We start from the raw sequence: 72,089 nt of genomic DNA, 5'->3' as shown, positions 1-72,089 counted from the left end.
ATTTGAAACATGTTACCCCACTGTTTAACACACCTTTACCCACGTTTTGAGCACCTACTGCTGGGTCAATGTGTCCTCCAACGCCCCCCCCCTGGGTGTGTGTGAGACAAGTGAAGTGAGTCAGCCTGCCAACAAGCAGCAGTGTGCTGTCATTTGAAACATGTTACCCCACTGTTTAACACACCTTTACCCACGTTTTGAGCACCTACTGCTGGGTCAATGTGTCCTCCAATGTGTCTTCTTTCTTCCCCCTGGGTGTGTGTGAGACAAGTGAAGTGAGTCAGCCTGCCAACAAGCAGCAGTGTGCTGTCATTTGAAACATGTTACCCCACTGTTTAACACACCTTTACCCACGTTTTGAGCACCTACTGCTGGGTCAATGTTTCCTCTTTTGCCCCCCTGGGTGTGTGTGAGACAAGTGAAGTGAGTCAGACTGCCAACAAGCAGCAGTGTGCTGTCATTTGAAACATGTTACCCCACTGTTTAACACACCTTTACCCACGTTTTGAGCACCTACTGCTGGGTCAATGTGTCCTCCAAGGCCCCCCCCTGGGTGTGTGTGAGACAAGTGAAGTGAGTCAGCCTGCCAACAAGCAGCAGTGTGCTGTCATTTGAAACATGTTACCCCACTGTTTAACACACCTTTACCGACGTTTTGAGCACCTACTGCTGGGTCAATGTGTCCTCTTTCTTCCCCCTGGGTGTGTGTGAGACAAGTGAAGTGAGTCAGCCTGCCAACAAGCAGCAGTGTGCTGTCATTTGAAACATGTTACCCCACTGTTTAACACACCTTTACCCACGTTTTGAGCACCTACTGCTGGGTCAATGTGTCCTCTTTCTTCCCCCTGGGTGTGTGTGAGACAAGTGAAGTGAGTCAGCCTGTCAACAAGCAGCAGTTTGCTGTCATTTGAAACATGTTACCCCACTGCACACCTTTACCCACGTTTTGAGCACTCTTTCCTGGGTTAAAAATACATGTGCTGTAGCCTGGTTCTCTCCCAGTACTGGGTACTAGTTAATGGCACTATCACCACCACATTTAAACCAGATGAACTGGTAGTTATCCGGGGTGCTGCAGAGTCATTTTCAGGCTCCTCTCCGCAATTGTCCCCCTAAAATGATTTTAAATCATTATTTTTGCATTTAAATGCATTTATTCTATCATTTATATGGTTCCCCAACACAATGCACATAGTCTGGAACTCACTGGGGTCCTGCATATAATTTAATCAGGCGTTTTAACACTTTTTCCCATGAAAATGATTTTTAATCACTATCACGGGGCTATGAAAATAAAATTCAGGGTAATGCAGAGCACAAGTGCACCTTTTACTATTTAAATGTATTTGTATTATATATATTTGGGCTAGAAAGGTGACCTCTCTGGGTGATTTAGTCAGTTTATGGAGCTTAGCCCACAAATCCTGGATGATCCAGGTCGAATTTGGGTTCTCATAGGCGGCCTGCCCGGCGCCCCCACCAGTGGAAAGCAAAGAAAAGTGAAGAAAACGGTTAATTATATCTTAAAATAATCAAAAATGAAGTTTTGAAAGATTCTCAAAAAATGACTAAGTGCTAACAGGAGAAGGGGCCAGGTGTTTGGCGCTTCGGGCCGATTTTTCCCCTTCTCCGATGGTTGGTTTTTGATTATTTTAAGATATAATTAACCGTTTTCTTCACTTTGTTTTGCTTTCCACGGGTGGGGGCGCCTGGCAGGCCGCCTATGAGCACCCAAATTTGGCCTGGATCATCCAGGATTTGTGGGCTAAGCTCTATAAACTGACAAAATCACCCAGAGAGGTCACCTTTCTAGCCCAAATATATATAATACAAATACATTTAAATAGTAAAAGGTGCACTTGTGCTTTGCATTACCCGGAATTTTATTTTGATAGCCCCATGATAGTGATTAAAAATCATTTTCATGGGAAAAAGTGTTAAAACGCCTGATTAAATTATATGCAGGACCCCAGTGAGCTCCAGACTATGTGCATTGTGTTGGGGAACCATATAAATGATAGAATAAATGCATTTAAATGCAAAAATAATGATTTAAAATCATTTTAGGGGGACAATTGTGGAGAGGAGCCTGAAAATGACTCTGCAGCACCCGGGATAACTACCAGTTCATCTGGTTTAAATGTGGTGTTGATAGTGGCATTAACTAGTACCCAGTACTGGGAGAGAACCAGGCTACAGCACATGTCTTTTCAACCCAGGAAAGAGTGCTCAAAACGTGGGTAAAGGTGTGTTAAACAGTGGGCTAACATGTTTCAAATGACAACACGGTGCTGCTTGTTGGCAGGCTGACTCAGGGGGGCGAAAGAGGACATATTGACCCAGCAGTAAGTGATCAAAATGTGGGTAAAGGTGTGTCAAAAAGTGGGTTAACATGTTTCAAATGACAGCACACTGCTGCTTGTTGGCAGGCTGACTCACTTCACTTGTCTCACACACACCCAGGGGGGGGCGAAAGAGGACACATTGACCCAGCAGTAGGTGCTCAAAACGTGGGTAAAGGTGTGTTAAACAGTGGGGTAACATGTTTCAAATGACAGCACACTGCTGCTTGTTGGCAGGCTGACTCAGGGGGCCGAAAGAGGACATATTGACCCAGCAGTAAGTGATCAAAACGTGGGTAAAGGTGTGTCAAAAAGTGGGGTAACATGTTTCAAATGACAGCACACTGCTGCTTGTTGGCAGGCTGACTCACTTCACTTGTCTCACACACACCCAGGGGGGGGGCGAAAGAGGACACATTGACCCAGCAGTAGGTGCTCAAAACGTGGGTAAAGGTGTGTTAAACAGTGGGGTAACATGTTTCAAATGACAGCATACTGCTGCTTGTTGGCAGGCTGACTCACTTCACTTGTCTCACACACACCCAGGGGGGGGGCGAAAGAGGACACATTGACCCAGCAGTAGGTGCTCAAAACGTGGGTAAAGGTGTGTTAAACAGTGGGCTAACATGTTTCAAATGACAACACGGTGCTGCTTGTTGGCAGGCTGACTCAGGGGGGCGAAAGAGGACATATTGACCCAGCAGTAAGTGATCAAAATGTGGGTAAAGGTGTGTCAAAAAGTGGGTTAACATGTTTCAAATGACAGCACACTGCTGCTTGTTGGCAGGCTGACTCACTTCACTTGTCTCACACACACCCAGGGGGGGGCGAAAGAGGACACATTGACCCAGCAGTAGGTGCTCAAAACGTGGGTAAAGGTGTGTTAAACAGTGGGGTAACATGTTTCAAATGACAGCACACTGCTGCTTGTTGGCAGGCTGACTCAGGGGGCCGAAAGAGGACATATTGACCCAGCAGTAAGTGATCAAAACGTGGGTAAAGGTGTGTCAAAAAGTGGGGTAACATGTTTCAAATGACAGCACACTGCTGCTTGTTGGCAGGCTGACTCACTTCACTTGTCTCACACACACCCAGGGGGGGGGCGAAAGAGGACACATTGACCCAGCAGTAGGTGCTCAAAACGTGGGTAAAGGTGTGTTAAACAGTGGGGTAACATGTTTCAAATGACAGCATACTGCTGCTTGTTGGCAGGCTGACTCACTTCACTTGTCTCACACACACCCAGGGGGGGGGCGAAAGAGGACACATTGACCCAGCAGTAGGTGCTCAAAACGTGGGTAAAGGTGTGTTAAACAGTGGGGTAACATGTTTCAAATGACAGCATACTGCTGCTTGTTGGCAGGCTGACTCACTTCACTTGTCTCACACACACCCAGGGGGGGGGGGGGGTGTTGGAGGACACATTGACCCAGCAGTAGGTGCTCAAAACGTGGGTAAAGGTGTGTTAAACAGTGGGGTAACATGTTTTAAATGACAGCACACTGCTGCTTGTTGGCAGGCTGACTCAGGCGGGCGAAACAGGACACATTGACCCAGCAGTAAGTGATCAAAACGTGGGTAAAGGTGTGTCAAAAAGTGGGGTAACATGTTTCAAATGACAGCACACTGCTGCTTGTTGGCAGGCTGACTCAGGGGGGCGAAAGAGGACATATTGACCCAGCAGTAAGTGATCAAAACGTGGGTAAAGGTGTGTCAAAAAGTGGGGTAACATGTTTCAAATGACAGCACACTGCTGCTTGTTGGCAGGCTGACTCACTTCACTTGTCTCACACACACCCAGGGGGGGGCGTTGGAGGACACATTGACCCAGCAGTAGGTGCTCAAAACGTGGGTAAAGGTGTGTTAAAAAGTGGGGTAACATGTTTCAAATGACAGCACACTGCTGCTTGTTGGCAGGCTGACTCAGGGGGGCGAAAGAGGACATATTGACCCAGCAGTAAGTGATCAAAACGTGGGTAAAGGTGTGTCAAAAAGTGGGGTAACATGTTTCAAATGACAGCACACTGCTGCTTGTTGGCAGGCTGACTCACTTCACTTGTCTCACACACACCCAGGGGGGGGGCGTTGGAGGACACATTGACCCAGCAGTAGGTGCTCAAAACGTGGGTAAAGGTGTGTTAAAAAGTGGGGTAACATGTTTCAAATGACAGCACACTGCTGCTTGTTGGCAGGCTGACTCAGGGGGGCGAAAGAGGACATATTGACCCAGCAGTAAGTGATCAAAACGTGGGTAAAGGTGTGTCAAAAAGTGGGGTAACATGTTTCAAATGACAGCACGGTGCTGCTTGTTGGCAGGCTGACTCAGTTCACTTGTCTCACACACACCCAGGGGGGGAAAGTTAACACTTGCACCAAGGAATAAGTGTTTGAAAGGCGGGGAAAAGTTGTTTGAAATAGTATAATACCTCCAGGGCGCATAACTGCACTTTACAAGCCAGAAATAATGTTTAAATGGTCGGGGAAAGTATTTTTAAATGTCTTGAGAGAGTTTTATCCAGTCATTTTGCAGGATATCATTTAACATTGACGCTCTCCTGAAAATGCACAGAATATGTGCATTTGCAGGAGAGCGTCAATGTTAAATGATATCCTGCAAAATGACTGACTAAAACCCCGGAATAAGTGTTTGAAAGGCGGGGAAAAGTTGTTTAAAATAGGCTGATACCTCCAGGGCACATCACCAAAAATGTACAAGCCAGGGAAGGTGCCTCAATCCCGGATACTTTAGGTCTGTCACTTAGGGTGACCGCACCACTCCGACGCTCCCGAGAGTGGACGTCCATTATTTGTAAGGCACCTAAGACAGAAGGGGCCAACTGTTTGGCGCTTTGGGCCGTTTTTTCCCCTTCTCCGATGGTTGGTGCAACGGAGAAGGGGAAAAGGTTCTGGGGCTTCATTTCCCCTTCCCTATGTTACAGCGGATGCCCACAGTAGTGCTCCACACTGGGATACAAAGTACCCTTGGATCGAGGACCCAATCTCTCAACAACAGGACTGCAGTGGAAGCAACTTTTCTGAGGACAGAAAAACAACTCAAGAGGGAGCCAGATTGGCAAGCTGCCTACAAGGCACAGGTACATGAAATGGTGGAAAGAGGAGCAGCAAAGAAACTCACTAAAGAGATAAAGGACAGCTGGACAGGACCAGTATGGTATGTGAGCAACTTGGTGGCACCAAATCCTCACTCTGTGACAACACCAGTACGCCTTGTGTGGAACAGCAGCCAAAAGTTCAAAGGGTTCAGTATGAACGATCTTCTACTGAAGGGGCCTGATGTATTGAATCCAATCCGAGGAGTTTTACTCCGATTCAGAAGAGGAGTGCATGCAGCTTTGGGAGACATCAGGAAGATGTATAATTCTGTGTGGCTGGAAGACCTGGAAATGCATCTTCACAGATTCTTATGGAGAGACACTCAGGACGAAGAAATAAGTGAATACGCAATAACAAGAGTCAACATTGGTGATCGACCTGCAGGATGCATAGCACAGCTGGCTATGCGAGAAACATCAAGGCTACCAATGTTTACACACCTCGAAGAGGAAAGAAGAGTCCTGGAGGAAGATTGCTACGTGGATGACATCCTGACATCCCACAATGACCAAAAAAGGTTAGAAGAGTGCACTAATGGGGTTGAGGAAATCCTGAAAGCTGGAGGATTCTTTCTTAAACCTTGGGTCCACTCAGGGCAAAGTGGGAGGCAGGTGCAGGAGAATCACAACCAAGTGACATCTGCAGGAGAAGACAGAGTATTGATACTTCCAAATCAAATGAAGGAAGAGGACAATAAGGCCCTGGGGGATGGCTACCTCGTGGAGGAGGACAAACTATATGTGCTTACCTCCATCAACTTCTCAAGGAAAAAGAGGAAAATGAGAGTAGGCCAAGACCTCCTTGAAGAAGAGGTAAGAGGAAAGACTCCTGACCCTTTAACCAGAAGAGAGCTATTAAGTCAAGTAGCAGGCCTCTATGATCCCATCTGTCTTGTCACACCATTGAAACAGAAGGGAGCCATACTCGTCAGAAAAGCATTCCAGGAGGCAGGAAGCGGAAAATCCACCCGGGAAACTTGGGATAATCCACTGTCAGCAGGCCTAAGGGAGGAAGCAATACAAGTATTTGAAGAGTATGTGCAACTGAGTCAAATCACCTTCGACAGAAGCTTGACGCCACCCAGCTGGATCGGTAAACCTTTGGGAGTAACATTCTCCGATGGAAGTGACAAAAGCTTTGGAGCTGTGGTGTACCTCAGGTGGGAGACGGAAGAAGGTATCCAAATCAGATTGGTTGAATCCAAGGCAAAACTCACACCACTGAACCAAAAAGGTGACCCTGTAAAGGCAGAGATCTGTGGTGCCGTTTTTGCAGCTCGTCTAAGAAGGCCTATTGAAAAGCACAGTCGAATGGAAATAGGACAATGGTTCCACCTCCTGGACAGTCAAACTGTGTTGGGAGCAATCCAGCGTGACAGTTATGGATATCAGACATTCTTTGCCAACAGAGTAGGTGAAATCCAAAAGTCTGGATCTGTTGAGGATTGGTGGTGGATTCCAGGTGACCTAAACATTTCTGACATCATAACAAGAGAAGCGACCCCTGCTGATCTCAAGGAAGAATCTGAGTGGCAGAAAGGACCTTCCTTTCTGAAAATGCCAGTGGAGGAGTGGCCAAAGAAGTCAGCCAAGGAGGTTGCGGCGAATGCAAAAGAGGGCATCAATAAAATCCAAAGGAAAACATTCACAGCAGCACTCACCAGAGCTCAGGCAAAGATGAAGCATCCTGATGGTAAAGAACCTGTAACCCTTATAAAACCCTGTGAGAGTGAGAAAGAGACTCGAACCCGAAGGATACCAGCTGGCTCAGTTATAGGGCAACTGATTGATGTGAGGAAATTCAGCAGCTTGGATAAACTGGTCCGAGTTGTTGCCTGGGTGCTGAGAGCTGCTAAGGAGTGGAAGAGGAGGATGATGAACCCAACTCCCCACAGGTCAAAGTGGGAGGTAATTCCTTCAAAAGAAGAGAGAGAGTTGAGAACTAAGAAAACTGTGCTCTCTGTTGGAGAATGTGAAGATGCACTCAGACATCTTTTCCTTTCAGCCCAGGAAGGAGTAACATTTAAAGACATTACTCTCAGCAGGTTGGTTGTGTATAAGGAGGAAGAGTCGGGACTCTTAGTATGTGGAGGAAGGATCCAATACTTCAATGAGGACAAAGTTGTAGTACCAATCCTACCTTATGAGGCATGGATATCCACACTTCTTGCTCAAATAGCCCACAGAGCAAACCACGAGGAAATAGCAGGAACACTCCTACAGATGAGAAAGAAAGCCTGGGTTGTCAAAGGCAGAAGATTGGCTAAAAAGGTGGTTGACAGCTGTGTGATATGCAGAAAGGCCAGAGGAAGGAAGTGCAAGCACATCATGAGTGACCTGCCATCAGAGCGGACAAATCCAGCAAGACCTTTTGAATACAAAACTGTGGACCTGTTTGGACCATATGAGGTGAAGGACCAAGTGAGGAAAAAAGTAAGGCTGAAAGTATGGGGCATTGTCTTCTGCTGTATGGCATCCAGAGCAATACATGTAGATGTTGTTGGAGGCCAGTCAGCTGAAGGCTTCCTACTGGCCTAAAAAAGATTCACTGCATTGAGGGGACATCCGAAGAAAATGTGGTCAGATCCCGGAAGCAACTTTGTAGGAGCCAGACCTGCCCTGAAGGAGCTCGACATGTTTCTGGACTGCTTAGAAAAATCTGAGCTGGAGGATGAAGCTACCAAACATGGAACAGAGTGGAGCTGGAAAATTCATCCTGCAGACTCACCTCACAGGAATGGAGCTGCTGAAGCAGCTGTTTGTGTCGTGAAAAGGGCCCTCAACAACCTTGGAGGAGATGGAACCTTCACATGGGGAGAATTTCAAACATTCCTATACATGGCAGCTAACTTGGCTAACGAGAGACCGATCGATGCCAGGATTCAAAGCAGGGAGGACTGCATAGGGTACATCTGCCCAAACTTACTTTTGCTTGGAAGGTCTGGACCAAAAGGAGACCCTGGGAGCTTTACATTTGAAAGCTATCCCTACAAAAGATTAAGGGAAATCCAAGCCGAAGTAGACAAATTCTGGAGGAAGTGGAGTCAGTTGGCAGGGCCCAATCTGTTTGTAAGAAATAAGTGGCACACAAGGGAGCGGAATGTGGCTGTAGGAGATGTTGTTTGTGTGGCAGACCAGAAAGCCTTAAGAGGTCAATATAGACTTGCCAGGGTGGTTGGTGTTAACACCGATGAAAAGGGCATTGTGAGAGATGTAAATGTCCGCACCTTTCCAAACTACCCAGTCCCATCGGAAAAGGTTATTGAACAACCCGCCAGGAGAAAAGTTGTGGGGACGAACAAAAAACTCTCAACTAAAATCCCTGCCACAGTACTTCACAGAGACGTCCGGCGCATAGTGGTTCTGCTTCCCATTGAAGAGAGAAATGCTGGAAGCAAGAACAACAAATATGATGATCAGACTGGAAAATAGTGCAATACAACAAACTCATCAGCAGTGAATAATTTTCTGTAACTTCAATAGAGAAAGTGTTGTAACCTCCTTGGGTTCAGGAACCAGGAGCTCAAGTGGGAGGTGTTTTGTCAGAACCAGAGAAGGGTAATTCAAAATCTGGCTCCAGTCCAGCAGGTGGTGACAGGGAGCCTAACATCTGTGGTTCCACTGGAGATGTGGCTCAAAGAAGATTGTGAGTCTCCTATTTAATGAGCTTGATGCAGCGCACCTGGGAATGCACACTCTCGGCAGAGGACAAACAATTCACTGTGAGAGAGGAGAGGAGACTCAAAGATTCGACCAAAGACGCTGCTGGTGATATATTTGTAAATGTATTTATCTGTTTGAAGACATGTTTGATTAGATGAATTATTATTTCTAGTCTTATGAAGTATTAAGCTAAAATATAAGATGCTGGAATATAATTTACTTTGTTGAGATGCATTTACTTTTGATTAAATGTTAAGTTTAATTGTAACTTGTTTATATTTAAAACCATGGAGCAGAAATGAAAGTGCTTGTTTAAAGTGGACCTATCATGCTATATTTAAAAAATATATTGTAGGGCCATACCTATATAAGGTATATTTATACGTGTCTTTTTTTAAAATACCAAACAGATCATGCATTTTAGCCATGCCTCATTTCGCTCTATTTGCTGTTCTCCAGGCCTGTTTTTGCAAGGGCTGATTCTGTGACTTAGCTTGAGCTGCAGCTGACCACGCGTGGGGCGTGACACGGCCCCGGCACGAGCGTCATGTTACCATGCTTGTTTTGAAAACTAGACGAGAAGAAACATGTCCTCCCAGAGAAATGCATGCGTTCAAGCGTATTTTCATGAGTATGATCCAGAATCGGACACTGAAGGAGACAAGGTTTCGGTGGAAGTGCAAATATCGCGGTTGCAGCAGGACCTTTCTGAATGGTTAGTTGACACACTTTTTTCCCTATTTATTTTACGTAAACTCGGTTTGTTGTTACGATGCTTGCTACTTATTCCGTTCATATTTTGGCTAATTAGCAAGAATGAAATGTGTAGTTTGTAACGTAGAGTTTGTAACGCAAAAACAGCGGAAGGCTACATATATCATACAATAAACATTTCTTAATTTATTGACTTCTTTATACAGGTGTTCATGTGGAAATTGCGCCACAATGCCTTCGGAAGCTGAGAATGTGTGCTGCATTGAGATACCACAGGTAACATTTTTGATAGCTTCACTAAGTTCTCTGTTTAGAGAATACATTTTTCACATGTCATTCAATATATGTTTATCTCACTAGGTGTCAAGACGGATGCAGGAATGGTGCGTTGTATGGTGGACCATCCTTGGTTTGGAATGCATTGAATATATATACAGAGCTGAATATGGGAGACTACAGATGAGGCAAATACAGCAGTGAGTGGTTTGTTTCTTTTGACTGAATTTGTAAAACGTATGCTAATATTGTTCATGAAAATAAATACTGGTGTATATGGTTTTATGCAATCTTTCATTTCATTCTGTCATTGTACATGGCGTTACTATTATATTACATATACTACACAGCAATGGCATAACACACCCATTTGTTGATGGCAAAAAAAGTCCACACACAACCTTATGCTTTTGAAATCAGCATATACTTTACCCATCCAACATGAATAATCATGACACATTTGATATAAACTGTCGGAACTTTATTGTTAAAAGCAGAGGTTCTTTGAACCCATAAAAATAAAGTAAATGTACTTGTATTTTACATAAATGACATGGGCTTTTCACTAAATATTTTTTGAAATTATTTCAGGCGTCACAGGTATCTAGCCTACAGAACTTTTGTGAGCTGGTGTTGGGGCTTCCTTGGACGCAGGATCAGAGTGGTGATTCCGGCCTGCGTTTTCCTCAGGATTCGCAGGGAGTTTCCTGATCCGCAAAATGTCTATGTTGGGTTCAGACAGCAGCCAAATTGAACCGTGTAGCATAACCTGCGATGACCTCCTCCCTATCAGGTCGCTCATATTGGGAACACAGGTCCTCTGGGATGGGTATCTTCAAAAGCTCCTGTGTGAATGGTGCAGGGTCCACAAAGACTTGGTCGAAGATGAGTTGCAACGTAGCCTGTGCAATATTAAAAAAAGCAAAACAAATATTTGGTTTAGATTTGTGTATGCATGTGAAAAAACTGAGTGTACTCTTTTACTTCTGCCATTGTTGTTGTAACGCTGCAGTTTCTTTTGAAAGAGATTTTAAATTTTAAATATCCAATGTAAGGTGTACATTTTGTTGTGTAAATAGTTGTATAATAAATATTTTAAACACTTACGGAATGTGGGGTCAGTCTTTATGGGTTTTGCTCTGCATTCTCCCTTCCTGGCCTTTGGGAACTGCAGTTTATACAGAGGGTCTCCACTGGATGTAGTGGCTTGTGCACAATCAGCGTTTTCATTGTAGTGCAGGACTGCCAGATACAGTCTTTAATTTCCGTAATGAGAAAAAAAAATGTAAATAATAGCAAAGGATATACAAATTGTCACTAATTATAAGTAACTATGGTTTATTTTACCTGCACAACATTCCAAGAAATGGAAACACAACATTCTTTGGAGCAAAGCGCAGGATGACGCCGTGGAATGCCTCCAAAGATGAAGTCTGGTGGTGGGGGCTGAGTTTGGCCACAGCTTTCAAAATCCTCTTTGAGAGAATTTTCTCCAGCTTGCAAAAGGCTGGCGTTCCTAAGACTTTGAAAATCAAAGTCATATTTGATATTATATATATTTGAATTGTCATGCTTTATAGATTGTGTCTGACAACATCCTGTATTCAATAGTTGTCCCTTACAAATATTTATAGAGGAGTAATGTAATATGGTTTATGAACAACATACCTGTTGCCATCCATTTCCTTTTATCGGTGTGTACGAACAGTACGGTGCTTCGGTGGGTCAGTCTGACATGCAGAATCTATCATCACAGGTAATCTGCTGGTAGCATGTGAGGGGCTGGCCTGTAAAGAAGAAAACAGTTAGAACAAAATCATCTCAACTTAGTATTCAGGATGAGAAAATACCATTTGGATAATTATAGTCTGAAATCCCAAAAGATGGGGGCTAAAACTGTATATTTAGCAAAGCTCTTTGCTTAGCCTTTTCCAATCTGAGTTAGTTTGGAACCGTAATGTGCATGCTGTGTTTCTGACAGGATACAGATGATGTGTTGGAGAGGGGCTGAGCTCAGTAGTGTTAGAAATTAAAATCAATGTTTTATGGCATAATTTAGTTTAAACATACCATCAGATTTAAAGCTCAACCACAAGCTTTTATTCTGAAAATACTTAATCTCCGGTTAGTATTTAGCATGTGGCTAATATTACGTTTTGTGAATGTGAAGTAAAAATGACACGGAGTGTTGCACACCAAAACCCACTGACTTTAAAAGCAGCTCGCAGGGGACATCACGACTCTCTTTCCTTCGCTGCAGCCACCCGAGAGACAACACCGGCTTTTGTCTCTTCCTTACCTTATGCTTGTTCTATAACGACGTTACTCAATTAAAGTATCCATTTAAACCTTTCCAGAGACTCCATTAGTCTCATTATTTTAAGTTTCTTTCCTGGGAGCGAGAAGATCACAGTTCATCAATAGTAGACTGACTGTAATGAGTGCTAGCCACTAATTAGCCCGTTGCTGGAGGTAAGGCCCCGTCAGCACAACACAGTCTCACGGCATTTCGTGTTATAGTCACGAAATTAATCTATTGATTCGTGTTCACCAACACGATTTTGCCATTTTTTTCGTGTCACACAGAACGATTTTAAAAGCAATGTAAATAATAACAAATTAGAAGGAAAATAAGATTTAAAAAAATACAGATTTCAGTTTTCTGACACAGAACGATTTTAGAAGCAATGTATTTATATTGGTAGTATGTTTCGTGCCTGCACCAAATAATAACAAATTAGAAGGAAAAAAAGATGACATAAAATACAGATGTCAGTATTCTGAGGTTCTGAGACATTTCTTTTCCTCACTGACGGCAAAAAAACTCCGACATTATACAATTTAAAATAAAAGGGATAGGGTTAGGCTTAGGGTAAGATATTGAGTAAGAACATGTTTTTATGAACCACACAGCTTCTGGTCTTCCAAGACCCGACCGGACAAAAAGACGTGTTGCAGGCACGAAACATACTACCAATAGAAATACATTGCTTTTCAAATCGTTCTGTGTGACACGAAAAAAAGGGGGAAATCGTGTTGGTGAACACGAATCAATAGATTAAATTAATTTCGTGACTATTACACGAAATGTCGTGAGACTGGGTTGGTCAGCAACAACAACAACAAACCAACGGTGCTTTAGCTCGGTTTTACTAGTGGTGTGTCTAACCCCTCCCCCATAGATCCTAACAGTTGTGCACACACACACCCATTTAAATTCATGTGCGCTAACAAGTAAACACATAAAAGCTTTTACATATAACGTTGCAAAAAAACGGCGTGTCTCATTAGCGTAGCGTAGCTTACAGATCGATGATATCTGATCATTCTTACAGACTACAATCACAAAAGCTTGTACATATAACGCTGCCAAAAACGGCAATTAGCTACAGAAGATTACGTTTGTTATTATAACTTACTTTATATGATTTTAGAGGATACAAAATACTAATAAATACGAGAATAAATACTTCTGTTATCTGCTATGGCGTGGCTTTACAGCCTTCACACAGATCGCCATTGCGGCAGTATGTCTGAGCATGTTATCAAATGCCTGATAATTTAAATAAAAGCAAAGACAGCGGAGCGTACAAAATAAAATAAAATGCTACAAAAACATATAAACACCTAACCGATTACTGTTTGGGTTTAAGGCGACATTGATACGGCGCAGCTACATGCTACATGGTACATGCTACATGCTACAAGCTAGAATAGCTTTATCAGGAAAAACCCCGCTAAATATAAACTTACAGCTTCCAAATTGGATGTGGCCTCACTGGCCTGGTCCCGGATGGTGGGTATTGATCCCGGTTTTAGCCTTAGTTTGGAGGCAAATCCTTCTTTGACTTGAGTGAAGTTCATAAACATGTCCGGGAAAAATGTTCTGAACACACAAGCAGAAATCTGCTGCAGTCTTCTGGCACATATTCCCTGGAAAATAAACTCTAGCCACAGATTCCTGTCTTCTTCCAGAGATGGCAGTGCATGCAGTACCTTGCCCTTGTCCAGATTATTGCAGCCAACAACAGCACAACGTTTAACTCCCTTGGACGACATCGTTGTTAGAGTACGCAAAAACATAGATGTGACTGGGGGAGCTTTAGCCTGCCGACAGCCTATATGCGAATGAGAGAGTTGGCCCAATAGCCGTAGCGCCACCGTCCTGACGTCAGGACAGTGTTCAAATCTGGATCAGTTTTTATCAGATCCATTGCAGCCCCTTTTTTAGAGATTTGGGTATGGAGGAAAATAGAGAGGGTTGTGTTTTCTGACACTTGGTGAGTTCCCTGGAACACCGGGGACACATATTCATGTATAAAAGAGGGTACAAAAGCGCATTTTGCATGATAGGTCCCCTTTAAGTATGGCATGTTTTTCATTGAAATGTTTATTTGCCTAAAGTGAATGAAAGTATGTTTTGTGTTGAAGGTTTTCAACCTAAATGATGCGACAGGAAGCTGAATGAAGGCTGAATGAAGCAAAAATAAATCTACAATAACTCAAATAAAGAGGAAGGATTCAAATTTGAGTTGTCCCGTGTGTCCTTTTGGAGTGAATCAAGCCATTTTCAAGTTTAGGCAGGAGTCAATCTAGCAAACCAAATCATAACTTGACAGTGTGTGTATATACTGTTATTTCACACACGCTAAATGGAGGAATTATTTCTGATTTGAGTTACATTTTTGAAAGAATAAGCCAGTGAAGTAATCGATTTGTTTTTTCCACATTTGTTTTCACAGTGATGAAGACGAGTATCAAATGGCTTCTGGATCACAGCCATCAACATCTGCCTCATCCGAGCTACGACATGCATCAGCTCAGCATACAGTTGCCCCAGAGCCATCAACATCCAAGCTACGCCACCGGACGTCTGCACCAGTACTAACTCAGCCTCCCTCTGCATCTTCTGATTCTGAACCATGGTCCCTCAATGTTACATTACAGTGGTGAACAGCTTCCTTCTCCACAAGGAGCTGCACAAGATGAGGGGTGACCCCGGCAGGACGAAGCCACACACCCAGAAGTCCTTCAGGGAGCAGCTTGCTGCAGACATGAGGGGTGAAGTCCCTGCAGCACCACCACCACTCCTCCCATCATCACTCGTATGCATTCCCAAGTATTATGGGGAAGATGCCACGGCGCTCAGGAGGTACTGCAGGAGGTGCTCTGATGCTGGCAACAAAACGGTGAAGACACCTATCTACTGCACTAAGTGCCTGGTCCCTCATTAAGAACTGTTTCGAGGCGTGGCACACGTCTGACTAAACCATCACACTCTCACTCCATAAACGTACAGGAGCGACGCTTGGTCAGGGTCCCGAGGCATGCAGTTGGGACGCTCCTAGGCTCCTTCAGCTTCATAAAGGGACGCAAATTGTGAGGATTTGCAGTATCTCCCTCCTTCTTCTCCTCTTTGTTTTGTGTTTGTTATGTTCTGTCTGTCTGTCTGTGTGTCTGTCTCCCTGGCTGGGTGTGGCTGACCCACTTCTGATTCCCGCCAACTCACCTCCTCAGCTGCTGCTCATCATCCTGATTACAACTACTCACCTTCACCTGCTTATATACCCGGTTCCTTCATCCAGTATTCACCAGTTCGTCGTTTCACCACGTAGAATCCATCTGCCTACTCCTCTGCCTGCCACATCCAGCCACGTTCCTCTCGTCTGTGTACCTCCATGCTTCCACGCACACCAGCTCCAACCTGTCAACTCTCGCCAGCTCTAGATCCCCGGCTCACCTCGCCAGTGTTCCTCCGTGCATCTCCGCACCTCCTCAGTTGACAAACCCTGGCCTTGGGTTAATAGGATATTAAATCCCTCGTTTGACTCAATTATAGGTTTTTGGTTAATAAACCTTTTTTACCTCGAAAGCTCTGTTTCCTCGTCCTGTGTTCAGCATTGTGAGTTCACTCCTGTAGCTCCCGGAGAGCGTAACAGTACGAACTGGTCACTATGAGCTCCGCTGACACTGGATCGGATCCCGCCGCAGTCCAGCACGCCATTTCTCATCAGGGAAATCTTCTGGGCCATCATGAGCAGATGATACGAGCCTTAGTTGAAAGCAATCAGTCCATGGCTCTACACATCTCAAACCTTGCTGCTCAGGTCTCAACTCTGACGTCTTCTGCTGCATTTCCTGCCTCCTCCAATCCACCTGTGGATTCCACTCCATGCCGGGACTTCCCCATTGCCGACCCTGAGCCTTTCCATGGAGAGGTGGAGAAATGCAGAGGATTTCTTTTTCAATGCAATAAGGTATTTCGCCAGCGCCCCGTGTCTTTTTCCTCTGAGGGGACTAAGATTAACTATATGTTGAGTTTGCTTCGTGGAAGAGCTTTAACCTGGGCCGAAGCATTGAGTTCTTCTGTGGATTACGACACACTTTCCTTTGGAGTTTTTTCGGATCATTTTTCCTCTGTTTTTGATCATCCTGAACACTCTGGCTCAGCTGATAGTCGTCTGCTTAATCTGCAACAAGGGACTCGAACAGTTGCAGATTATTCTATCGAGTTTCGCACACTGGTGGCAGAAGCCCGATGGGACGAGGCGGCTTTAAGGGCTGTGTTTGTTAGGGGATTGAAGGATCAACTGAAGGATGAGCTGGCTGCAAGAGAGGAGCCTGCTGACCTCCAATCCTTAATCTCCTGGGTGTCTCGTCTCGACAGCCGGCTGCGGGAGCGCCGTGCGGAGCGTGCGCAGCGTTCTCCTTTTGCTTTGCCTTATAAGCCAAACAGCTCACCCAGGTTTGCTCCCTCTGTGTCCGGACCATCTGGATTCACCTTATCTACTCGCGTGCCCACCTCTGCTATGGTGGAACCAATGCAGTTGGGACGCACTGGATTATCCCCTGAGGAGCGCCTTCGATGTATGAGGTCTGGAGAATGCCTGTACTGTGGGAAGGGTGGGCATATTCTTTCTGGCTGACCTGTCCGCCCAAACGCAGGGGCTCGTCAGTGAAGTTGGGGGTCCTGACGAGTTTGCAACCTACACCTATTGTAGCCCCAACTTTGAGCCGTTTTTTGATTCCTGCTAGACTTTGTTTCAACGCTCAGACCTTGCCCCTTTCTGCCCTCGTTGACTCTGGTGCTGAGGATAGCTTTGTGGACTGTGAACTAGCCAAGCAGCTGGGTCTACATTTGGAAACTCTAATGGAACCTTTGACAGCTTATGCTTTAAATGGTAAAAGCATTTCTCAAGTTACACAGCAGACACAACCCTTAACCCTGTTAATTTCTGGTAATCACAGAGAAGAAATTCAACTGAAGGTTATTTCCACCCCAGCAACCCCTTTGGTTCTTGGTTACCCATGGCTTCGCACCCACAATCCGCATATTGATTGGGCCGGAGGAAGAATCATGGAATGGAGTCAGTCGTGCCACCTTCACTGTTTACAGTCTGCTGTGCCTCCCGTCCCTGTAGAACCTAAGTCTGCTCCTTGTGTCTCTGCTGAAATAGACTTGTCTGGTGTTCCTGAAGTTTACCACAACCTGTGTGGGGCCTTCAACAAGGAGAAGGCTCTCTCTCTCCCTCCTCATCGTCCCTATGATTGTCCCATCAATCTGCTGCCTGGAGCTCCTTTACCCACCAGCAGGCTTTATAATCTGTCTCGGCCTGAGAGAGAGTCCATGGAAAAATACATCGGTGACTCCCTTGCTTCAGGAATAATTCGTCCTTCTTCCTCTCCTCTGGGTGCTGGGTTTTTCTTCGTGGACAAAAAGGATAAATCTCTCCGACCCTGTATTGACTTTCGTGGGCTAAATAACATTACAGTTAAAAACAAGTACCCACTTCCTCTGATAAACTCAGCCTTTGAACCTCTCCAAGGTGCCACCATCTTCTCCAAACTCGACCTCAGGAATGCCTGCCACCTTGTTCGAATTCGCCAAGGAGATGAGTGGAAGACAGCTTTCAACACCCCCCTTGGTCACTTTGAATATCTTGTCATGCCCTTTGGACTCTCTAATGCCCCCGCTGTTTTCCAGGCCCTGGTTAATGATGTCCTACGAGACTTCCTTAACCGATTCGTTTTTGTCTACATTGACGACATCTTGATTTTTTCCACGAGTCTGGAGGAACATCAGGACCACGTCAGTCAGGTGCTACAAAGGCTGCTTGAGAACAAGCTGTTCGTCAAGGCTGAGAAGTGCGAGTTTCACCAGGAGCGGGTCAGCTTCCTGGGATATATCATCAGGCAAGGCAAGTTGGAGGCTGATCCAGGAAAGATCCTAGCTGTCTCCGAGTGGCCAGTCCCCACTACTCGGAAAGAGCTGCAGAGGTTCCTGGGTTTTGCTAACTTCTATCGCCGGTTCATCAGGAACTATAGCAAGGAAGCAGCTCCACTCTCCAGTCTCACTTCTGTCAAAATTAAGTTTTCCTGGACTACAGATTCTAACAATGCATTTCTTCTTCTCAAATCCCTGTTCACTTCTGCCCCCATACTCATCCAGCCGGACTCAAGCAAGCAGTTTGTTGTGGAGGTAGATGCATCTGACATCGGGGTTGGCGCTGTTCTGTCTCAGACTGCAGGGCCAGACAATAAGCTTCACCCATGTGCTTTCTTCTCTCGCCGTCTTTCCCCAGCTGAGAGAAATTATGATGTGGGCAACAGAGAGCTGCTGGCGGTGAATATGGCGTTGGAGGAGTGGCGACACTGGCTCGAGGGCAGCGAGCAGCCATTCCTTGTTTGGACTGACCACAAAAACCTGGAGTACATTCAGTCTGCTAAACAGCTAAACTCCCGACAGGCCAGGTGGGCCCTCTTCTTTGGTCGTTTCAACTTCTCTCTTACTTATCGCCCTGGTTCCAAGAATACAAAGCCCGACGCCCTGTCCAGGTCGTTTTCGTCTGAGGGACCAGTCACCTCTTTTGCTCCAGCCCCTTCCTATCCCAAGTCGACCTTGGTCTCATATTGCACTGGATTTTGTCACCGGCCTACCTCCCTCAAAAGGAAACACAACTATTCTAACAGTTGTAGACCGTTTCTCCAAATGTGCCCATTTTGTAGCTCTGCCCAAGCTCCCCTCAGCCCTGGAGACCTCTCAACTTCTCACCCAGCATGTTTTCCGCCTGCATGGAATCCTCGTCTCCGACCGTGGACCTCAGTTCATCTCTCTGGTTTGGAAGAATTTCTGTCATTCACTTGGTGCATCTGTCAGTCTAACTTCTGGTTATCATCCCCAGTCAAACGGTCAAACTGAAAGGGCCAATCAAGACCTGGAATCTACTCTCCGCTGTGTTGCCAATCACAATCAATCTACCTGGAGCTCCCTTCTACCCTGGGTGGAGTATTCCTTTAATTCACTCATGTCATCTGCAACTGCTCTCTATCCTTTTGAAGCCTCCTTAGGGTACCAACCGCCCCTGTTTCCTGAGGAGGAGAGTGAGTTGGCAGTTCCTTCTGTCCAGCATCACATTCCACGGTGCCGTAAGATTTGGAGGGACACTCGCTCAGAACTCCTCCGGACTTCTACCAGGAATCAACGGTCAGCTAACCGTCACAGACATGCCGCTCCCCCTTACACCCCTGGACAATCAGTTTGGTTGTCTTCCAAAAATATCTCACTCCTCACCGAGTCAAAAAAACTGTCCCCTCGGTTCCTTGGGCCTTTCCTCATTGAGCGCATTATTAACCCCTCTGCTGTCCGCTTGAGACTCCCCAGATCCATGAAGGTTCTTCCAACCTTTCATGTTTCCCAGATCAAGCCAGTCCACACCAGTGACCTGTGCCCTCCAACCATTCCCCCTCCTCCCCCCTGAGTCATCGATGATCATCCTGCCTACACCGTGCGTCGGCTTATGGATGTCAGACGCCGGGGCAGGGGCTTTCAGTACCTGGTTGATTGGGAGGGTTACAACCTGGAGGAACGTTGCTGGGTGCCTCGGTCACGCATCATGGACCCTGTCATGGTGAGGGAGTTCCACAGGCCACAAGCCTGGTGGTCGCCAGGAGGCTCCCGTTGAGGGGGGGGGGGGGGGGGTATTGTGAGGATTTGCAGTATCTCCCTCCTTCTTCTCCTCTTTGTTTTGTGTTTGTTATGTTCTGTCTGTCTGTCTGTGTGTCTGTCTCCCTGGCTGGGTGTGGCTGACCCACTTCTGATTCCCGCCAACTCACCTCCTCAGCTGCTGCTCATCATCCTGATTACAACTACTCACCTTCACCTGCTTATATACCCGGTTCCTTCATCCAGTATTCACCAGTTCGTCGTTTCACCACGTAGAATCCATCTGCCTACTCCTCTGCCTGCCACATCCAGCCACGTTCCTCTCGTCTGTGTACCTCCATGCTTCCACGCACACCAGCTCCAACCTGTCAACTCTCGCCAGCTCTGGATCCCCGGCTCACCTCGCCAGTGTACCTCCGTGCTTCCACGCATACCAGCTCCAACCGGTCAACTCTCGCCAGCTCTTGTTCCTCGGTTCACCTCGCCAGTGTTCCTCCGTGCATCTCCGCACCTCCTCAGTTGACAAACCCTGGCCTTGGGTTAATAGGATATTAAATCCCTCGTTTGACTCAATTATAGGTTTTGGGTTAATAAATTAATTAATTTTTTACCTCGAAAGCTCTGTTTCCTCGTCCTGTGTTCAGCATTGTGAGTTCACTCCTGTAGCTCCCGGAGAGCGTAACACAAATAGCTTTCAACTGATTGGAATGTATTCCCATCTGCGGCGGGATTTGACGCTCATGGAAGCACGGCATTCGTTTGTGTCGGCTGCCCCTAAAGGCAATGTGAGCGTCCATTCCCATTGGATAATGGAGAATTGTACACCCGGAAGTAAGTATTCCCCTTACTGTCGATTGATTTGACAGTGATATCTGCACTACTCATCAACTAAAAAACACCAGATTATCCTTGTTAATTACACAACATTGATTGGTTTAAATTGTGTGCAATGCTTTTGTATTTTTCCCCTTCGATTCGGAGAAACAAATATTTTTTCAGAGTTTAGGATGGCAGAAGACACTACACTACCCAGAATCCCCAGCTATCGTTTAGGAATACACCATGTGCTCTGTTTGACAAACCCCGTGATTAGTTCTCAAGCTCTGTGATTGGTTGACCTCCAACTGCATTCCATATGAAAAAAAAACGTTTCGTAAAAGATAAAATCATACTTTATTCAGCAGTGCTTACTTTACTCTTTGAAAGTCATCACATGAATGCATTGTAATAAATGGTTCGGCTGCATTAAATATTACACAGCTGTCGTAGTTCTTTATTTATCTACACAGATCGGGCTCAGAATAGACCGGAAACTATTCTTTTACCATTCTGTTTTAATTTCACAATAAAGTTAGTAGTAATAATTTGTTTTGATATTATTGTTTTTTATTAACTACTAGACCGCTGGGTCATGTTAACACCATCTTTTCTGTGTTGCTGTGGGTTTTTTACATCGCTTTTGTGTTACAAATATCAAAACAATAACAGAATATATCCGTCGTAAACTAAACCAGAAACAGCAGTATATTTTATTTTGTTAACACTGTAAACTTGACAGCTTTTTAACCCGCACCTCCTACTGGTTAAAGCACGTTAGTACACGTTTAGAGTAATTGCAATGCAGGTAGATTGTGTTGCTTTTTAATGACTGTTTAAAATGCCTTTTTCTTAATGTCTTTCATTTTTGTAAAGCACTTTTGAATGTCTTATATTTTATGAAAACATTTAAATATTAAGAGTATATACAAAATAGGAGGAAAGTAGAAGGTCAATGATAGAAATATAGAATAGAAAATATCAAGAAGATACTGTAAATGGTATCTAGAATAAAACAGTTTAGTGCCGGATGTACAAAGATATTAATAGGAGGATGTGCAAAACAGACAAACTAAGCTTTAACTAGGCTTTATTTAAACATTAAATAATACTTTAGGTTAAGGTCTTCTTTTAAATACATGTAAGAAAAAAGCTTTGGGGGGTATCTATATTAAGCCTGACAAAGTACTTAACGTTTAATATATTGCATGGTTTGTTTTGGGACTTGACAATCAACTTTCTTGCAAAGTTAACTATGTTGAAGCACTTATTTTAACTGATATTATACATATTTATTATACTCTTATAAGATGTATGTAGATAGAATAAGAAATGTGCAGAATATGACAGTTTAATGGTGGAGGTACACACATATTGATATAGATGTCTTGTTGAGGAACCTATAACCCAAGTTTGGCATCATTGCATAACTACACCGTAGTTGTGTATATGCTATTTCAATAAACCTTTGAAAATCTTGAAATCTTGAAAGGGAAGTGCAAAATAGCCATTATATACAGTTTTTGATGAACAATTAGAGAATAACGAGTAATGAATATACTTTATAGGGATCTGCAGATACATTTTTTGTCTTCTCAAGCACCAACTATCAAGGACACGTTCGAGACTTGATTTGGATAGTGTGCCATCGATGGGTTTCATTCCATTTCAAAGTGCTGTTTGACGCGTGTAAACCTGAGCGTCAAATCCTGCCGCAGATGGGAATACATTGCAATCAGTTGAAAGCTATTAAGTTATAGTCATTTGTTTTGGGCATTTTCGAGCCTGAAACCTGAAAAACAGGCTCAGGGCTTAACAGGTTAAAGATATACTGTATTGTTTTAAATATTGATTTTTATGATTAATTCAATAATAATAATTCTTAAAGTACCAAAAACACAATTAAATTATACTTGATATGAATAAAAATGAATCTTTAATAATTAACAATAGATTTTTACAAATAAATGACCACATATTAATATTAACAACAATAACCATAATAATAATAATAATAATAATAATAATAATATAATTAATTTGTATAGCGCAAAGATGCTTTACATAAAACCAAACACATAAACAGTAGTCCTAATCCAAGTGGGATCAGAGAGTTGTTGATCAGAGTTTGAAAGCTAGAGTGAATAAGTGAGTTTTGAGAGATTTTTTGAACGATTTGTTGGCCTTTAGGATGTGACTGGGAAGGGAGGTCCAGAGAGAGGGGGGAGGTCCAGAGGGAGGGGAGGGGGGTCCAGGGGGGAGATCCAGAGGGAGGGGGGTGCAGCGAAGGCCCTGTCACTCCCCAGGTCCAGAGCTTCGTCCTGATTGGCTGCAGCAGGTTAGCTTCAGCAGACCTGAGGCGACGGTTTAGTCTAGTTTCAGAAAGTTGTTTTGCCTCCATGTGTTGATGTCAGTGAGGCAGTTGGTGAGCTGGGAGTGGGTGGTTGCAGAAATAGTTTTTGTAGAGAGGTAGAGTTGGTTGTCCTCGGTGTAACAGTGGAATCGGAGTTGGTGTACATTATATTATATAATATTAAAGACAGTTTAATATTACATATAATTTCTTTAAAGGTCTCCTATCATGCAGAATGCACTTTCTGATGTCTTCTCTACATCACCATGTGTCCCCGGTGTGTCCCCGGTGTGTCCCCGGTGTGTCCGGAGACTCTCAAAGTGTCAGGAAATAAACCCCTCTCTCTTTTCCTCCGTACCCACATCTCTAAAAACGGGGGAACAACGGAGCTTATCCAGATTTGCTGCGTCATGACGACGTTACTAAAATGTGGGCGGGCTTTACACCCACGGGCCAATCAGAAACGTTGCTGTCAGAAACAATGAGACGTGTTCTGGAAGTAATATGGTCTTTGTTTACATTAGCATGCTAACACTCAGAGCTAACCTGTACTGGAGAGAGTATGTGTAAAGAAGCAGGAAATCAAAAGGAACTCACCTTGTGGTAAACCTGAGAGAGAGAAAGAGTTTGAGCTCCATGCTGTTTCAGAGAGAATCCTTGATGTGGTTTGGAACATGATATGGAGTTTAATCAACAAATACAAATGAAATGAAATGAAATATGGAGTTTAATCACGGCTGAGTTTCTGCTGCTAGAATTCTCCTGATCAGATGCTCGGCATAAGCCCCCCCCCTCTTTTATTTTATTTTTTTAAACCAGAGTCATCTCTTTAGTAACAGCTGAAAAAGAGGGGGATGAGGCTAGAATGAGCTGTTTGGTATTGGAGCAAAACACATCATAGACATGTTTTTTATATATCTGTATGTATCTGAGCCCCTTAATATATGATTAAAAATAGCACGATAGAAAATCTTTAAACCAGATATATTTATTATAATTTTTGTGTTTATGTTTTAGGACCCCTCGAAGATGAGATGCTCCATCTCAAGGGGCTACCCTTCAATACATTCTCAGATCTAAAGTGAGGGAGCGTTTACACTGCAGGGTCAGACACACTATTGGAGGTTAACATTATGTTCTGCTCATTTGAATGACTCTGCAATCAGTCTACTCATGTTCTTCTTTAGTGATTACATGGAGATTTAGTGATTCTCTGAAATCTAACTTGAAGAGGTAACATATAAAGTAACATGGAAATACTCAAGTAAAGTACAAGTACCTCTAAACTGAACTTCAGTATTTGGGTAAATGTTTTAGAGACTTTGAAACGAGGAGATAAAGAAGGCCAGAAACATTTGAGACAAAATGACATTTATTTATTGTTAATGAATGATTTCTCCTTCTGTCAGTAAATGATAATCAATACACATCAGTATCAGGTATAATGTTTTTAAAACTCAAAGAATATTAAACTAATAGTAAGAATGTTAAACTAAGCAGGAAGTTGATAACCCGGTTAAAACAACAACACAGTAAAACGATTACAATGGAAATAAATTCAAACTTTATGTGAAAAATACAATATTTAAAAGTTATACTTTTTCCCTTCAGCTGTTGATAGATCTTCTTTAATCTCCTTATTCTCATATCTGTTGTTCTGATTAAAATAAACTTTCCATTAGTCTGAGTTATTGTTTAACGTTTAGAAAGGTCTCCATCATCCAGCAGGAGCCACCGTATCATTTCAGGACACTCAGCAATACAATCCATCATTAACAAAACTCACGTAGAGTTACACATCTCAAAGAAAATAACATGAAGAGCAGAAAAAACATTTAGCAATAATCTGATATTTGTAAATGATCATAATAGAAAATAAACATCACTTTTAATAAACTTGCAGGTTTCATCTTTTCCATTGGTGGTGATGGTGTCAGGACGTTAATGATTTCTGCACAAAACAATCACACTTTCACATTTCATGCACATGGTACATGTTACTTCCTGTCAAACAGAACATGCAGATTGCTCCTGCAGGGAGATGTTTGTGCAGGAGAACAATAAAGCTTTGTAATTCATTGATTAACACTAGAGCTCTGAGTGCGGGTCTATTTGGACTTCATGTGTTGTATCAGTGACGGAAGAAGTATTCAGATACTTTACTTTGGTTATAGTTATAATACCACATTGTATAGATACTGTTACAAGTAGAAGTCCTGCATTCAAAATGTCACACAGGTGAAAGTGTGTCAAACTATAATCAAAATGAAACTATAGTAATAAATGTAAAGGTACCCGATGCAGAAGAGTAAAGAGTAGAGTGGTGAAGTAAAGAGTCCAACATTTCACTTTGAACTGCATTCCACCTCAGCGCTGGGTGGACCGGGTTCTCTCATATTCCTACAGAACCGCTGATCCAAACAGCCTCACACGGGGCAGCACCTCCCCCTGGTCCATAGCAACACACATGCCAAACAGGAAGTAGATGGGTCCCAGGGTTGGTGAGATCATCTCAGATATAAAAACACAGACGTCTTCCAGTTTGTTGATAGATCTCCTCTTGGTCTTGCTGCCATCTGTTTGGTCTTGGTTTGGTTTTGATCCAAAGGATTTGTGATCACTGTGGACTCTGGAGGAGCTTCTCTCGGCTGCTCCTTCAGCATTTCTTCAAGACAAACCATCTTGCTTTAAAAAATGTAATCCTTCATGACAAAAAAAACTGTTAAACGATAACTTTGTAAGAACAGAAAATAAAAATAAATGACCCGTGAACATTTGTGTCATCGTCCCTTGGTTGTGTTGGCCATCAAGGACTCTTGATCAGTATCACTCACTATCCTGTCTTGTTTAATTTTGTATATACACGTCTCTTCTTTGATATCATGTTCAGCTCTTGACTTGGTCTCAGTTGGAGCTGGTCTTGATGTTGCCCTCAGTTAAAGATTCTTAACTTTGAAGCAGGTGTTCTCCTCTCCTTGCTTTACCCATGAGCTCTGCTTGTCCTCTCATCTCCATCAGGTACTGGACTCGTTGCTTCCAGCCTGACTTGCCCTCAGGTTTCTCTCCCTCAATAAGCAGGTCAATGTTCTCTGAATGGAGGAAATACTTGGCTTCAAACTGTTTCAGTTTCATTAAGTTGGCCTGAAAAATATTACTTTGCCTTCGCATTTCAACACAACAACAAAAATAAACAGCAAATCACACATGCCTTTGAAAGACACAAAGTATCCTGACTTTACCCCTCCTATTCCTCTGGCTTCCCTCCTCCCCTGGGCCTTGATCAGCTTAAATTACAACGTTCCTTTTTTTGTTTTTTAAACATGCCACCGGTGTCCTCTGGGCGCTCAGTTAGAGACTCAGAACTTTCAAGCAGGTGTTCTCCTCTCATTACTTTACCCATGAGCTCTGCTTGTTTTCTCATGTCTTTCAGGCACTTGACTCGTTCCTTCCAGCCTGACTTGGCCTCAGATTTCTCTCCCTCAATAAGCAGGTCAATGTACTCTGGAGTTGAGAGAGGATTTGGCTTCAGTGCGATCTCTCCTAGTCTGTTCAGACACTCAGCAGACCTCTTCATTATATCCCTCACTTCAGCCTGAAGACGCTTATATTCAGCCTTCATTTGGTTGATCACTTCCTGAACAGTTACCTTAGACTTTGAGGCTTCCAGGTACTTTTCTTTCAGATCATCCAATGTTTTCTTTTCTTTAACCTCCTTATACTCCCATTTGTACTTCTGGTTAAAATGTTGACTCCAATGACATTTGTCTTTACACTGAGTACAGTTTCCATCTGGTCCCATTGCTTTACATCGACTTTTATCTGCATCATTGTCAAATGGACATGGCCAGTGACAGGTGACATGACACACCTGACAGTTGGTGATGAACTTTCCAGAGCCAGATATGTCTATTTTAGCAGGCTTTGTATAAACTATTGTGATCTTAAATTCCTTATTTCTTCTGATCTCTGCTTCATGCAGTTTTAGTTGTTCAGAGGTCTCTTTTATCGCCTCAAGCTTGGCTAACCCTTCTTTAACCCGCTTTTGCAAATTTTCCATTGAGACCTGGAGCTGCTTTCTTTCGCTGAGGACTTCCTTTGTCATTGTCAAGCTTTTGGTTGTCATCTTTGAAGAAGCGGCAAAGAACGTTTTCATGCTTTTCTTCCCCATTTCCCAGAACATCGGATCAAAGCCTCCATCTTCCTCATCCCCACTCGAGTCAGCAGCAGATGATTGGTTCTGTGCAAACAATGCAGAATTATTGAATTTGAAGTGAACTGGCAGCCCGTGTTTTGTTTTAGGACATGGGACACCTGAAGCTTTGATCGCCTCTAGAACTGGTGGGCGTTGGCCGTCTGCGAATGTCACCAAAACCTGGATGTTTTCTTCCACATCTTTGCCAAAGATTGAGAGCACAGCATCAAACACATACTTCTGTGTTGCTGTGAGCCGAGCTAAAGAAGCCTGAGCTACAAAACACACAGCGTCAATTTCACTGACGCCATGCTCGGCAGAGAAGAGATTACGTAGCTGTTCTTTGATCTCCTCATCTCTTTGTATGCCTCTTGTATCTCCAAAACCTGGAGTATCAACAATGGTCAGAGAGAAAGGGATTCTAAAGTCCTCTTGGTGGTTGATTTTGTACACAGTGACTTCAGAGGTCTGGCTCTCAGCTTGAGATCTCGACTGATCCTCATCAACTAATTTGAATCTGAAATTGTCCTCCCACTCTACACCAACAATGTAGTTGATGAGTCCATTGATCAGAGTGGACTTTCCAGATCCAGTTGCTCCGAGAAGCATTATTGTACGATTTCGTGTCAATTTGTCTTTGCCAAAGTTGTACCTCCGGCATCCATCAACTTCCATGTCTTCTTCTGTCAGAGGCAGTTTGTAAACTGAGGGAGATTCAGAGTTGATCCTTTTGCTTTTACTTTTGAGGAATTCTGCAAGACGTGCACATTCTGGTTTAATTGTACTGACATTAACAGGGATGCTTTTTTTGCTTCTTCCAGCTGCACCACAATCACACCTGACCCTGACAGCGTATTCTGTCTCTGGCTGGAGTCCTGAAATGATCGCCTTCTCAGCTCCTGCCTTCTTTTGCTCCCAGTGGAGATCTTCCTCTTTCACCTGTTGGTCTGGTTTGGCGTACTCCACGATGTAGCTCAAAACGTGGACATCTTGTCCGAGCTCAGCAGGTTTCTCCCAGCTGACTGATATCTCACTTGAGGTAGATTCAACATGGAGTTTTCCAGGAGGGCTGCAGGGTAAGGTTTTAATGGATCCACTGACTTCATTGGCTGGCCCGGCACCTACTGGTGTCTCTGCCCTGCATCTGAACATGTACTCTGTGTTAGGACTCAGGCCGCTCACTGTGACTTCTTCAGCTTTGGATGCTGTCTTTTGTTTCCAGCCGTCCTCTCCTCTGACACAGTACTCAACAGAGTAGGAGGAGATGTCCTCTGCTCCAAATCTGGGTGGAGAAATGTTCAGTGTCACACTGTTGTGATGTATATCACTTCCTGTTACTGTTGCAGGCTTTGAAGGCGGCTCAAAGTTCTCATTGACAGAAAAACCGTCTGTATAAAGGTAGATGCTGGCACCTCTCTGCGTCTCGTTTGTTAAACCCACCGTCAGAAATGTGATGTTCTTGTTCTCCTTGTTGGCCTCTGCAAAATCACTGAAGAGCTTTGCTTTATGCCGCATTGCTTCCATTTCTTCTCTTGAGTTGTACCATTGATCTGGAGGGGGGGGATCTTGAGTATCGTCTGGTTTGGGTGTTTTTTTAAAGTGGTTTGATAAAGTTGAGAGGTACGGTTCATCACTTCCCATTGAGGTGAAGACAAAACACACAGCATGCTCTGCATTGCAGCTTTCTTTGTACAGGTCTGTTTGAGATCTGATGATCTTGGTGTTTGTCATCATGTTGGTCAGATACAACACGGTGCATATTTCTATCTCCTTGCAGTCCATCCACTCGTTCAGGTCCTTGCTGTTGAAAGGAGAAGAACATGTCTTCCTCAGGATCTCTGCGAGCACAGCTTCTTCTTCTCCTCCTCCTCGGATTGATGGTACTTTCTTTGCCAGGGTTCGTTGGAATTCCATTCTGAACTCGGAGCACATATTTTTTAAGTTTTTTAGTTTTTCTCCAATCTGTGGGAACTGCTGTGCAGTTTGGGTTCTCAGTGTATCATTGCACCTCATTTGCAGGTTACTGAAGTCCTCCAGGACACTCTGACATTCTTGAACTAATCCTATACTTATCTGACGGACAAGTTTAGCGGCAGTAGAATCTAAACATGTCAGAGGCAACAGCCAGGCCATCACTGGTACTGCGTTTTCCCCGTTGGCTCCCAGCAGCTTTGGCAGACTTTGGTACACCTCTACTGCACCCTGAAAGGATGTAGGAGGTTTCTGAATCAAAAAGTCTCCAAAGAATCTGCAGGACAGTTTCTCAACATTTGCTTTGTCCTTGTCTTCCATTTTCAGTGAGCCTTCGCCCTCTATTGAAAGGGAGCTAATTTTCTTGAACATCACCTTCAAGTTGTCCTGAATGTCTCGATGGTTTTCCTTGACAGACACCTCACGGTCAAAGACAAAGAAGGCTTGTGCGCCATAAAGGATACCTGTGACTACATGTGTTGCTATTCCTTGATCAAATACATATGGATGCTTAACATTGCCTCTCCCAAGATGATTCATGGACAGTTCTTGGAACTTTGTGGTAGCTTGGTACATCAGAGTTACTCTGGCATGATTTTTGGAAGTCTTAGTATCATTCAGGTATTTGGCTGATCCTTCAACCTTTACCAGTCCACTCAAGAAACTTGCCTTCAGCGATGCTTCAACATTTAGTGCTGAAAATTTGTCCTCAATTGATTCAGATGCAACTATATAATAATCATTACAGTTATGTTGTCTTTCTTCAGTATGTTTTTTAAGGTCCTCATGGTCCCACAAATTCATTCCTGCAAAAGAAGAAGAAAGAATCGAGCTCCTTAATACACACTAACTTCAGGGGAAAGTCATATAATGTCTATGTTGACGTTATGTCAAGGTCCCTGTCATCACTTTCCAACGCAAGGGGGGGCCCCTTAACGTCCTGCTGAAGCATACAATGCGAGACTGGTTGCATTAAAATCATTATTATGCTTTAAACGATGTCTCAGACTTTGACTAGGGCGGCTCAAAGTATTTTGTCCGGCCGTTGTGAAGATTACTTTGTTTATTGTCCTTGTTTTTTTTTTGTAAAGTAAAGTATTTTCAATCGAGGCGCATCAAACATGTGACGTCATATGATCCGTCGCATTTAAAGTCCATTGCTGAATCCCTCATGGTAAGTAGCAGAGCTGCATTTATTACATGGGTATAATCAGAGATGACGAAAAACATTAAATATACACCACAACTGTTATTAAGTCCAGTCAGCAAGTATTGTAAGTGTTATAGCAGAATGTTTATTACAGCTTATTTCTGGTATATTCATTAATGTCACATGGTATAAGCTACAACTTTACGCCTAAAAAACTTTTTTCCTACATGGTCAAGCTCTCGATTGGGTTCTGCTAAGACGTATGATTAAATGTATTGTTCGAAGTTGGGATCTGATTGGTTTCAGCACCGTGGCTGAACAATGTTGCAGGAGATGTTTGTTGTGTGTTTAGGAAATTGTGGGTGAGTAAAAACACAACACAAACAACATCTCATGGTTTCAAGAAGTTTACAAATTATAGATAAGACTCTAAGACCTAGTGGTCGACTGCAGGCTGTTAACCCAGAATGCAAGTGCTATTTTCTACCCAGGTCAAAGCTGTCTTTTCCCCTTGCAATCTTGAGGAGGGAAGATGGATCATTATGAGGCAGACTGGAGTATCAATGAAGGCAGCTGGATAACGTCCAGCTATTCTTCCACTGCTATTGTCTTATAGGTTTGGGTCAACACGAAGAATAAAACCCAAAACTTCTGAGATGATTTACAGCCAAGTATATTAGTAATCTAAAACTCCAGAGAACATATCAAAGATCTACCGTTAACTGTTCTTTTACAGAAGTCTCAGTTTTCTGACTACAGTTCCGTCCAATTCAAATGGTAATGATGTTGCTTTCATCAAGGGATTTTGCTATGAGATGGAACACCACAGCATGAAGGCTAAGATAACAATTCCATCTGAAGGCTACACATTGAGATCGGAACGTGCACCACCTGAAGAAGTGTTTACTGGACAATATAACAGAAGCAGAACAAGTGGACGCCAGTTACATCTTGATATAAGATGTTTTATAATGTATAATCGAGTATTACATTGCATGTTACTTTGTTATTAGGTTATGTATGTAAGTTTGTTATACTTGAATGGGACAAATAGATTTTTTTCCTCTTAAGCATACTGAGGTTTTTAAAAAATTTTTTTCCATTTAAGTAGAGTAGATTAGCGCAAATTGTCTTTTCTTCCACTTTTTGTGTTATAATCAAAAAGGTGTTTTTTTGGCTATTTGTGAGTAGGTACAGTACAGGTGACCTGTGACTTCTGCCTTGAGTGAAAGGGCTTTCGAGGGCGGAACTCAGTAGGTTACTTGTAATAATTATTATTTTTGATTGTGTGACCTTAATTAATAAAAGGAGGGAGTGTTATGGCAGAATGTTTATTACAGCATATTTCTGGTATATTCATTAATGTCACATGGTATAAGCTACAGTATAGTGGACGGTGTGTTGTTCATTTGGTTTGCTGGAAGGAGGCCCATCTATAGGCAACCAGCTGAAACTCTTCACCAGCAGTTGTATACATTGGCATGTGTGGTAGCTGCTAAATAAGGTCATGAAATCTGGGATCATGTAGAACTCAGAGGATGCAACATATATGACTGTATAAGGTTGGAACATCTCTGCCACGTATGCTGTTTCAAGTGTATGTTCGTGTGTGTTTTATATGTATAAAGCACATGAGATCTTTCTGTTCTGGGGGGGCAGTTCCGCGATTGGCTGCTGTGGCAGCAGGTGATGTACTCCCCATTATTGTTTGTTTGTTGCAACAACTAAATAATAATTACTGATCTGATATCTGTGTTTGTGTTTTATTGATTCCTCTCTGTTTCATTCTTTCCTGTTGTGTTATGCTGGATCACCACAACAGTAAGCACCTTAAGAAGTGCAGGGTAGTCGTTTTGTGAGTTTGTGAATCATTTTAAGACATTAAATTACAACTTACTGGACTATGTGTGGTATACTAGCTAACGGCTGCTAGCCATTAGCTACTATCCATTAGCTACTAGCTATTAGCTTTTAGCTCGTAGAATTTTACATTTTAATGGGGTATGAGTGAATTGACTGAATGACACCTAATAAGAGCAGTCCAAATTATTATTCCTACATGTTTATGACAGATGTGTATCTTATTCACAGCCCTTCAAATATAGTGTTACTTTTATTTGTCAAATATAATCATACTTTACCTTTACTTGTCCCACAGAGGGGAAATGTACATTGTTACAGCAAAACTTTAATTAAGAGGCATGCATACATTTGAGATAAAATAATAAATGACAATTTATGAAACTACACATCCAGGTTGAACACAAAACATAACACTAGTGTAAAAGGTACCTTGGCTAATTTTCTAAATATTGTTTATTTTCTTTCCACACAGGTCTTTCGAAGTTCCGAGTTATATACCCCTGTGATCTGCGATTCAATCACCCACCGAAAGGCACTTTTAAGAGCCACATTTGTTTTGTCAAACTGTCCTTGTCAGTGTGCCTTGTCCCTACCTGTGTTGTTGTCTGTGTATCTCTCTCTGTCCCTCTCTCTGTCTCTCACGTTTGCATTCTCTCTCGCTATCTGTGCTTACTCCTGTTTTGTCTAATCTGTCCATCTCTTTGTTCACTTTTGCTTTTCTGGTTTTGTATATATTACTGTTTGTCTGTCTTAGAGTTATGACTCGACCAAAGTTACGGCCGTGCCCTACTTGCCAGACTCTAAATAAGGCAAGCATCAAAACGTGCACTGTCTGTTACGGGACCCTGTCAACAAAGAAGATATTTATAGAAAAGGCAGCGACCCTGGATGGCCAATTCGAAATCGGAATGTTAACCGTATCATCGATTCTGCCCGTATTGCAGTAAGTCAAAAATGCTCATAGCTCATTCATTTCTGCTAAGTGAAGTTAAGCTTTATTTCTTTAACATATCATAAGACAATATGATCAGGCATTTAAATAAAAACACAAGGTCTCATTTTCATCAGTTTCTGTCATCCTGCAGGGATACTTTTTACATCCTTGACTTTGCCCATCTGTCTGTTTTCTAAATCAAGTTCCATAGTGAAGCTCAATTCGATAAAGAAAATGAAACAAACAATAACTAAAGTAGGACCATACAGTCAGCAGAAATTATCAGCACAAGTTCAACCTCTTTGTCATCCACAAAACAGACTTGCGATGAAAACCAAACAAGCCATGCCATTACAACACACCTATGAGACAATTGACACATATTTGAACAAATACATATTATTTAAATAATTAACTCCGTCTAAATAAGTATTTTGACTCCTACAATATTGATATCAGGGTTTTTGGTCAAAATTCCAACCCCAGGCAGAAGCCATCTCTACCTATGTATTATGTTAAAGAGCAATAATAGTCAGTGTTTCCTATCAAATAATAATCCTTACAGTAGTCCTGAGTCCTTAGGATGGCGATGGCAGGAACAGCAGAGGCACCTTTTCCCTTACATGAAAATGACCATTGGTCTTATACAATGCAAGATCAAATGTTGTTGTTTCTATGGTTTATCGAAATCAAACTATTTGTCGCTAAATATCTAACATCATATTAAATTAGCTGTCCTTGAAATTAAATAGCTTTCTACAGTACTAATGTGTTTAAAAATGTAGTGGTTTGAACTAATGTGTTGCAACAGTTTTTTTTTCATTTCAGGTGTTGAAACTTGAGGCTCTGGGCCTCAAGCCAATTTTATTTTATGGACATAGAGACAAGAAATCTCAAAATAAGTGGGTAGCAGATGTCATGACCCATTTCGCCTCTTCTTCTCTGACCAAACACATTTTGGATAAGATGCGGAGGGCGTATTAAATCCTATTTTCTTGTTTATTTTAGACCCCACTTTTGTGTGCCTACCAGTTTTTATTTAATAAATAATACTGATGTCTGTACCTGACACTCCCCCAGTCACAGATCACAGACCCTCACGGAAGAACAGCCCGCTGAGCAGTCACAGAGCTCCGACGCAGAGCAGCCACAGCCAGAGTTCATTGTTCTGAATCTTTTGACTTGCCCCACCTCACCCTCTTCTTCTCCATCCTCAACCAATACAAACATGCCACCACCAGAGACATCTTCACCTCCTCAAAAGGAGGGGCCACAAAAAAGAAAAAGAAAACAGTTGGAAAGTTTTGCATTGGAAATATTACTGCACACACTATTAATACATTCGCTTCCTGACAAATTTGACTTGTTGCATTTATCGGGTAGTAAAACCAGTCTTTATCGCATAACCAGGTCTTTGAATTTGTAAGCCTGAACACAGATTGTTATTCTTTAGTTATTATTTGTATTCTTTAATAAATAAATAAACAATGAACTTGACTGGTTTTCGTTGTCTCTGATTATACACATGTAAATAATGCAGCTCTTACCAGACGGGGATTCAGCAATGGACTTTAACCTCTTAAGCCCTGAGCCTGTTTTTCAGGTCTCAGACTCGTAAATGACATTCCCAGAACAAATGACCATATCTTCCCTTCTAAAAGGGTTAAATTAATAATCTTTATTCTCAAAGTAATGATAAACCTGTGAGTTGGATGTAGAAAAGTCAGAATCAATATAGATGTTTTTTATTTTAAAGAAAATTCAGATTTTACATAGCAAAAAACTGTAAATTATAGTGTCCGTCCAAAAATTATTTTTTACAGATAGTGAAAACTACCCTTGGATAATGGGTTAGTAGACTAAAAGCTTTAGGAATCCAAAGTACAACATATAATAAGTACCCTGTATCAAGATTGATGCAAAACAAGTGACATTTGACCTTTTTAGAGAGATTTAGCCAAAAACCACCACTTCTGGGGTCATTTGGGTGGATTTGACCTATCTCTGGCCCCCCTTGGTCGATTTTGATGAATGAAATCTCTTTATAACCGCTAGAGCCAATGGAATCGAGGGAAAGTTATACACCAAAACGTTAACAAATAAGGAGTGAGAGTGACGCGTTACCAAAACCGGAAGCTGCATACACTCTGGTGGCTACCATTAGCAGCTAACTTTTCCGCTCCGATTTTTACATAAAAAATGGAATTATGGATTATAAATAATTTCTTCAAAGGCACAGGTACATTATCAACCTATGGATCAACAGTTGTAGCATTTTTTTTTTTCGTTTTAATGCCATTGAACACGTCTTTTGACCTAATTGACAGCTACGGTGAGACGATCTGCCGTAAATGCTCCGTAAAGGTACTGTTGTGATGTCTGTGTTTGCTTCCCCTGTCGCAAGTTCGGATCGCTCAGTGATGATACTATACCTAAATAATCAGTGGAGTCTCAGCTTTAATAGGCTATATTGTATGTGCAGCTACGATAAGTAATAAGGGTATCTTTATCTTGAATTGCGTGCCGCAGTGCGTTAGAATTGTTTCGCTCAGGGGTCATTTAGACGCTTCTTATGAGACTTGTGTTTTGTTTTGGTAAAAATGGTTCATATCTTCAGTTAGCTGAGATTCTTTCCGTTAATCTGGTGCTACACATTAATAGTTTCATAAATGTTAAGAAGCCCTGAGACATTATCTCGAAAAAAAAACGGTGGGAGGGGTCCAATGGGGGAACCGCCGTGCTTAAGAGGTTAAATGCGACGCACCACATGACGTCACATGTTTGATGTACCGTGATTGAAAATCCTTTATTAAAAAAACAAAACAAGGACAATAAACAAAGTAATCTTCCCAACGGCCGGACAAAATACTTTGAGCCGCACTATAGTCAAAGCCCGAGACACCGTTTAAAGCATAATAAAGACAATATATAGAGAGCATAATGTTTTTAAAAGCAACGCAGTCTCGCAACGTATGCTTCAGGAGAGAACGGGCCGCAGTCCGCAGGGAGCATTCGCTCGCGATCTCAAGTCGTCTACCATATACGTTTAGGGAGCTCTATAGAAGTCTATGGACATCCCCGAAAGTTGAAACTCAACGTTAAGGGGCCCCCCCTTGCGTTGGAAAGTGACGACAGGTACCTTGACATAACGTCAACATAGGCCGAGCTGGGAGTGAGAATGTGTTGCATCAAAAGCTAAGACGGTCCCTTTTTATGGAGTATACTAGATAGCTGGTCTCCATGCTGAATTCAAATGAGACCTGGAAGCCCCCCATCAGGACACCCAAGTTGATATTTGGGTCATGCACTGATGAATGTTCATTCAAATATTTGAAGAGATTTGGGGCCAAGTGGTTGCCTGTCTTTAAAGAATCCTTTATCGAGTTCTAACTTCTAACTTTCTCTCCGGTCTCTGTCTCTTATCTATACTGAAACAAAGATGAGGATTCCCTCAGTTGTCTGTGCTTCCTTTATAGTTCCCTGACTCTCACCACTGTTACGCTGACGACACGCAGATTTACTCTTCAGCTAGACTAAATGTGTTGGGTAATATTAGTACTCTCCATGACTGCCTGTATGGATGTCACTTAATTTCTTGATCTAAATTCATACAAACAGAGGTCTTTCTTTGTGTTCCTGGTAACTTTGTCTCTAAATCCTGCATCAGAACCCTGGCCCCCCAACGTCAAACCCTACTCAGGAAACCTGGGTGTGATCTTTGACCAGAATCTGAACTTGACCCTCACATAAACAAGCTAGTCCAAACCTGCTTCCGCCAACTCTACAACATCACAAAAGTCAAATCCATGCTATCAACCAGACATCTGGAATACAGATGTAGCACCTCATTTCGGACAGTTTAAAATGTGAGGGCCGTGGTCGGCACGGGCTCTGCCCTCGCTCAAAGGACAACCTCCAGCGTGACTTGAGACTGCCCCCTTGATTAATAAATGTAATTATAATGAAGCCAGCTGCAATGGATCATTGATCCACCAGGGGGTGCAGTGGGGTTCCACACTGGAGCTCATGTGAAATAAACTCTGATAAAGTACGGTAGATTTATGTCTGGTACTACTGTATAGCGGATCTTTGTTAAGATCCATATGTCACGGATAGGATCATAGTCTGTGCTAAATAAGAGACATGTAATCATTTACAAAACATCACCATGTTGTTATTTAACAAAATAATGTTGTTTAGTCCACAACTACTGTATAAAAAACATCAGGAAGCCCGCCGGCTCCAAAAACGAACAAGAGGAAATGCAGCCCGGCTCTCGATTTGTAATCCTAATTTAATCATCATCTTCACCATGATCATTTATGTTTATGTTCGCCGAATTGACATGAAGGCAATGACAAATATGAATATACTTTAGTCAACTTCATTAAAACGTTATTAACGTGCCTAAACTCAGTCATTCACAAAAAATAAATATATTTTAATGGAGCCTCGTCAGGCAGATCAGGATCCCGACGCGTAGCGGAGGGTGTTATTTTCCCCATAATGACCAAGTCGCTTATTACATGGCCACATTCTCAACAAAGTAACGACATGACTCCCAATATTAATTGAAATGCTTTTATGGATTTAGAAAATGTTTTTATTGATTTAAAAAATAGTTGTATGTATTGATTTAAATTGACATGCATCCGCTAAGAAAAATAGTCCGTTGTTACCGTTTTTTAAACAGTCTGAATGAAACGGCAGCTCTCAGCTGTGTGTTTACACACCTAATGGCCCATCAGCCACAGCTCTCTCCCCCCCCTGATCTTTCTTCTCCAGCAGTTAAGTTAACTGTAGGTTACTCTGAGTGACAAGCTTACAGTTAGTGAAGTAACACTTTTTTTTGTGAGTCACGACCTGGCTGTTTCATTCTAACATAACACTCCAAATGCTACTGTTTCCACTCGGACTTCAATACAGCTACACCATTGTTTGGTTTCCATGGTAGCGCGTCTCTTTAGTAGCGTGCACTCCTTTCCTGTAAATTACAGGTCCAGCCAGGCAAAACAGTGCACTTCTCTTTCCCGCACTACTGTGACAGACCATGGGGCTGGGTCAGCCACTAACATATTCATATTTCTCTTCTCAAAAAGAGAAATATGAATGTTAGTTTTTAACTGAAATGATCAAATAAAGTCAAAATGTCACAGTGTTTACAAACATTGACCATACCGTTCACCAGCCCCCACCCCCCTATGTTGAGTATACTCTTTGTTTAAAACTAATTGGCCATCGAAATGTGTGTGTCCCAACCCCCCCTGTGATATCTCTTCTCCAGCAGTCTGTAGGTTTGTGTTCGCATATGTATGCTGTCACAGTTCCTGTTGTTTCTATCGCGCATTGCCGGTATGAAAGGGTCTGTGCCGGAAATATCAAACATTTAATAAAAGTGAAAAACAATGAACAAGATGTACGATTTTTGACTTTGTTTAGAGCAGTGATCTTCTCTTCCTCTCTGCAGCAGAGAGCTAAGCGCTGTCAGACCGGATCTAACCCTAACCCTGGAAAGTATTATCATCTGAAAGTAAAATGAATCATTATGTTATTAGTATTAAATACATATAAGTATTTTTACAACTTGTATTTAGAAATATTCCGTTGTAATTATTGATGCATAAATATGTTCATCCATTCAATGTGGCATCTGCTATAATTGGGTTAATGTATGAGATTACGTAATAATACAATATATTATAATATATGATATGATAATTACATTTTAATTGTCCTCATTTCTTATTTCATAGAAACTTAACAAACATGTAATTAAAGAATGGTGATATACACAGTGATATATGTTAAGGACTAACGTTTATAATAAATAGCCTAGTATTTATCCATATTCATAATAATATTTATATATTCAACAAACATTTTTAATGTAAAAGGTTCATAAAATAAAAACACAACACTGTCATTGCAAGTGACACTCAGTTAGTTGACTTTTGTTCAACTGCTAAATTTGTTACTGATAAAAAAGGGCTTCTACCTAATTACCTTAAATAAACTCACTAATTAATTAAACCAGTTCAATACGCATTATTCTTATTCTTATCATTCTTTATGAGCGCAGAAATAGTCTTAAAATCAGACCTGTTTTTTAAATGAAATCTGACGGCAGGCAGGCAGCTCTGATCACCTAATGATAAATGCGCAACACCTAATCGCCGGCCATTCAGCCACAGCTCCCTCCACTGTAGGCAAATCAAGCTGTAGACGGTGTGAAAGCGCCTATTGTTTTAAATAATGGTCGGAATGTGACCTGTGAGCCTTCTGAATTACCGTGGGATAGCACATTCTAAACTAAAATGTTCAATTAATAAAGTAACATCTTATCTTATCTTATCTTAATAATATCTTCATATTAATAATAATAATAAATCATACAGTATGTGTCCGAAAGGGAGCAGGAGGAAGCAAACACAAAAATATGCAAAAAATATACTGCATATTAAAGCAAACGATTGTAAAGGTAAAAGTATGAGCATAACAAATAAAGAAGTGTGATGTAAACATTTACATTATTATTATGATTATTTAATATATAAAGACTATATATTATTGAATTACAAGATTAGATATACTTTATTTGATCTAAAATATTGATGTGTTCAAATGCTCTTCAAAACAAAACTGAAAGTCCATGAAAAGTTGTCTTTCTGTTTTTGTGAATGAAGCGCCATCTCCTGGTTAAATCCTGAAATTGAAAATCTGGCAACGCCCTCTTGGAAAATAGTGGGAGGGCTTAACATTCCCAGACGCTGGTCTTAGGCAGGTCTTAGGCAGGAAGCTGTAAGCTGGAGTCCTATCTGGAGTGCTACATCTGTAACTGATTCATAACATTTTGTCTGTGTGTTTCCTTGTGGGGGCAAAAAGAAAATGTTGTTGTTCTGTTTTTAAAGGTGATGTATTTTTCTCACCAGGGACGAGAGAGTCGTTGCGGCAGTCGTACAACATCCCAAGACCGAAAGTCCGTCCGAGCGCCGCCACCTCCATCGTCCTGCTGCATTCAGAGTCCATCGCTCAGAACGAACTGAAAATAATCGACAACAGCTCGTTAGTTAACTTTTTTTGATTTGGTAATATTTTTACTACAAAGATATTCAAAACTTGAATAATGAGACCACTTCTAGAAATGGACCCAAGACTACTACACTACTTGAAAGTGACCTCAAAATGAATCAAGACATCCCTTCACTCTACTAAACAGAGTGCATCCTTTGTGTATATTTCCATCAACACATCAACCTGTACTGTATGTTGTATTTCTTTGTGTTTATGTGTATCAATCTGTTTCATACTACAGAGCGAGCTGCATGCTGTTATCTGTGCTGGGTTTAACATCCCATCAGCCTCCTGTCAGCTGCTGGTTCAAACCTGCACCATGCTGCCCTCTGGTGGCTGCTCACACAAACTGCTCAGGGCAAACTGCATACAGCCTGATATCACAAACTATACCCATAATCAGGGACGTGCGGTCAGGTGAGGCCTCACATATCTTCATGAAAATAAAAAATACAAATAAAAATACAACGAAAAAAATATTAATATTTCTCCACAGGTCTGTGCTATAATTGTATTTTCTGTAAGATTCCAAACATTTCGATCATTTTATTGGCGTATTTTCTGTTCCTATACGGTGAGAGATGCTGAGTCTCACCTCGGATTGCGGATAATGTTTACAGAGACTTTACTATGCGTCCTGACTCTCCATAGTCTAACTAATGTATGTAACGTATGTGTGTCACTGTGTGACATATTTAGTCTTGCTGATGTTACTTAAAAGCACAGTAAAAAGACAAGAGGTGAGGCAGACAGTACTCACTGCAGGGGGCGCACGTGAGCCCACAGGTTCTTGTTGCTACGTGATTCTACGCAGAGACGGTACACGCAAACAACAAGCTAGACTTTTGAAAATACAAGAAGATAAGGAGGACCTTTACAAAAAAGTAATGGAGATTTTTGTCCAGAAGGATACAGCCTGAGATCCCAAACAATACCCATAATACACTTTTAGGATCCACATCCAAGAACCAGGACTCTCTAACAATGACTTATTTCATCGGGAAAGGGAAGCAACACAAAATCAGATGCAGATGTTTTTCACCCTTACCCTGTTGCTGTTTGAACTTCTGAATTTCCCCACTGGGATTAATAAAGGTCCTTCTTATCTTCTTATCTTAGATGGTAAAATAAAGTGGTTTAATGACAAAATGACAAAACACTAAGTAAATGGATTCAAACAAATGAACCTTCTCATTAACAAATAAACACAGAGCCAAGATGGGTGCAACAGAGGACCACTTAGAGTTATATTTGATGAATGCGGTTAAACAATTAACAACCAAACAGCCAAAACAGCACTTACTGCAGTGACATTAGCATAAAGCTCTCTGAGCAGGGTCAAAGTAAAAGTGTTGGCCCAGTCTAATGATAAACAAATGACTACACACACAATATTAACATGCGTGGCATCTGACACCGATTCAGCGCCCTGACTGCCGGCTGTCCACAGCTTATATGGACAACAACAGCAAGTCGTCCATCTTTGGTAGAGTTAGTCTGACAGACAGCAAGTCTCCTCCTGCTCTGCTTCACTTAATGCAGTGAAGGAGGAAGCAGCCTCTGCATGTACCAGCATGTTGTTGATCATACCTGAAGATATAAAAGTGAGGGAACCATCACATACCTTGAGAGGGGGTAGCTGGCTGCGTTTGAGAGCAGGAAGGAAGGGAACAGGCTTTACTGCACAAAGAGGAGCAGTGTGTGTCATCTGTAGATTACAATATGCACTAAGTTACTGACTTAAAATGCTAATTGTTACAACAATATTAACAATCAATAATGTCATATATTATAATAGAGCACATATGAAATCCATTTTCCTGCTAAATTAGTCCCCTTGCTTTTGATACTTTAATAGTGAGATTAAGTATGGTTTTAAATGCATTTACTTGTAAAGGAGTCTTTGACATTAATCGGTATGTTTACTGAAGTAAAGACTCTGAATACTTTTTCCACCAAAGCAAAGTACTAGTTAATTGATCCTCCTCAAGGTCAACATCTTCTTGAATATCATACAGTATATGCCAAAAGGTGGAGCAGGAATGAGTTCTAAAACCAGCAAATGATTCAGCATTTTGGCACTTCCTGTGTCCTTGATTTAAAAAAATAATAATAATAATGATTTCAATTTTTATAGGGCCTTTCAAGAAACCCAAGGACGCTAAATATTGTTCCACGACATTGATCAAAAACCCTGCACCACTGTAAATAAGGAGAGAGTTATCAAAAATATTGTTGACATAATATCAAAGTAATATCACCAAAAGTAAAATGTTAACGGCCAACAATAAAGAAGCAACTGAAAGATTTCAGAAAGAAGTATGATATCTGTAAAAAATGAAATACGTCATAACAGAGCGTAGAAAAAAATGATCTTATTTATTTATTTGATAGGGACAATTAATGACCATCTGTATAAAATGCCAATTCATGTCCGTAGTCCCTAAGCAGGTAAAGAATACAGAAACTGTACCAGTAACAATATCCAATCAAAAACATACAATACACAAGTTAAAAAGACAAATTCAATGCACTAAGTGTTGCCTTAAAGATTAGTCTTACTTTGAGATTTCTTTAAATCAGATTACGGTTCTAACAGAAGTATTCAGTCTGTTTGAGATGTAGGAAACTCACCATAGATTCTGCTGTTTGTTGAGAAAAACCTGAGATTGTTGATTCTCCTTCAGAGAGAAAGAGAGAGAAATGCTCTCTCTGATAAACTGTTCACCTTTATCTGAAGACGTGGCATCAAAGTACTGAATACAAAAAGAAGACGGACCGGATCACACCTGTGACGTGCATGGTTGTGTCTTGGTATGAAGAATATGCAACCACAATACAATCTACAGCCAAAATCAGCAGAGCAGGAAGGTCAGTAAACAAGTCTGAATGGATTTTTTAATAAATGCGAGGGAGTCTTTGTGGAAGACAACTTTATTGAAGTGTATGTTAGTTTGTCCAATATTACACTTGATCCGCTATGTTAGGGGATCAAAAGTAATATGACACATTAACATAAACTTGAATAAAGTAGTCATATTTAGATAGCACTGATGAACTGACAGTACAGAATAAAAAGACTGATAAAGTGACCATCACTGTTCAAAGATAGATCTTTTTAATAATGGTGTCTAAGACAGCCAAACAAACAATGTTTACAGAGCAAAATCTATTGACAGGTTATCACTTTTAAAATGCCAAAATAACACTCAACACTAAAACAGGGTCTAAATAGATTAAAATAAATACTTTTAAAAGGTTTACATAATATGTGCAAAACAAATAACATCAAATAAAATAAAACAGCCTAAATAACTTAAAATATATAATATTAATAGTTTTTAATTCAAGTCACAACTCAAACACGTAATGCGCGTGTTTATTGTTGCATCCTGCCACCGGTGGCGCTAGCAGGTGCAGTGCTTGCAGGGCGCACCACCATCAATAACAAACGCAGAAGAAGACCGACAATCTTTTCGAAAGGCAGTTGGATATAGGATAATTAAACATGTTTATTAGCAATTCCAAGCGTTCTAAACCCACTGTGGGCTATGGTGCAATCCTCCTGCGTGTGTGAGTATCTTTGAAATGTTTCTGCGACACATTGTTGGTTCACAGCGCAAAATCCAGTTTCCTGAGAATTGTCTATGGATCGTCAAGGGACTATAGATACTGAGGGCGGCCGTACACCTACAGTCACGAAAGGGGCTACTTAACCGTGCAAGTCAATACAATCAATGCATGATGATGATGATGACTTTGAGAGTAGGCAATCTAGGCATATTAACTAAATTAATTAAACATACTTATCACGGCGAGTCGGCGACGGTGTACTGAGATTTTTTTTTTTTTTTCATTTTTTTTTTTTCATTTTTTGCTAGGGAGCCCTTAGTGGCTGCGGGGCCCTAAGCGGCCGCTTATGTCGCTTACGGAGCGTCCACACAGCAGCGTTAAAAAAATCTTGGAGGTGGGCGTATCTGAAGCTTGGGGATTTTTTGCGAGCAAGGCACCAACAATCAATAACTCCCGCCCCCGACATACGAAGCAAAAAAGCCCGAAGTAAACTGGATATAAACTCCCCAAACAGGCGAAAACCTACCACTGTCTCTGCCACCTCCCTCCATGCCTGGCTCCTCCGGTTTATATCCCGGTAGGTAAATAGGGACTGGTCATAAACAGAGATGGGGTCGTTACTAAAAAAAAGTAATATATTACAGTAACTCATTACTTTACTCGTTACTTTACTCGTTACTTTACTCACAGTGTTTACAAACATTGACCATACCGTTCACCAGCCCCCACCCCCCTATGTTGAGTATACTCTTTGTTTAAAACTAATTGGCCATCGAAATGTGTGTGTCCCAACCCCCCCTGTGATATCTCTCAAACATTTCATAAAAGTGAAAAACAATGAACAAGACTTAACGTATTAATAATAATTAATTATATTTATTCCGTTTGGATGTACGATTTTTGACTTTGTTTAGAGCAGTGATCTTCCCTTCCTCTCTGCAGCAGAGAGCTAAGCGCTGTCAGACCGGACCTAACCCTAACCCTGAAAAGTATTATCATCTGAAAGTAAAATTAATCATTATGTTATTAGTATTAAATACATATAAGTATTTTTACAACTTGTATTTAGAAAAAATATTAAAGCAAACGATTGTAAAGGTAAAAGTATGAGCATCAAATCAAATCAATTAAAGTGACTGAGGCTTTTTAACATAGACTTTTCAGTGTCCCACATCCTGGGGATTGTGTTTACAAACATTGACCATACCGTTCACCATCCCCCACCCCCCTACTGTATGTTGATTTTTGACTGTTTGCCTACATGTAAATGGGTGGCATTTAGTACCTACCCCCCTCTGAGTGAATATCTGTTGTACCTGTCCGGGGCTAAGCCCATAGGACGATGCTCTGATGTCATCACCCTCTCACATTTGTCATATGTTTACAAAAAACGATGTTAACACTTTCTCGTTCTTAATATATGCTATATTTAGGGTCGCAGATAGCAAATCACTGTGACCGGATATAGTTTTTTCGGCTTAGTGAACGTGTGTCTCTTCCTCCGCGGCTCCTCCGTGCAGAGAGTTTGCAGCGGTGTGTGTCAGCAACGTGCAGTCAGGGGAGGCACGGATTGGCCGTCGGGAGACTCGGGACTTATCCCGGTGGGCCGCTGGCCAGCTGTGAGTTCTGGAGAATCACAGAACGGCCGGACGCCAACGGCCCGGTTCGCTTACGGCCGACAACATCTAAATGCAATTTATGAAAGCCTCACTCTTATTGTTCTTGGGGCATTAAAAACAAAATTTTAACTTTAGTTTTTTATATAATATCTGCATTTTCTCTTGTGAAAAACTAAGTCTTAGTTTGGCCATAGTTATTTAATATATAAAGACTATTATTGAATAACAAGATTAGATATACTTTATTTGATCTAAGATATTGATGTGTTCAAATGCTCTTCTAAACAAAACTGAAAGTCCATGAAAGTTCTCTTCCTGTTTTTGTGAAGGAAGCGCCATCTCGTGGTTAAATCCTGAAATTTAAAATCTGGCAACGCTCTCTTGGAAAATAGTGGGAGGGCTTAACATTCCCATATACTGGTCTTTGGCAGGTCTTAGGCAGGTAACTGGCAGGTAGTAGGCAGGAAGCAGTAAGCTGGAGTCTGAAATAAGATGCTCCATCTGTATGAACACCGGAGCCAGCCCATTTAATGCTTTAAAAACAAATTTAAAATCAATTCAGAACCGAATTGGAAGCCAGTGCAGTGAGGCCAGAATTGGGGTGATGTGGTCACGTTTTTTGTGGCCAGTGAGTAGACGTGCAGCTGCGTTCTGGACTAGCTGCAGGCGTTTAATTGACGCCTGGTCCATACCCACGTACAGAGCGTTGCAGTAGTCAAACCTCGAGGTAACAAAGGCATTAATAACCCTTTCCATGTCCTCAAAACGATAAAAACGACTTAGTCTTGGCCAATAGTCGTATTTTAAAAAAGCAGGTTTTGACTACGCTGCTGACCTGCTTATCGAATTTAAAAGCGCTATTGAAGGTCACTCCAAGGTTCGTGACAGAGGGGAGGATATTATTTTTGAGGGAGCCCAGAATATCAACCTGGGAGGCTAGAGGTTGGGGTCCAAAAAAGATAACCTCAGTCTTGCTCTCATTGAGGTTGAGGAAATGTTGGCTCAGCCAGGATTTGATCTCTGCTAAGCAGTCCATCAATAGCTGTAATGAGTTAACATTTGAATTGAGTGGCAGATAGATCTGTACATCGTCGGCGTAGCAGTGGAAGGGGATGTTGTGTTTTGTGAGAATTGAACCTAGGGGCAGTATCTACAGTAGAAAAAGGATGGGGCCCAAAATCGAGCCTTGGGGAACCCCACAGGTAAGAGGGGCTATGGCTGAGGAGAAGGCACCTAGCTGTACTGAGAAGCTATGGTCTGTCAGGTAGGACCTGAACCATGCAAAGGCAGAGCCTGTAATGCCAGCGGACTGTTCAAGCCGTGACAACAGGATGCTATGGTCCACAGTGTCGAAGGCAGCTGTTAAGTCTAACAGCACCAAGACAGCTGGGCTACCTGAGGCGGCGGCTAGGAGCAGATTGTTAAAAACTCTTAAAAGGGCTGTTTCAGTACTGAGCATGGGTTTGAAGCCAGACTGAAACTTTTCATGGATTCCATGCGTGGTTAAAAAAGACTGCAGCTGGGCGTAGACTACTTGCTCCAGGGCTTTTGATAAAAAAGGTAGCTGGGAGATGGGCCTAAACTTTGCGAGAATGGAAGGGTCGAGATTTTTCTTTTTAAGTAGTGGCTTAACCACGACATGTTTGAAGGCAGCTGGGACACATCCTGAGCTAAGAGAGGTATTTATAAGTAATAAAATACTTGCTCCAACTGATCCTAAAACATCTCTGAGAAGGCGAGAGGGAATGCTGTCTGAGGTGCAGTTTGTCGGCCGCAGGTGCTTGACTACATCCGAGAGAGAAGAGAGGGATACAGGCTCAAAGTGGTCGAGGACAGCAGGGCACAGAAAAGGAGCAGGATCTGGCGTAGCACTAGTGTGGGCTAGCCTAAGAGCAGATACTTTTTCAATAAAACATTTAAGAAACTTATCGCAGAGAGCAGTCGATGGCACAATTGGAGGAACATCACAGGGATTAATGATCGAGTTGAGGACATTAAAAAGAACTTGAGGTTTAAGGCTGTTTTTGGAGATTAGCAGAGAAATGTGCTCTGTTTTGGCTGCTTTGACTGCCGTCTGGTAGTCAGAAAGGCAAGCACGAAGGATTTCTAAGGAGACATGGAGTTTATCCTTTTTCCATTTTCTCTCTGCACGCCTGCAGGTGCTTCTAAGAGCGTGAGTACAGCCATTGAGCCACGGCTCTGAGAGAACTTTGGTGCGTCTAAGCGTAAAAGGAGCAACAGAATCCAGTATTAGTGTACATGTCGAGTCAAACATGGAGATAAGCTCATCAGCACTAAAAACACAGTTCACCTCTAATTTACTAGTAGGAGAAGCATTAAAAACATCAGAAAACTGTGAGGCAGTCAAGGGGTTAATCGAACGCAGACGATGCGCAGGGGCACGTGATTCGACTCCTGCGGAAGGGATCGAGGTTGTAAACAAAACCGGTAAATGGTCTGAGATACGCGTTGCTGCACATATTTCATGCACAGATACAGACAGTCCAAACGATAATACTAAGTCCAAGGTGTGTCCTTTTTTGTGTGTTGGGCCAGCCACGGACTGAACGAGACCAAAATAATCAAGGAGATTTAAAAAGTCCCTAACCAGAGGTTTGGACTCGCAACACACATGGACATTGAAGTCTCCGGAGATCAAAACACGATCATATTTCACCATGATCGTGGACAGAAAGTCAGAAAAGTCATTTATAAAATCCTTATTGTACTTTGGCGGACGATACACGACTGCGCAGAGTATAGGCGAGGCCGGGTTCTGTTCAAAAAGCTGCAACTCAAAGCTAGCATAGCTAGTTACAGGGTGAAGCAATCGGCATTGGAGGCTAGCTCTAAACACTGATGCTATGCCCCCACCATGGAGGCTAGCTCTAAACACTGATGCTATGTCCCCACCATGGCCGGTGGCACAGGGGGAGCTGAAGAATGTACAGTCAGGAGGAAGAAGTTCAGAGAACGGTGTATACTCGCCAGCGTGGACCCAGGTCTCCGTCAGGAACATAAAATCCAGTTCATGAGAGGTGAAGAAGTTGTTTAACAGGAACGTTTTGTTTGCTATCGACCTAGCATTTAGCAAAGCCGTGCAAAGTTTTCGCTCCGGGCTTGCCGAAGGTGTAGTGCGTCTCAGCTGACGAAGATGTGCGTGTTGAATGCCGTGCGGGCCGGGAGCAGTCGGGCCGGCTAAAATGATTGGTTGTGCTTTTTACAGTACCACGGCTTCCACAGATGATATTTTTTTATGGATTTTTTGTCAAAGCACTTAAGATATTCATTGCTATCGGGATGTTAAGAGCATTCCATGGAATATAACAAAAAGTGTATCTCGAGCCGGTTTCTCAAACTTACCTACCCCACCTTTAAAGATGAATGCAATTACATTTTAAAAAGTTTTAAACAGAACTGTTACAGATGCAGATGCTTGGTCCAAATTCCATAAAATATACCAACCAGTAGCGCCACACTCAGACGAAAATGTACAAAGCCTATTCTTCCACTATTTGTATTCCCACATTATTCACCAAGCCAGCCCATGCTTTAATATAGATATTATGGATATTGTTATAATTCCTGCTGTCTTTTGTGAACTTCTAATTATTTGTAATTGTTCTGTTCCACAGATGCTGTAGTAAACCACCATCCAGGGACCAAGACATTAGATATAAGAACATCCATTAACACAAGAATTTGTGAGTAAAGGCACGAAAAAAACAAGATTGACGATCAAATAGGGTACAAGACTGGTTTTTTGGCCCTGTTCCGGACCTTGTTTTAATGAGTGAGCTCATGTTTAAAGTTGTCACCAGGTGAAACAAAAAACAAGATTGTTAAATAGGATAACAGACTGCTCTTTTTGGCCCTGTATGAAATAACAATGCATCATTTATTAACTATACCTATACAAAATGTAATACATTTTCCCTTCATTATGTAATAACACCTCCTTTTGTAATAATTTGCCCATTATGTAGTAAACAAGTTCAATGCAAATATGTAATACATGTCGCCACATTTTGAAATATATTATTACATATTGCTGTGGTTATTACAAAATGAGTTGCAAACAATAACATTACAACTGTTTATTTATTTATTCAACCATGAATCATCCTTAAAATTTATTTTATATTGCGTTCAGGCTGTTACAGAATGCAGCAGATTATTACAAAATGTGGGTTTTATTACATAATTACATAAAAATGTTCTTGAGTCATTACATAATGTGTTGTTTATAGGCCTTTTCTTTTATTCTTTCCTTGTCCTTCTTTTAATGAGTATTTTGATAACTGTTACACATTGATAGAAAAAAACAAATTAAGCTTCTCATTATTGAGACTCAGCTCTCAGCGCTTAAGCTTCTTTTAAATGTTGATAAAACCAAGGTAATGCTCTTTTCAAAAACTAAAAAAGACACCAGAGCCTGTTTTAGATATTGTAATTACACAAGGAATAAAACTTGAAGTGGTTACCTGTTACAAATACCTTGGTATCTGGCTTGATGATTGTCTCACTTTTAAACTTCATGTCAATAACCTGCTTAAAAAACTGAGGGTTAGGCTAGGTTTCTTTTCCAGGAACAAGTCCTGTTTCTCACTTGAGGCCAGAAAAAGGCTAGTCACTGTGACCTTTTTACCTGTACTGGACTATGGTGATCTGATCTATATGAATGCACCTGCCCATTACCTGGTCAAGTTAGATGCCGCCTATCACAGTGCACTGAGATTTGTGACAAACTGTAAAGTATTAACCCATCACTGTACCCTGTATGCAAGGGCAGGTTTGCCTTCACTAACTGTACAGAGGCTCAGTCACTGGTACATTTTTATATACAAAGCCATGTTAGGGAAACTTCCTTCCTACATCTGCTCCCTGATCTCACGGCGAATTGTAAGTGGCTACTGCCTGAGATCGAATGTTGTGATTTTATTAAATGTGCCAACTGCTAGGACTGTCTTAGGGGAGATAGCATTTAGATGCGCAGCTCCGCTAACTTGGAACAGTCTGAGCAATTTGGTTCCACTAAATGTTTTTAAAGCAAGGATAGATATTATCCAATCGGAAACTGTTAGAACCTGTAAATGTTACTAGCTATGTAAACTGTAGTCACTGTAAATATGCTGTATGATGTCCTTTTTTGTTTTTCTGTTATGTTTATATGTATTCATGTGGAACCTACTTGCAGCAGGTCACCCTTGAAAAAGAGATCAATGATCTCAATGGGATTCACCTGCATAAATAAAGGTTTGAAATGAAATGAAAGATTTTTTTTTATCGGAACATGCATTTCTCCTCATTGTGAAGATATATTGCACTCATGTTCAGAATATATGGTACGTACATGGTCTTTTATAAATCTGAATATATATAGTGCATACATGTCCCCATATAATTGTGAATATATAGCGCATACATGTCCCCATATAATTGTGAATATATATAGTACATGTCCCCATATAATTGTGAATATATTCTACATACATGTCTCCATATAAATCTGAATATATAGCGCATACATGTCCCCATATATTTGTGAATATATATAGTACATGTCCCCATATAATTGTGAATATATTCTACATACATGTCTCCATATAAATCTGAATATATAGCGTATACATGTCCCCATATATTTGTGAATATATATAGTACATGTCCCCATATCATTGTGAATATATTCTACATACATGTCCCCATATAAAACTGAATATATAGTACATACATGTCCCCATATATATGTGAATATATATAGTACATGTCCCCATATAATGTTAATATATAGTAAATGTATGTTCACATATATACACAACCAATATATTATATATATTTACATATATTACTCAATATATGGAAAGCGGCAATTACTGATGTATTATCACATATATTACAATATATTATCGCAATATATTATTCAATATATCAATATTTTGTAATATATTAACACAATATATTATTCTATATATCTTCAATATATTTTCAATATATTTTGTAGATATGAATAAATATGTTTTTCATGTTGATTATTAATCAGTATCACTTGGTGTAGCCAACAGCAAGATTTCCTTTATTAAATCTTTTCAATTAACCAGTAAATCAGAAAACAAAATAATGCAATATATTAACAGTTAATATATGGGGAAATATATTTTCTTTGCGTAAGGGCAGGGCTCACATGGCAGGTTGGCTGGAGTACAAGAAAAACAGCTGCCGAGCCATTTTTGCTACGCCCAATGTGCGTGAACACTATTTCCTGTTAGATAGATAGATAGATCGTACTTTATTGATCCCAAATTGGGAAATTGTTTTTGTTACAGCAGCATAAAAGGCATTTTACAATAAAACAAAATATACAAGAATAGAAATAAAATAAAATAAAATATAAAATAAAATATAAAATATACATGTCAAAATACAAAATAGAAAATATACATACAGATATTATATATATATATATATATATATATACATACAGATATTATATATATATATATATATATATACAAATATACAAATATATATATATTCAAAATATATGGAATTATGGAGTATTAAATATGAAACAGATTATGTGTGAGTAAAATGTACAAGGTGGTTTTATTTCTAGAGAAACTATGGAGCAGAGAGTTCTCTTCCAGCCAGAGGTGATTTGTTGTACAGTGTTATTGCAGTGGGCAGGAATGTTTTCCAGTATCTGTCCTTGTGACAGGGGAGCTGCAGCAGTCTGTTGGAGAAGGAGCTCCGTTGACTGTCCAGCTGCAGGTGGAGAGGATGGGTGGGGTTATCCATGATGGACAACAGCCTGTTCAGTGTCCTCCTCTCCACCACAGCTTCAAAGGGTTCCAGCTTGATGCCGATGACTGACCCAGCTTTCCTGATCAGTTTATTGATCCTGCAGGTGTCACCGGCTCTGATGCTGCCCCCCCAGCAGACCGCAGCAAAGAAGAGTGCACTAGCCACAACAGACTGATAGAAGATCTCCAGCATCTTACTGCATACGTTGAAGGATCTCAGCTTCCTCAGAAAATAGAGTCTGCTCATCCCCTTCTTGTACACAGCGTCAGTGTTGATCCTCCAGTTCAGCCCATTGTCTAAGTGCACTCCCAGGTACTTGTAGACCTCCACAACTGCCACATCCTCTCCCAGAATGCACAGGGGCAGAGGAGGAGATGTCCTCTTCCTCCTGAAATCAATGACCATCTCTCTGGTCTTGGCCACATTCAAAAGCAGATGATTTCTTCCAGTCCACTCAACAAAATCACCCACCAGCGCTCTGTACTCCTCCTCCCGTCCATCCCTTATACACCCTACCACTGCAGAGTCATCCGAAAACTTCTGCAGGTGGCATGACTCTGAGTTGTATAGAAAGTCAGAGGTGTATAAGGTGAACAGGAAAGGAGACAGCACAGTCCCCTGTGGGGCTCCAATACTACCAACCACCACATCAGACAGCACACTGCCCAGCCGGACGTACTGTGGTCTGTCCGTGAGGTAGTTGGTAATCCAGGAGATGGTGGACGAGTTTACCCTCATAGCCTGCAGCTTGTCACTCAGTAGCCGAGGCTGGATCGTGTTGAATGCACTGGAGAAATCAAAAAAGGTGATTCTCACAGTGCAACCCGATCCATTCAGGTATGAGTGAGCACGCTGCAGCAGGTAAATAATGGCATCGTCCACCCCCAGGTGAGGCTGGTAGGCAAATTGCAGAGGGTCAAGGAATGATCTCACCTGCGGTCTGAGATGGGCCAAGACCAGTCTCTCAAGCACCTTCATCACATGAGATGTGAGTGCTACAGGGCGATAGTCATTGAGCCCAGAAGGAGTTGTCTTTTTAGGGACCGGAACAACGCATGATGTCTTCCACAGCACCGGGATGGTCTCCAAGTGCAGGCTCAGGTTGAATATATACTGGAGAACAGGAGCCAGCTGGCGTGCACAGGTCCTCAGGACCCTGGGGCTGATACCATCAGGGCCAGCAGCCTTGCCTTGGTGGAGTTTTTCCATCTGACTCTGGACCTGTCCTGTGCTCACAGTGAAGCGGGGGGGGGGGGCTTGATGGAAGGGGGGATAGAGGGGGGGGGGTCTGAGGCAAGATGAGCAGAGGGGGGGGGGGGGGCAGCGGCAATGTGAGCAGAGGGGGGGTGCAGAAGCCAGGCTGGGTGGTGGAGGAGAGGTGTGAAGTGTAGGTGGTGAGCAGAGGGGGGATGTTGACGCCAGGCTGAGAGGAGGAGGTGAGGTGAGAAGAGGAAGTGGAGGAGACAGCAGCGGGCGGAGAGCTAAACCTATTGAAGAAGGTGTTCAGCTCGTTGGCCCTCTCCAGGGTGCCCACAGTCAGTCTGTCTCTCCCTTTGAAGCCAGTGATAGCCTTCATCCCAGCCCAGACATCCCTGCTATTGTTCAGCTGGAGCTTAGTCTCCAGCTTCTTCCTGTACGAATCTCTGCCCCTCCTCAAATTGTCTCTCAGTTGATGCTGGACACTCTTCAGCATTGATTTGTCCCCAGACTTATAAGCTTCCTTTTTCTTATTTAAAAGAGTTTTCAGGTCACTAGTAATCCAGGGTTTATTATTGGGGAAACAGTTGACAGTTTTAGCCGGTAATATTGTTTGTTCACAGAAGTTGATGTATTCTGTGATGCAGTCAGTCATATTATTGATGTCCTCTCCATGTGGCACACAAAGCACGTCCCAGTCAGTGGTCTCGAAGCAGTCCTGTAGAGCCTCATTAGCCCCTGGAGTCCATTTCCTCACAGTCCTGGTGGATACAGGCTGCCTCTGCACCAGTGGGACATATTTAGGAGCCAAAAAGACGAGGTTGTGGTCAGATCTGCCCAGGGGGGGGAGGGCAGTGGCACAATATGCATTCTTGGTATTAGCATATAGAAGATCCAGAGTATTATTTCCCCTGGTGGGGCATTTCACATACTGAGTGAATGTAGGCAGAGATTTGTCCAGTTTTGCACGGTTAAAATCCCCAGTTATTGTTATGAATGCATTTGGGTGAAGAGTTTGGAGTTTGGCCACAGAAGAGTGAATGACGTCACCAGCCACCTCCGCGTCCGCGTTCGGTGGAATATAGACAGCAACTACGATGACAGAATAAAGTTCTCTAGGTAGATAAAATGGACGTAATCCCACAGCTAGCAGTTCAATGTCCGGGCTACAGAAACGCTCCTTCACAGTAACATGTCCAGGATTACACCATCGTTCGTTCACATACAGTGCAATCCCTCCTCCTTTCTTTTTACCGCTCAGAATAACGTCCCTGTCCGCCCGAACACTCGTGAAGCCGGGGAGAGCCGTGTTATTATCCGGGATGAGCGAGTGCAACCAAGTCTCGGTAAAACACATGATGCTACACTCACGGTATTCCCACTGCGTCTTCGTCAGCACGCGGAGCTCGTCCATCTTATTCCCCAAAGACCTCACGTTCCCCATTATGATGGCCGGTACACAGGGTTTGTACCTCATCTTCTTCTTCATCCTCAGCTTGGCCCCAGCTCTGCAGCCCCGCTTGAGCCTCCGAAGCTCCTCCGGGATGTCATGCCTGGCTCCGGGCAGCAGCACGGGTCGGCACAGCGCAATCAGCTGCTCACGCGTGTAAACAATGCCATCACTCCTCTGAGCATGGCTCTCCGACACAAAAAGTGAAAAAAGTAGCAGAAGAATGACCAGAAAACGTTCGAAGTAAAACGTGGCCATAGTTCGCTGCAAAACAAAATAAATATCCAAAGAAAAAAGTACAACTAAGAGAATAAAAGTAAACAAAAAGACAAAGAACAATAAAACACCGGGAGCTGCATGCAACAGGCAGCCACCAGCACGGCGCCTTACTTACTTATGTTAATGGCAAACAAAGCATAACAAAAGAGCACAAGCTTTGCAGTCTGCCAAGGTGTCTATCTTAACATTGAGTTAACCAAATATGAAGGATATCTGGTTTCCCTTACGCAAAGAACATATATTTCCCCATATATTAACTGTTAATATATTGCATTATTTTGTTATCTGATTTACTGGTTAATTGAAAAGATTTAATAAAGGAAATCTTGCTGTTGGCTACACCAACTGATACTGATTAATAATAAACATGAAAAACATATTTATTCATATCTACAAAATATATTAAAGATATATAGAATAATATATTGCGTTAATATATTACAATATATTGATATATAGAATAATATATTGTGTTAATATATTGCAATATATGGGATAATACATCAGTAATTGCCGCTTTCCATATATTGAGTTATATATGTAAATATATATAATGTATTGGTTGTGTATATATGTGAACATACATTTACTATATATTAACATTTATATGGGGACATGTACTATATATATTCACAAATATATGGGGACATGTATGCGCTATATATTCAGATTTATATGGGGACATGTATGTAGTATATATTCACAATTATATGGGGACATGTACTATATATATTCACAATTATATGGGGACATGTATGCGCTATATATTCACAATTATGTAATGTTCACAAAGCTGCGGACCGGTTATACACTTATACACGAGGGAACTAACATAGCTAATTTAACTAACGTTAGCTAATGTAACTGTTGTAGTGCCGAGAGACGGGACATATGGATTAAGCAACTAGACTACTTGTAGTGTACATGCACACATACATTATTTCAATTTAAAATAGTTTTAAATGCTCACACACATACCTGACTCTCGTGCTGTATGTTCCTCTCGTTTCTTTTTACTTTTCCGTTTCGAAGCACCTGATCAATGCTTTCTCTTTGACACTCAGCGACAGAATCAACAGACAGAGACGGCAACGCAGATCAATCTATTGCTGGAGAGGGGGGGGGGGCCTCCCCGAAATCTGTGAGATTGATTGGTGATGATCACTGGCACGTAATGTGTCCAATGAGAAAGTTAACACGTTTTAGAGAGTTATGTTCAGCGAAGACCGAGGTCAGCCACTGTCAGCCGGAAGTGGCGCATTCGAATACTGTTTGGGCTGTCTGCCGTGGATGGGCTGCATTCCACTCCAAATAGCCGGTCGGCCGTAATATATGCATATATATATATGCGTGCATATATGCATATATATATGCGTGCATATATGCATATATATATATATATGTGAATATATATATGCATATTTATATTTATGCATATATATATATGCGTGCATATATGCATATATATATGCGTGCATATATGTGTGTGTCTGTATATATTTATAAACTGTATATTATTTTCCATCATTCAATGGACAATTTGTATTTTTTAATATATAGGCTACCATCAAACATATGTTCATATATAAAGTGGGTAACTATACAAAACGAAGTGAGATAACTGTTTATGAATATCTGTTCAATTTTATGTAAACTTGTGTAACTCATGAAAGATAAATGAGTGTTTCAATCAAACTATTACATATAAATGTATAGTGCAGTTTTTGTTTTCATTGCAATATATTTTTTTATATGTATCAATACATGGCCATGCATATATTGCAATATATTTAAAAATATAAGGACTACTTTCCCATATATGGAAATGTATGATCCAGTATATTGTATTATATTTACCAATATATTACAATATATTTTTGTTTCATTATCTGCCAAGAGCTGTAAACTAAAGTCTAGCAACATGAACTTCCTGCCAGGATTCTAATCAAGCATGACATGTGTGGCATTTTTGAGACTGAACACTCAAGTAACAACGACTTTGTGTGACATGGCGAGTGTCTCTGGCTGCAAGAGTACGGCAAGTAAGTATGTGTTGTGCAAATACAGTATCTTTCATCTAGGTATAATGTACAGCAGGGGTGCCCAATGTAAGAAATTAAAATCAATGTTTAATGACGTAATTTAGTTTAAACATACAGTAACCATAAAACTGTTTTATTGTGAGAACATTTCCAGTTAGCATTCGTCTGAGGCTAACGTTGATGCTAAAGTTTATTTTGAAAAGCTTTACCGGAAAGTCTCCGGATATCAACAGTGAGCTTAACTTCCGGTTTTGTGTTAACAGCGATTGCAGCCGTTAAAATGCATTAAATCAAAAGTCATGAAAGAGAGTAAGAGGATAAAAAGCGTGTGGTGTTCTACAATGTAGACACCACGTCTAAATCCTCTGTTTTACGCGATATCAAATCAAATCAAATCAAATCAGGTTTTATTTATAAAGCACGTTTAAAAGCGATCTTTGGTCGAGCCAAAGTGCTGTACATGTAATAAAAACACATTACTACAATCACAATAAAAGACAATAAATTACAACAGATATATATAAAAAATTAAATAAAAAAAACACAAGGAAAAGTCAGGAGTCGTGCTCCGCTCTAACTAGAAAGCCAGAGAGAAGAAGTGTGTTTTTATTGTAGATTTAAAAAACCCTAGGGTCTGGGCCGACCTCACATGGATGGGCAGAGTGCTCAGACTGTTCCAAGTTAGCGGAGCTAATATTGGCTATTTAAATGAAAGTAACCAATTTGACCCCAGTCAGAGACTCCATTTTCTCTTATTCTTTAAACTTTTTCCTGGACGCGAGAGAACCACAATAGATCTTCACCAACCAGTCGATCGCGGGGAGATTCCCAGTCGATCGCGAGAAGTGTCTAAAAATAGAACAACAATATTCTGTTTTATCGTTAATGTCCTATAACATAATCTTCCTGTGCCAGAATAATGCACTTGAACGTATCAAAGCTTTGTGATTGGCGTGACCCCATGTGTCGGGGCGTGGCTGGTGGGCAGTGGGCACTAATTAGCTGACGTTGTCCGTGTCAACAGGAGTGACAATCCGCACACACACAAGACCGCAATTATGGCAGAAGCAAAAAAGCCCAAAATATATCATTTTCACTCCGAGTAGGAGGATGATTATTTTTTTGTTTATTCCAATTCAAAGTCCATCTGTCTCATCTGCAATGTGAGCGTGGCTTTACCGAAGTAGGGTAATTTAGAGCGGCATTTCAAAACGGTGCACAAACGCCACGAGATGAAATTCCCTCCTCATTCTGCCCTACGCTCTTCTGTTTGTTGCGTGCATACGAAACAGATTTAAACATGTGAATACATAATTATGAGTTTGTGAATGTTTAATTCATAATAAGTTGTCAATTTTAAGAGATGAGATTGTTTCATTTAATATTTTAAGTTTTGTTTCCCGTGGGAACACCGTCCCGTTGCACGTCTTTTTTTACTTCCGGTATGTATTTTCCACCCTCCGCGGACTGGCCATCTGTAGAATCACAGAACAGCCGGTCGCCAAGGGCCGGCTTGATTCGCTGACGGCCGTCACCGCCCTTCATTTTTATGTTTTTAAAAGGCATAATTGAAGTTGCACCGACAGAGGTCCGCCGTTTCCCCGTAGCGAGGCTCCCCCCCAGTTGACAGTTCGCTACCACCCCAGACCCCCCCCCCCCCCTCCCCCCTCTCTATTTGGACTGAAAAGTAGCTCTTTTAAGTTTGGGCACCCCTGATGTACAGTGATGTATCCCTAAGCCCTAAAACATAACTTCCTGTTTCAAGGCCAATCATGTGTTGCTGGATGAACACCGTTCCACGAACGCTCGTAAGCTTTGCAGGGTGGCAAGGTGAAGGTGTTATCATTTAGCTGACCAAATATGAAGGTGATTTGTGTAACCTGCTGAGAGCTGTAATTAAAAGTATAGCAGGAGTAGCTTCATGTGGCCACTAGATGGGACTAAGACTATGATTCAAAATCAGCCGGTTGAAGTCTTCAGGGCGGGACCCTTGCCAAAAGTGTGAAGTTTATTATGTAATCTAACTTCCCGTTTCCCCTAGAATTCTGGTGAACATAATTATAACAATAATTTGAAAAAATACCAAAAATAAGATCTTTCACACCACTCAAATAATCATAACAGTAAACCAAGTTAATCCCTGTTAAAACCTGTTACGCACCGCCCCCCCCGGTACCGGGCGGATAAACGCGTCATTTGCAGGAAACAATGTCTAAGGAATCTTAATATTTAATAAACTATGAATGTTTTATATCCATGTAACGGGAAGAAACTCAGCTAACTGATCTTTTTAATTTTTTTTCCCAAAAAAAACCCACAATGCTAGCACTCAGCCTCTGAATTAGCCACGAGCGAAAAAATGCTAACCTATCACTGCACCTAAACTCACTCATAACTCCCTTATTACTTATCCTAGATGCACAGCCAACCCATCGATCAGCATCGCCTGGAGACACAGAATTGTTGGGTGCCCACCTCAACACTCAGTGATAAACATTTGCGACGCTATAAAGGAAAACGTACATCAAAACATGGGCGCTAGGTAGCTACAAACGCTAACATGGCTTACCTTGGTCAAAACTGGTCTTCAATGGCATTAAAACGATACAAAACGATGCTGCAGTTAATTCATAGGTTAATCCAATGTGTCTGTGTCCTCTTTGAAATTATTCCTGATAATCCATAAGCAATAAAACTGCTTTTTCATTTCCAGATGTCAGAGCGAGAGATCGCTTCACTCTGGTGCAAACCTGCATGCGCGAAGCCCCCACCGTTTGTTTTCACAATGAGTGTGTGTGGGGGACTCCCCCTTCGATTCTATTGGCTCTAACGGTCAGAAAGAGGTGTCAACCATCAACATCGAGCAAGGGGGGCCAGAGATATGGAAAAAAAAACATTTTCACCCAAATCACCTCAGAGGTGGAGTGGTTTTGGCTAAATCTCTCAAAAAGGTCAAATGTCACTTGATACAGGGTACTTATTATATGTTTTACTTTGGATTCCTAAAGCTTTTAGTCTACTAACCCATCATCCAAGGGTAGTTTTCACTATAAGTAAAAAATAATCTTTGGATGGACACTATAATTTACTACTTAGATATGTAAAATCTGAATTTTCTTCTTAAAATAAAAAACATCTATATTGATTCTGACTTTTCTACATCCAACTCACAGGTTTATCATTACTTTGAGAAAAAAGATTATTAATTTAACCCTTTTAGAAGGGAAGATATGGTCATTTGTTCTGGGAATGTCATTTTCGAGCCTGAGACCTGAAAAACAGGCTCAGAGCTCAACAGGTTAATGCGTACGCCAAGCATTCTTAAGCCTTTAAAGAAGTATTTCCTGTTAGTGGTGAACACGGCGTTCCACAAAAGCACACAAGCTTTGCAATTTAAAAAATGTGAGTGAAACTCGGGGCTCACAGCTGTGTGCGTCACTCTTTAGTGTCCCCTGGTCTCCCAGCTGTGTGCGTCACTCTTTAGTGTCCCCTGTTCTACCAGCTGAGTGCGTCACTCTTTAGTGTCCCCTGGTCTCCAGCTGTGTGCGTCACTCTTTAGTGTCCCCTGGTCTCCAGCTGTGTGCGTCACTCTTTAGTGTCCCCTGGTCTCCCAGCTGTGTGCGTCACTCTTTAGTGTCCCCTGGTCTCCAGCTGTGTGCGTCACTCTTTAGTGTCCCCTGGTCTCCCAGCTGTGTGCGTCACTCTTTAGTGTCCCCTGTTCTACCAGCTGAGTGCGTCACTCTTTAGTGTCCCCTGGTCTCCAGCTGTGTGCGTCACTCTTTAGTGTCCCCTGGTCTCCAGCTGTGTGCGTCACTCTTTAGTGTCCCCTGGTCTCCCAGCTGTGTGCATCACTCTTTAGTGTCCCCTGGTCTCCCAGCTGTGTGAGTCACTCTTTAGTGTCCCCTGGTCTCCCAGCTGTGTGCGTCACTCTTTAGTGTCCCCTGGTCTCCAGCTGTGTGCGTCACTCTTTAGTGTCCCCTGGTCTCCAGCTGTGTGCGTCACTCTTTAGTGTCCCCTGGTCTCCAGCTGTGTGCGTCACTCTTTAGTGTCCCCTGGTCTCCAGCTGTGTGCGTCACTCTTTAGTGTCCCCTGGTCTCCAGCTGTGTGCGTCACTCTTTAGTGTCCCCTGGTCTCCAGCTGTGTGCGTCACTCTTTAGTGTCCCCTGGTCTCCCAGCTGTGTGCGTCACTCTTTAGTGTCCCCTGGTCTCCGTTGTTTTTTGAGCTTCTTCAGCGTTTTGTATTTGCAGCGTTTGGTTTCTGCAGCTTTTAGTAAACGCTGCGCATGTTTCCTCAAGTTGCTGAATATATGTCTTCATGTGTACAGGAACATTTGGATTGTTATCTGCATCATTTCTGAAAGTCAACAGGGATCCTGACTATTTAAATAATTTACATTTTTAAATTGTTTATTTTTAAAGCATTTTTTTAATTTGATCCCAGAGTCTCAAAAATGCCACAAATGTCATGCTTGATTATTGGCAGGAAGTTAATGTTGCTAGAGTTTAGTTTACAGCTCTTGGCAGGTAAACCAGATATCCTTCATATTTGGTTAACTCAATGTTAAGATATACCACTTGGCAGATTAAGAAAGCTTGTGCTCTTTTGTGGAACGCTTTGTTCACCTTAACAGGAAACACTTTTTTAAAGGCTTAAGAATGCTTGGCAAACGCATTAACAGTGATAAATAAGTTTACTGATTATTTTAGTTTGGTGCAAGATCTTTTTCTTTTGTGGCCCTCAAATAACCTTAAAGAAGTAGCCGTAACTGTACGTTTGACCTACGTGCACAATATTCACACAAAATGTGTTAAACAAATAGACTTAAAAAAATATCTTGGGGCTTTTGTCCTTAAAACCCACAAGAAGTTGGCAATTTTTCATTTTGTGTGTTTCTTTTGTGTTTTTCTTTGCCCTTTTTAGTATTGGAAATCAATCTTTAGTGGCTTCAGACAATTTTGGACATTGGTCTACCAGCTTGTAACATAAGACTACATTTCTGGTCAAAATATGATCTTGTGCTATATTAAGGTGAGGAGTAACATTTGTTATGCAAACTCTCAAACAAGGAAAATGTTCAACTGAAAATGTTTTGATATGAAAGAACTTCATCTGCTGGTAGACATTATTGATAAAACATATGTAAAAGAACCTTGGGTGTGCGTGACAACCTTGGGTTCTCGTGACCTGAAGAAGTGAATTCTTACACTTTCGGTTTTCCAGGCCTTTTGTTTTTCTTGTACTCCAGCCAACCTGCCATGTGAGCCCTGAGTTTCACTCACATTTTTTAAATTACGAACCTTGTGTGCTTTTGTGGAACGCTGTGTTCACCACTAACAGGAAATACTTCTAGGCTTCAGAATGCTTGGCGTACACATTAATAGGGATAAACTTGATTATCTGTTATGATTATTTGAGTGTTGTGGAAGATCTCTTTTTTGAGGGGCCCCTAAATAACTTTAAAGAAGCAGTCGTAACTGTACATTTGACCTACGTGCACGATATTTACATGGAACGTGTATAAAAAGTAGACTTAAAAACCAACAAGAAGTTGACCATCCTTAATTTAGTGTTTATTTTGTGTGATTTAATGGCTTCAGACAACTTTGGACATTGGTACAAGCTTGCAACATAAGAAAACATTTCTGTTCAAAATATGAAATTTCAAACTAGGACAAATTTGAACTGAAAATGTTTTTACTTTAAAGAACTTCATCTGTTGGTAGAGATTATTGATACAAATTTATATGTACAATAATCTTTCCATAATATCTTATCGTGATGAGTGCAAAAAAAACCAGCAGATTAACTTTCATGTTCATGGTGTGGCATTTCTGGGAAATAGGTGTGTGTGTGTGTGTGAGTGTGAGTGTGAGTGTGAGTGTGAGTGTGAGTGTGAGTGTGTGTGTGTGTGTGTGTGTGTGTGTGTGTGTGTGTGTGTGTGCGTGTGTGTGTGGTGTAAAAGTAGCAGCTACAGAACTTGCCCTGTCATGATGACAAGGAAAAACTTCCAGAGAAAAATCCACAGTTAATATACACACATTCCTTCACATTTACATTTTAATTTACATGAAAGTATTTCGTGAGGCCTTCTAACATGTTTTTAAATATAACTACGGTTGTAGTTGAAGAGTTTGTAAATTAACATGAACCGAAGCTGTTGCCTGTTGCAATATACAGTCTATGGTTGCTACAGAGGATTGTGGGTAATGTAATGTCTTCGGCCATCCAAAACTCATAGAAAACGACATGTTTCTCAGAATTGAAGGGGAAAACGTGACAAAAGCATTGTACACACACTAAAACCTATCAATGTTGTTTAATTAACAAGGATAATATGGTGTTTTTGAGTTGATGAGTAGTGGAGATATCACTGTCAAATCAATCAACAGTAAGGGGAATACTTACTTCCGGGTGTACAATTCTCCGTTATCCAATGGGAATGGACGCTCACATTGCCTTTAACAGCCGCCGACACAAACAAATGCCGTGCTTCCATGAGCGTCAAATCCCGCCGCAGATGGGAATACACAATTGCAATCAGTTGAAAGCTATTTGCGTCCGTTTATGAAGCTGAAGGAGCCTCGGAGCGTCCCAACTGCACGCCTCGGGACCCTGACCAAGTGTCGCTCCTGGACGCTTATGGAGTGAGAGTGTGTTGGCGTACATGATTTCGTTCGGCAGCCAAATACCGCAAAATAATCTGTGACGCGTTTGTGTGTATTGTGTTGGTTTCCCGGGGAAACACTGGCTGTTGTTGTGCCTGCTGTGACGTTAAGTTACCGCTTGTAATTATGCCTTTACAAGCTTAAAAGTTGTATTTATCATCTGAATTTGGCGAAACAAGTTTAATATTCTAAAAACCAAGACTTGACAGGTGTCTGTGTTGACATTCCCCTCATTGTGCGTCAGCAGAGGCTACAAGTGTCTTAGGTTCAAGTTAGACAACTAATGTCTGGGTAGTGTTCATGACTTCATGTTTATGTCATCTTAATATTTAATCTTGATGCACACACACTTTCCGTGCTTTCCAATAGTTTAAAATAGTTTTATTCCACTGTTAAATAACCTGTTCAATACAAACATGCCACCTGTAAAAATTATATAACATTTCTGTGAACTGATATTTGTTTAGTGAGTTTATTAGAGGATGTTCCCTGAAAGATCGTAAAATGTCAATGAAGATGTCAGACTTAGTATATTTGTTAATAATGACATACAATACATGGAATTTGTGTGTGTGTGTTCCAAGTGAATCTGCGGCCCCCAGGTGGCCAGTACATACATTATGTGGCCCCCACCACCATCCAAGTTGCCCATCCCTGATGTAGAGGAAGAGGAAGAGGTTTCAGAATGTGAGGATCACATTTCTGAGAATTCTGAATCTGACAGTCACTTTGAAGAAGTGGATGAGATTAGCATCAGCTAGTAACAAAAAGGCAGGGTCGGTCGGAAACCGGAAACAAACAATATTTTCTTTTAGGCCTGAGGTGATTACCGCTTTATGGGATCAGGTCACGTGTGTCAATTAAACAGCTATTAGTGGCTGATTTCTCTTTTGACTTGTTAGAGAGTCCTGGTTCTTGGATGTGGATCCTAAAAGTGTATTATGGGTATTGTTTGTGATGTCAGGCTGTATGCAGTTTGCCCTGAGCAGTTTGTGTCAGCAGCCACCAGAGGGCAGCATGGTGCAGGTTTGAACCAGCAGCTGACAGGAGGCTGATGGGATGTTAAACCCAGCACAGATAACAGCATGCAGCTCGCTCTGTAGTATGAAACAGATTGATACACATAAACACAAAGAAGAAATACAACATACAGTACAGGTTGATGTGATGCGTGACCACATCACCCCTATTCTGGCCTCACTACACTGGCTTCCAGTTCGGTTCAGAATTGATTTTAAAATCCTTTTATTTGTTTTTCAAGCACTAAATGGGCTGGCTCCGGCCTATATAGCTGAACTCCTCCAGCGCTACACCCCAGCCAGAACTTTAAGGTCTGCTGACCAGCTGCTGCAAGACCAGGCTAAAAACCCGAGGGTACCGAACCTTCGCAGCAGCTGGCCCTAGGCTCTGGAACACTCTGCCCCTCCATGTGAGGTCGGCCCAGACCCTAGGGGTTTTTAAATCTAAACTAAAAACACACTTCTTCTCTCTGGCTTTCTAGTTAGAGCGGAGCACGACTCCTGACTTTTCCGTGTTTTATTTTTATTTTGTTTTTAAGATATATCTGTTGTAATTTATTGTCGTTTATTGTGATTGTAGTAATGTGTTTTTATTACATGTACAGCACTTTGGCTCGACCAAAAATCGCTTTTAAATGTGCTATATAAATAAAACCTGATTTGATTTGATTTGATGGAAATATACACAAAGGATGCACTCTGTTTAGTAGAGTGAAGGGATGTCTTGATTCATTTGGTAGTCACTGAGGCTTTTTGTATTTGTTTTGTTTAGATATTTTGTCCTTTTGTGAGTCTTTGCAGTCGTTTTGAGTCCATTTCTAGAAGTTGTCTCTTCAAGTCATTTTCTACGTCTTGTGTTTTTTTGTAGTCATTTTGTTTCAAATGGTTGTCGTTTTGGTTATCTTTGAAGTAATTGTATGTTAATTTAGTAGTTATGCATGCAAGCGAGCCCCGATGCATCGGTCTGACATCGCCATCAGCTGATGTTTGCCATCATTTCTGCCATCTGTAGATCAGCAAAAAAGGTGACATTAGGCGATGGTAATAGCTGATGTAAAAATGTTTTGCTGGGCCATGTGAATTGCCCATATTGCCAACGTTCAGATCAGGGCTGGGCAATATACCAATATTCCTCAAAGACTAAAGGTTCAAAGATTAAATGGTTTTATCGTCATATGCACAACAGTTGTTATGTAGGCTCCTCGAACAGTGCAACTTGGTATATACTTGAGAAATCAAACTGTGAAAGTGAAACAATTGAGAATGTAAATTGTGCAAATCAAAGCACTATTATAATTTAATAGGTTGATTTGATTCATGAATGGCATTTATTTCAATTGAATATGTCTTATTATCATTAAAAGTAACGTGTTATAATGGATTATGATGGACGTAATGAAAAACTAGAATATTTTTCATAAAAATGAATAATTTGTTCGGCACAAAAATGGAAAAAATAACAACAAAACAAACAAACATGAAAATATATTAACATCGGTATCGGCATCGGCCCAATTGTTAATCCAATCGTCGGTATTGGTAGTGGCTTTGTGTCAATTTGTAAACTTTTTGTGTTTCTTTGTTGAGTAAAAAGGTCTAATTGAAAGGGGAGCATGGTTGGACATGATATTACCAAATCATTGAAGTTAACTAACGAGCTGTTGTAGATTCTTTTCAGTTCATTCAGAGAGATGGACTCTGAAGGCAGCGGGACGATGGAGGTGGCGGCGCTCGGACGGCCTTTCAGCCTCGGGATGTTGTACGACTGCCGCAAAGACTCTCTCGTCCCTGGTGAGGAAAAAACATCACCTGTAAAAAAAGAACAACAACATTTTCTTTTTGCCCCCACAAGGAAAGACACAGATACAAAGTTATGAATAAGTTATTCCAGATGTCTGGTTGATAGCATGGATTTGACTTTTGTGATGTTGCAGAATTGGAGGAAGCAGGTTTGGACTAGCTTTTTTATGTGAGGCTCAAGTTCAGATTCTGGTCAAAGATCACAGGTTTCCTGAGTAGGGTTTGACGTTGGGGGCCAGGGTTCTGATGCAGGGTTTAGTGACACAGTTACCAGGAGCACTAAGAAAGACCTCTGTTTGTCTGAATTTAGATCAAGGAAGTTAAGTGACATCCATACAGGCAGTCATGGAGAGTACTAATATTACCCATCACATTTAGTCTAACTGAGAGTAAATCTGCGTGTCGTCAGCGTAACAGTGGTGAGAGTCAGGGAACTATACAGGTAGCACCACTGAGGGAATCCTCATCTATGTTTCAGTATAGATAAGAGACAGAGACCTGAGAGAAAGTTAGAAGTTGGAACTCGACAAAGGATTCTTTAAAAAACATACTGCAAGACAGGCAACAACTTGGCCCCAAATCTCATTTTAATTCAGCATGGAGACCAGCTATCTAGTATACTCCAGACGTTGATGAGAAGGGACCATCTTAGCTTTTGACCACCTGTACAGTAGAAGCCCAGATCCAACTGTTTCCTGCTGCACACGAAGGCATTTGACTTATATTTTGTTATATGGCTTTCCCTTAAAGTTAGTGTGTATTAAGGAGCTCGATTCTTTCTTCTTTTGCAGGACTGAATTTGTGGGACCGTGAGAACCTTAAAAATCATACTGAAGAAAGACCACAGAACTATAATGATTGTGATATAGTTGCATCTGAATCAATTAAGGACAAATCTTCAGCACTACATGTTGAAGCATCACTGAAGGCAAGTTTCTTGGGTGGACTGGTAAAGGTTGAAGGATCAGCCAAATACCTGAACGATAGTAAGACTTCCAAAAATCAGGCCAGAGTAACTCTGAAGTACCAAGCTACCACAAAGTTCCATGAACTGTCCATGAATCATCTTGGAAGAGACAATGTGATACAGAAATCTGTCTTTGATAAAGGAATAGCCACACATGTAGTCACAGGTATCCTTTATGGGGCACAAGCCTTCTTTGTCTTTGACCGTGAGGTGTCTGTCAACGAGAACCATCAAGACATTCAGGGCAACTTGAAGGTGATGATCAAGAAAATCCCCTGCTTTTCAATAGAGGGCGAAGGCTCGCTGAAAATGGAAGACAAGGACAAAGCAAATGTTGAGAAACTGTCCTGCAGATTCTTTGGAGACTTTTTCGTTCAGAAACCTCCCACATCCTTTCAGGGTGCAGTAGAGGTGTACCAAAGTCTGCCAATGCTGCTGGGAGCCAACGGGGAAAAAGCAGTACCAGTGAAGGTCTGGCTGTTGCCTCTGACATGTTTAGATTCTACTGCCGCTAAACTTGTCCGTCAGATAAGTATAGGATTAGTTGAAGAATGTCAGAGTGTCCTGGAGGACTTCAGTGACCTGGAAATGAGGTTCAATGATGCACTGAGAACCCAAACTGCACAGCAGTTCCCACAGATTGGAAAAACCTTAAACCCTTTAAACAGATGTGCTCTGATTTCAAACTGGAATTCCAACGAACCCTGGCAAAGAAACTTCCATCAATCCGAGGAGGAGGAGAAGAAGAAGCTGTGCTCGCAGAGATCCTGAGGAAGACATGTTCTTCTCCTTTCAACAGCAAGGACCTGAACGAGTGGATGGACTGTAAGGAGAGAGAAATATCCATTTTAAAGTCGTACACCAACATGATGAAAAACACCCAGATCGTTCCACGAGAAAATGATCTTCATGAAGAAATTCTCAAAGCAGAGCACGCTGTGTGTTTTGTCTTCACCTCACTGGGAAGTGATGAACCGTACCTCTCAACTTTATCAAACTACCTTCAACAAACACCCAAACCAGACGACGCTCAAGATCCCCCCCCTCCAGATCAATGGTACAACTCAAGAGAAGAAATGGAAGCAATGCGGCATAAAGCAAAGCTCTTCAGTGATTTTGCAGAGGCCAACAAGGAGAACAAGAACATCACATTTCTGACGGTGGGTTTAACAAACGAGACACAGAAAGGTGCCAGCATCTACCTTTATACAGACGGCTTTTCTGTCACTGAGAGCTTTGAGCCGCCTTCAAAGCCTGCAACAGTAACAGGAAGTTATATAAACCACAACAGTGTGATGCTGAAGATTTCTCCACCCATATTTGGAGCAGAGGACATCACCTCCTACTCTGTTGAGTACTGTGTCAGTGGAGAGGACGACTGGAAACAAAAGACAGCATCCAAAGCTGAAGAAGTCACAGTGAGCGGCCTGAGTCCTAACACAGAGTACATGTTCAGATGCAGGGCAGAGACACCAGTAGGTGCCGGGCCAGCCAATGAACTCAGTGGATCCATTCAAACCTTACCCTGCAGCCCTCCTGGAAAACTCCACGTTGAATCTACCTCACGTGAGATATCAGTCAGCTGGGAGAAACCTGCTGAGCTCGGACAAGATGTCCACGTTTTGAGCTACATCGTGGAGTACGCCGAACAAGACCAACAGGTGAAAGAGGAAGATCTCCACTGGAAGCAAATGATGGCAGGAGCTGAGACGGCGATCATTTCAGGACTTCAACCAGAGACAGAATAAGCTGTCAGGGTCAGGTGTGATTGTGGTGCAGCTGGAAGAAGCAAAGAAAGCATCGCTGTTAATGTCAGTACAACTAAACGTGACCGTCTCAAAGAATTCCTCATAAGTAAAAGCAAAAGGATCAATTCTGAATCTCCCTCAGTTTACAAACTGCCTCTGACAGAAGAAGATCTGGACGTCGATGGATGCCGGAGGTACAACTTTGGCAAAGAAAGCATCACACAAAATCGTACAATAATGCTTGTTGGAGCAACTGGATCTGGAAAGTCCACTCTGATCAATGGACTCATCAACTACATCGTTGATGTAGAGTGGGAGGACAATTTCAGATTCAAGTTAGTTGATGAGGGTCAGTCGAGATCTCAAGCTGAGAGCCAGACCTCTGAAGTCACTGTGTACAACATCAACCACCAAGAGGGCTTTAAAATCCCTTTCTCTCTGACCGTTGTTGATACTCCAGACTTTGGAGATACAAGAGGAATAAAAAGAGACAAGGAGATCACAGAACAGCTTCTTAATCTCTTCTCTGCTGAGCGTGGCCTCAGTGAAATTGACGCTGTGTGTTTTGTAGTTCCAGCTTCTTTAGCTCGGCTCGAACCATCACAGAAGTATGTGTTTGATTCTGTGCTCTCAATCTTTGGCAAAGATGTGGCAGAAAACATCCAGGTTCTGGTGACATTTGCAAACGGCCAACGCCCACCAGTTCTAGAGGCGATCAAAGCTTCAGGTGTCCCATGTCCTAAAACAAAAGACGGGCTGCCAGTTCACTTCAGATTCAATAATTCTGCATTGTTTGCACAGAACCAATCATCTGCTGCTGCTGACTCCAGTGGGGATGAGGAAGATGGAGGCTTTGATCAGATGCTCTGGGAAATGGGGGCAAAAAGCATGAAGACGTTCTTTGCCGCTTCTGATAAGCTAACAACCAAAAGCTTGACCATGAGAAAGGAAGTCCTCAGAGAAAGAAATCAGCTCCAGATCTCAATTGAAAATGTGCAAAAGCAGGTTAAAGTAGGGTTAGCCCAGCTCCAGGAGTTTAAAGAGACAACTGAACAACTTAAACTGCATGAAGCAGAGATCAGCAGAAATGAGACATTTGAGTTTGAAGTAGTTGTCATGAAGCCTTTTCAAGAAGATATATCTGGCACTGGAAAGTTCATAAACAACTGTCAGGTGTGTCATGTCAGCTGTCACTATCCATGTCATGTTGCCAATGATGCAGATAAAATGAAGTGTTGGACCAGATGGAAACTGTACTCAGTGTAAAGGCAAATGTCATTGGAGTCAACATTTTTTGCAGAAGTACAGATGGGAGTATAAGGAGGTTAAAGAAAAGCATGCAGTGAAGGAGCTGAAAGAAAAGTACCTGAAGGCCTCAGAGGCTAAGGGAACTGTTCAGGAATTGATCGCCCGAATGAAGTCTGAATATCATCGTCTTCAGGTTGAAGTGAGGGAGATGACGGAGAGGTCTGTCGAGTCTATAAACAGACTAGGAGATATTGCACTGAAGCCAAATCCTCTCTCCACTCCAGAGTACATTGACCTGCTGATTGAGGGAGAGAAATCTTAGGCCAAGCCAGGCTGGAAGAGAACAAGCAGAGCTCATGGCTAAAGTAAGGAGAAAACCTGCTTTAAAGTAAATAATCTTAAACTGAGGGCAACATCAAGACCAGCTCCAACTGAGACCAAGACAAGAGCTGAACATGATATCAAAGAAGAGACGTGTAAAACATTTACACAATTAAACAAGACAGGATAGTGAGTGATACTGATCAAGAGTCCTTGATGGCCAACACAACCAAGTGACCATGACACAAATGTTCATGTCAAGTAATCGTGGTTTAACTGTTTTTTTATCATGAAGGATTACATTTTTCAAAGCAAGATGGTTTGTCTTGAAGAAATGCTGAAGGAGCAGCCGAGAGAAGCTCCTCCAGAGTCCACAGTGATCACAAATCCTTTGGATCAAAACCAAACCAAGACCAAACAGATGCCAGCAAGACCAAGAGGAGATCTATCAACAAACTGGAAGACGTCTGTGTTTTTATATCTGAGATGATCTCACCAACCCTGGGACCCATCTACTTCCTGTTTGGCATGTGTGTTGCTATGGACCAGGGGGAGGTGCTGCCCCGTGTGAGGCTCTTTGTGTAAGGATGCGTGGAAGGGTAGGACCCAAATGCAGACTATCAGAAAAGGTAAACGGTCTTGAAACAAAAACGAGCTTTATTCTTAAAGCTTAACAATAGCATGGCATGAAACACATAGGTTCTATAGAAAACTGACCGTGACCAACATGGTGGGAGACAGGAGAAACAAACAATGAACCGACAGGGGAACACAGGAAGAGACAAGACTAAATACAGAGAGGGGTAATCACAAGACGAGACACAGCTGGGGTAAGGGAGGCAGAAACACAAGGGCAACAGGTGAACACAATCAAACAATCAGACACACCAGGGAAACTAAGACAGGAAGGCAAACACAGGAAGAAGGAACAGAGAAGACACGAGGAAAACATTTC

At 41.8% G+C, this 72,089-nt stretch overlaps 1 protein-coding gene and 1 pseudogene across 2 annotated transcripts; one reads left to right on the top strand and one right to left on the bottom strand.

Annotated features, from left to right (window-relative positions):
- Positions 1-24,582: 24,582 nt before the first annotated feature.
- On the bottom strand, positions 24,583-43,143 carry LOC117498817. 2 transcript variants are annotated; one of them, XM_034150962.1, is made up of 4 exons: positions 43,036-43,143; positions 42,026-42,109; positions 40,257-40,369; positions 24,583-30,189 (listed from the first exon to the last, which is right to left on the bottom strand). In XM_034150962.1, the coding sequence occupies exons 3-4, from the start codon at positions 40,354-40,356 to the stop codon at positions 26,501-26,503; spliced, it is 3,789 nt and encodes a 1,262-aa protein (XP_034006853.1). In that variant the 5' UTR covers positions 40,357-40,369; positions 42,026-42,109; positions 43,036-43,143; the 3' UTR covers positions 24,583-26,500. The 2 variants fall into 2 exon arrangements, with proteins under 2 accessions (XP_034006853.1, XP_034006854.1); XM_034150963.1 differs by lacking the exons at positions 42,026-42,109; positions 43,036-43,143 and adding an exon at positions 34,396-34,586 and having other exon boundaries at positions 24,773-30,189; positions 40,257-40,332.
- A 23,589-nt stretch (positions 43,144-66,732) lies between these two features.
- Positions 66,733-69,565, top strand: LOC117498828 (annotated as a pseudogene).
- The last annotated feature ends 2,524 nt before the right edge of the window (positions 69,566-72,089 follow it).

The sequence above is a fragment of the Trematomus bernacchii genome, unplaced genomic scaffold (assembly GCF_902827165.1).
Source record: "Trematomus bernacchii unplaced genomic scaffold, fTreBer1.1, whole genome shotgun sequence".
NCBI lineage: Eukaryota > Metazoa > Chordata > Actinopteri > Perciformes > Nototheniidae > Trematomus > Trematomus bernacchii.
This window is presented reverse-complemented; position numbering and strand designations above follow the sequence as displayed.

What these genes read in the sequence shown, in the direction of transcription:
- LOC117498817 (XM_034150962.1), bottom strand. Translation starts at nt 40,356, where the DNA reads ATGGACTCTGAATGCAGCAGGACGATGGAGGTGGCGGCGCTCGGACGG. An exon ending in CAACGACTCTCTCGTCCCTG is followed by an intron (nt 30,190 to 40,256) that starts GTGAGAAAAATA and finishes CTTCTTTTGCAG; the next exon opens with GAATGAATTTGTGGGACCAT.